The 72089-nt window shown below is 36.0% G+C and overlaps 2 protein-coding genes across 2 annotated transcripts; one reads left to right on the forward strand and one right to left on the reverse strand.

Moving 5' to 3' along the window:
• Window positions 1-15070: 15070 nt before the first annotated feature.
• LOC103492908 (probable cytosolic oligopeptidase A) lies at window positions 15071-52452 on the forward strand. Its single transcript, XM_008453459.3, has 17 exons — window positions 15071-15568; window positions 15732-15899; window positions 16488-16611; window positions 28233-28309; window positions 28739-28882; window positions 29009-29239; window positions 29310-29400; window positions 33425-33546; window positions 38036-38143; window positions 38214-38459; window positions 41451-41596; window positions 43810-43927; window positions 44911-45070; window positions 45171-45202; window positions 51335-51400; window positions 51746-51817; window positions 52100-52452. The coding sequence occupies exons 1-17, from the start codon at window positions 15164-15166 to the stop codon at window positions 52184-52186; spliced, it is 2397 nt and encodes a 798-aa protein (XP_008451681.2). The 5' UTR covers window positions 15071-15163; the 3' UTR covers window positions 52187-52452.
• A 5243-nt stretch (window positions 52453-57695) lies between these two features.
• LOC103493229 (ubiquitin-60S ribosomal protein L40) lies at window positions 57696-59551 on the reverse strand. Its single transcript, XM_051086987.1, has 5 exons — window positions 59201-59551; window positions 59010-59096; window positions 58421-58523; window positions 58096-58162; window positions 57696-57985 (listed from the first exon to the last, which is right to left on the reverse strand). The coding sequence occupies exons 1-5, from the start codon at window positions 59301-59303 to the stop codon at window positions 57959-57961; spliced, it is 387 nt and encodes a 128-aa protein (XP_050942944.1). The 5' UTR covers window positions 59304-59551; the 3' UTR covers window positions 57696-57958.
• Between the last annotated feature and the right edge of the window lie 12538 nt (window positions 59552-72089).

Consider the following 72089-nt stretch of genomic DNA (forward strand, 5'->3'; position numbering starts at 1 on the left):
TATAATAAATCTTGAACTTTCAACCTTAGTATCATGTTCTTGATATTGGGTATTTTTTATAATTCTGTTTTGAGCCTTCTCGCTTTGAAATTGATCAAGAGAAGATGATAATCTTATAGAAGTTACTATTTTATGCTCTTGTGTGCTTGTGGGTTTTTTTCAGTTGATGAAATTTTGTTTTATCGTTTATGAAATTTAATTTTTAAAATGTCAATGTAAATTGTAGGTTAAGTAATTGCTCAGGTTGCAAATGGTTTTTATGGGTTTTGCTAACTTTCTAATTAATTTACTATTTCCAGTACTGGAACTGGTTTACTATCAATGCACGAGCAATGAACTCTGTCATGGATGATTGTAAGGGAATGGTTACATGGCTTGTGAATCTTATCTTTCAATGGTTAAGTTGATGAGGAAAGTCTTGCGTCTCAATGGAATGGAAAGGAAAGTAAAAGTTACTAACAAACGCTCTGATGAATTTCAGTTCGGTGTTAAGAAGAACATTCTATTTATATAAAGTTTGATCAGGAAGTAATTTTTTTCCTCTTTTTTTGTGTTGCATCTTTTGGTACTTTCTATCAACTATGTTAAGAAGAAGTCTTTTTGTGTTCCATCTTTTGGTACTTTCTTGTTGATGTAATAAAGTTGAATCCCTTGAAAAATGATGGTTCTTTTGGAATTTTTTGGTCCTTCCATTGTTATGCTAATCTTTTCGAATTAAAAAGAGTGATCTGGATTATTATTATTATTAAAAAACGATCCGACTCGATCCATTTTGACCCAACCCGAATGTGTGTCCAGTCGAGTCAGGCTCTTCTACTAAATAAATCGTACATTTTGGGTCAGGTCAGTTTTGAAGGAAACCCGACCCGACTAACCCAATTACACCCCTAGTGGTAGATATTTTCAAGCAGCAAAGTTTCATCCAACTTACCTATATGCAACAGTGGAAGGGGAGAAGATCTCTTGCAACGCGGAGGTGCTTAATGAATTATACGGCCTATCCAATAAGGTGGAATACCCTGTGCACTAGCTGATAAAAAAACCAACCAAGGGTATCGCTAAAGATGTGCTGAAAACCATCAAGTGGTCAGGCGCAGATTGGGAAAGAACCCCAACTAGGAAGCTTCCATTATATCCACATGAATTAACAACTGAGGCCAATGTATGGCTATTATTCGTGAAGAAGAAGCTCCTCCCAATGTGACACGATAGCACTCTGCCATTTGAATATGCCATGTTGCTCTATTGTATCATCACAAAGCAAGCGTTTTGACGTGGGGACAATCATTCAAGTAACCTTCCTGCCAAAAGGAGGCAAGCCTTTCCTTTCAATGGTGGAGAAGCTCTACCTTCAATACATCCCTTCCCTCGCTTAGTTTCCCACAGATTAATGTACTAAGTGGGTGATGCAACCAGGCGAAACTCAATAGGGTCATAACTTTCCACCAGAATAAAGAAGAAAACCATCGCCTCAAGACATTGGGGAAGGGTAAGGTAGATAAAAAAGATGAAGAAGAAAGAAATACTCCACCACCGCTGTCATTAAAAAGGAAGGTTGCATCAACTCGTACACCACCTGCCAAGAAATTGAAAGTTGATGCGGCCAAAGACAGGCCTCTACAAGTAGCCTTTCCTGTCTTAAGAAAATAACTTCCAAGCAAATACCACTTGATAAGACACTTCTCCTGCTTCCCAACAAAAGAACCAAACCCTTCCCTCATCGCTGCCTAGAGATGACTTACCACCACCCCCACAAAATCTCTCATTTTCCCTAGTTAGTGAAGTTCTCGCTTGACTGTGAACCAAAAAACCACTATCCCCATCCATCGCTAACCCCATCTCCCTTACCTTCGCACTCCCCATCCTTTCCTAAAGATGACCTCCCTCCTTTCCTAGAAGACCAAGTCCAAATTTCCCCTTCCCTCCTATCGACCAAAAATGACGACCCATTACACCCAAACCTCAACGTCCTAGTCATTGTGTTCTTAGAAGGGGACGTGACGAAAAGAGATGCAACAACTATTAATCAACTACATGATTTTGAGAAACGAGTTGTGGTTGATGACCCACTCACCAAGGGAAAACAACTTATTCTTGGTGTAGTTGGTGAGACAAGCTCGCCCATGCCTAAAGACCCAGCTCTTGAAGAGTCCTTTGTCGGAAGTGAACACGAGGATCTTCATGAGTATATTGAAACTACTACAAAGAAGCCCATAGTTAAATATTTCCAACAAGTGTTAGATGGGCAGGCATTCCTCAGCGTAGAGAATCTAGAAACGACAACTTTGCTACTGAGGCTGCAACCAGAGAATGCACAAAAGAAAGAACAAATTCCCTAGCTCACCACAAACTAAGAAAACTTATCTACCGTAGTCTCCAACCTTACAAACCTTGTTATCGTGCAATCAGAGTTGATGCGGCAAAAGGGGGAAAGATGTGACATGCAGTTTCAAACTTCGATGAAATACACCCACGTAGTCTTTGTCCAACGTGTGCCTCAGCCTGTTATCCCACCAGAACTTGAAACACCTTTCCCGCCCATACATCAAGCCCCCGATCCCTGCTAAGAAGACAAAATTTCGGATGTTTCTTTCTTATGTAATTTTGTTGTTTTTTACTTGTACTTATTTATGTTCTTTTGTAATGTCTATATACATTTACTTAACCAATTTTAATACAAGTCCATATTTCTTCAATTTTATGCGTCATGTTTTTCTTATCGCTGCCTTTATTTTTGTATTCCTCGCGTTCTTTCTTTTGTTGTTCGAAAGGATAACTTCCGTGATGATATTTATGCCAACTCTAAATTAATATTTCTCTAGTGATGAAAACTTTTCTTAGTGAAATGTACTTAATAAATACTTCTAGTAGTTTTTAGGCGAGCAAGCTTTACCTCAAACCTCTTTTGTAAATTTTTCTAAGTTTATCTTATCATCCATCTTTTCGCAATGAGGACCTTACTACATTCGAAATTTGGGGGTGTGCGAGGTCCGAGCTAAAGCATTTGAAAAATCAAAGAACTTTTCGTTTTCAAGTGATTCAAGCCTAAATTTCTTCTAAAAAAATGAAAACAACAAAAACTAACTTATTCTTTCATTCTAAATTCAATTGAAATAAGAACTCCTATGTTGCTACCTCTCAACCAAAAATAAGAAGCAAAGCTTCAACTAAATCTGAGAGTAAAGAAAATAAGTGGTGATAAGAGTTGTAGTTGAGGAGAGGAACAAACTCATAGAGTACTTATGATTTCCCGCTCAACGTTTAATGCAAACAAATAATAAAAGAGTTTGTTGCAAGAAAAGAAAAGAACCAAGAATTTTTTGAACAACGGTCGTTTAGTAAAAATTACAAATAAAATTTTCTAGAAATAAGCAAAAAAAAATTTGAGACTTAAGCTTGCTGCATTTAGAATCTAGAAATATTTTTTAGTCTAGAGCAGGCAAGGAAAAAATGAAACGTTAGAATGCGAGATGAATTAGAAGCACATTTTAAGAAGTTTTGTGGAGCTTGCTAAAGGGATGATGCCTAGGATTCTAGCATGATGCTTGAGGACAAGCATTATTTTAAATTTGGGGGTGTGCTAACTTGTAGAAATACAACTTATTATGGTCCTTTATGTAAAATAATGAAGCCTTATGGCAAAAGAACAAAAGAAAGCATAAAAAAAGTAAAGGATTTAATTAACTTATGTATTGTATATTACAAAAGAACTTTATCTCTATTGGACTACTTTATCTCGATAATTGTGCATCGTAGTGACAGTGTAGTAACCTCAGTACTTGTTGAGCAAATCATGGTTGTTTTGTTTACAAAGTCCTTCACGGCTAAAGTTTTTGAAGGTCACCTAAATATTTTAGGTCTACGAAGTTTGTGCACTAAGACAAGTGGGAGAATATTTGGGTGCATGGCCTAGTTTATTGTATTCATATGAGTAATTCTCTCACGGTTAAATTTAACATTATTTTCTCACACTAGAAATTTTAGTCCAAGTGGGATTTTGTTCAAATTTATATCCTAAAACTTGTAGTTTGTAGTTTAAATGATATTCTACTCAATAAAGTAGTTATTGAAGACTTATTAGTGAAAATAAAATACTATAATCTTGAATCCAATAAACTAAGGTTCTGAGGCTATCTAGTGTAGACTTGGACCATTGGAGCCCATGAACTAAAAGAGTTTAGCCAGTTAATTTTGGATCGTTGGAGTCCATGATCTATAGGTTCATTAGGTTTCCTTCCTAGCTCATATGGAATTAACTTAGAACAATACGTTGGAATAATTCGAATTGTTTGAATTAGGTAAAAAGAGAGAAACCGACAAATAATTTGATATAGTCATTAGTTACAAGTCTAAAATAAAGCTTTATGTTTAAATGTGATTTAAATATTCAAAATATGAATACGGATTCATATTTGGAATCTCAGAATTGATGGAAATGGTCAAAGTTGTAAAAACTCAAAATGTTGACTTTTGACTTCAAAAAATCAAATTTTGATAGGCTTTATATTCAAATATGATTTCAATTTTGAAAAAATGAATGCAGGTTCATGCTCGGGAGGTTGAAATTAGTCAAGACAGACAAAAGGTAAAAATTCAAAATGTTGACTTTTGACTTTGTCTTAAATGGTTAAATGACCATATTGCCCTTGGACTAAGTTAGTGGAAAATTCCAATATTTTGTTGGATAATCCCACTAACACTTAGTTGGATAGGTGGCTACATGAGGTGGAAACGCCTAGTCCATTAAGTTTCACTATTTAGTAGAATGTTAGGTGTTGAGTTTTTTATAAATTAATTACATGCATTTTTGCATGTAATTAGGTTATAAATAAGTTTTTTTTCAATTGTTGAAAAACTTTTGAAATTTTGTTTAATTCTATAATTTACAAAATTTTACCAATTTCTTGATTTTCTCTCTTTCTCATCTTAATTTTCCACCTCTAATTTCCATCCCTCTCTTAATATTCCTTTGTTTAACGGGTCCCAGCACCCGATTCTAAGTTCGAAGAATAGCAAATCAAATCTAATTGTAGTCCCGACTTCAAGTTCAGAAGAGATTGCAAGGATCGAGAGGCTTTGAAGGTAAGTATTTTCTTTAATTTTAATTTAGTTTAATTAGGGTAGATTGATGCATGTTAATCTCTAATTAGTTAGATGCAATTAGAGAAGATTCGCATTTTTTCGCTGCGCATGTCTCACTTTCCATCATGTAGTATTAGAGTATGCTAAAATTTACTCATTTGTATACGGTGGGTGTGAATTTATTTGATAAATTATGGTTTGAACTAAAATAGATATATTATGGTTTTGATCTTAAATTAGGTTTAAATTTGTAATAATTATTGTAATTGTCCTGGTTTTTAGACTTTATTATTGTTATTAAGGGTTTGTAACTTTTCTAGAGTCATTAGAATCTAATTTAGGTTGTAATTGTTACACTGGGAGAGATGATTTCAAAGAAATTGGTCAAAGTTGGAAGACAAACCTAGAAAGCCACTTCCAGACCCAAGAACCTGGATCTTGTTCGCGACCCAAATTCTCCCACTGCCCTGCGGCTGCCACGTGGCCTTTCTATAGCATGCCATGTGTCCTACACGATTTTATGCCTCGTTCCATCCTAGCCCATGCCCGACCCGCTCATCCAACCCAGTTTGTGCCCTCTTGTTCATGCACGCCACCTGTCCACCTAATCTGGCCTTTTTGTTGTATGTCATAGTTTATTATATTCATACACTCAAATATTTTCCCACTTGTCCTTGTGCACAAACCTCGTAGACCTAAATTATTTAGGTGACCTTTAAACACTTCAGCCGTGAAGGATTTTATAAACCAAACAACCATGATACTTGTTGAGCAAATCATGGTTGTTTGGTTTACAAAATCCTTCACGGCTATAGTGTTTAAAAGTCACCTAAATAGTTTACGATTTAGGATTCAACATTATGGGTTCATCACATCGAATACAAGATGCTTATTGAAATGCCCCTCTACACGTTAGACAGAAAGTACAACTCTTTAATTTGTGTTTACGTCTATTTTCGGGAAAGCTTCGTTTGTGATGGTCTAGGCCATTTATGGTTAAAGAGATCTTCCAACATGATGTTGTGGAGATTGTGTCGCTGGATGAGAAAAATGTGTTTAAGGTAAAAGAGCAAAGACTTAAGGCATGCTATAAAGATAAAGATCGCATCAAAATCTCCATGGACTTAATGTCAAAAGCTTTTATGAAAATTACCTTAAACGCATTGATACGTTTGTACTTTATCGCATGAATATTAGTAATACACACGTATCACCTTTTTGTGCATCACCTTTACTGCTTCATTTTTCTTTCTTTTCAATTTATTATTTCTTTTTCGTTGCTTTGATTGTTTATCACTTTCTTTATTGCTTTCCTTTATTGCTTTCTTTACCACTTTTTAGTTAGTTAAAATTTTTGTGCATAGGGAAACAATGGGAAGTTTTACGCGAGCAAGTGAGTGTGACCTGAGAAAGGTACACGATGCACAATTAAGCAATAGAATAGATAGTTTCCTACTTAAAATTCGAATTGCCTAGGGGATTGTGTGTCGCTCGGTGGAATTCAGATTGTTGCATTGATTACAATAGTCGTTTATGCTTTCAGCATGCCCTGCCTCAGTGTTAGATCACATTTAATGCTCAAAATTCTAATGACGACACAGTCGTCGCTCTTCGCTTATAAATAGCGAAGGGAAACCCTAAGAAAACCTTTATTTACTCTCTTTGATCTTCGCGTACAACTGAAACTCTCTCAAACTCTTTAAACCACATCGGAAAACTCATCGTCGTCACCGAACACTTCATCTAAATCGTCATACCCTCAACCAAACTCATGGGAGATAAGCAAAAGATCAACACAGAAACTCCCATTGTCTACCAATTCTTGAAAAGGAAGAAGGAATCCTCCAAACCACCACCAACCAAAAGCCTATCTCCGGACAGGCCACGAAACCTCATGAATTTTCTTCGTAGAAACCCAGACATGAGGGATCTGCGAAGAAAATCACCATTAAACCCAAAACCACTAAGAACCCTTCTGATGTCCGCTCTAATAGACTTGATTCAGAGTAAGCAAAAAGACCCTTAGGGCAAACCACTGAACTCATCGCCTCTACAAGCGAATGGATGAGGCAAGAGAAGGAGATCTAAAAAGGGTTAACTGATTTGGACAATGCACTAGCTGGCATGGAGGACCTGGAAGACACTATACCGTGTTATAAGCATCTGAAACATGGTGCGGTAAAAGTTATTATGGGTGTTAGAGAACAAGAGGCAACGCAAGAGATTATCGTGGTTGAAGAAGATTTTGAGGAAGTCCTGAAATTCATTTAAGAATTAAACCGCCAAAAAGAGGCAAAGAGAAAAGAAGAAGAAATAGCAAAAACAGCAAGAAAGATGAAGAGAGAAGGAAAAGGAAGCCCGTGTAATGGAGGAAAAACAAAATCGAGAGAAAACTAAGGCAAAGAAAACCAGGAAAGAAGGGGAAGACGCTCGTCTTTGCCAAACCTTCCAAGAGAAGAAGAAGAATGTAGAGTCCCTGGCGGAGATGAAAGAAAAGTTGGCAAAAATTCAAACTGCTAAAAAGGTAGAAACGAAAGAGCTTGCGAAATTTGATGAGCAAGTTGAAGGCTTGGAAATGAAGAACGAGGCCACAGAAAATCAAAAGGTAAATTGCCTTGAGGTTGTAGCGGCAGAATTCCAAGAAGAGGTTCCAAATATAAGCCCCTTAAAGCCAAGGCTTTCGCCAGAAGCTTCAGGGCTAAGAGCCATCAAAACCAAGAAAACAAAGAAAACAAAACCTGGGACATCTAAACCTAAGGATGCCTAGCAATGTGGGGAGATAAGCACCCATGACTTGGATAAGTTGATTAATGTTGAGAAGGGATTATTTTCATTTAAGGGCACATTACCAGAGTTTCTATGCTAACCCATCAAATGTTTGGATGGGAGAAATTTTTTAAGGGGGACACCAAGGTCAAAATTGACGTAGTGGATATGTTTTATGCGACGAAATTCCACCCAATTGATATGTATGCAACGATGGATGTGGAGAAGGTATCCTTCCATGCAGAGGTCATTAATGAGCTATATGGACTCCCTGACGAGGCAGAAATGTACCTTGGCCACCAGTTAATAAAATACCCAACTAAGGGTATCGCCAAAAATGTACTGAAAACTATCGCGTAGCTAGGCGCGGATTGGGAAACAACTCTAATAGGGACGCTTTAACTTTATCCACACTTGCTGACCACTGAAGCCAATGTGGGGCTATTCTTCGTGAAAAAGAAGATCCTCCCTATGTGGCATGATAGCATGGTGCCCTTCGAATACGACATGCTACTCTATTGCATACTCATCCAGCAAACATTTGACATGAACACAATTATCCAAAGTGGCCTCCTCGCCTGGATGGAGAACCCCAAAGGAGCCAAGCCATCCCCATCCATTGTGGAGAAACCTTGCCTAAAGTATGTCCCTTCCTAGTCTATTTTCGACAAATAAACATACCTGATGGGTGATGTAGTCAGGTGATGTTCAATAGAATCATCACCTTTCATCAGAATAAGGAAGAAGAGCGTCGCCTCAAAACTCTAGGAAAGGACAAGGCTAAAGAAGAAGAAGAAAATGAAAAGAGGTCTCAAACACTGTCGCTGCTAAAAAGAAAGGCTAAATCAACCCTAACTCCACCTGCTAAGAAATTGAAGGTTGACGCACCGTAGAAAAGGCCTTTGCGAGCAACCCTTCACGCCGCAAGAAGGTGGTATCCAAGAAGGTACACCTTGTTGGAAGCATCTCCTCGTCACGAGAATCAAGCGACCATTTCTTGCCACCTCAGAATAAGGATCCACCACCCACTCCTAAAAACCATACTCCTCATCCTCTTTTTCCACAACAGCAAACTCTTCCCATCCTACCACCTTACGATGACCAACCACCTTCACCAAAATCCTACATTTCCATCAGTCAGTGTAGCTTTCACTTGACTGTGAACACTAAAACTACCATCCTCAACCCATTCGTCAACTCCATCTTCATATCCTTCTAATATACTCTTCTACGGGATGAAATTCTATGTCGCCTACCCATTCCTTACCTCCCCATCAATCATCCAAAGACAACAACCCATTGCGCTCAAACCTCAACATCCCAGTTATTGATCTATCAGATGAGGACGTGATGAAAAAGGACATGGTAACAGTTAATCAGCCACTTACACTAAAGACACGAGTTGTGGTTGATGACTCACTTGCCAACGGAAAATAACATGTACTTGGTGTATCTGGTGAGATATGTTTGTCAGTGTGGAAAGACCCTACTGTTAATGAGTCCTTCGTAGAAAGTGAATGAGAGAACCTTCACGAATACATTAGAAACACTGTCACACATTGCATAGAAGCATATTTCAAACAAGTCTTGACTGGGTAATCGTACCTCAATGAGGAAAATCTTAAGATGACAATTAAGATATTAAGGCTCCACAAGGAGAATGTAGAAATGAAAGTGCAAATAGCCCAGTTGTCCATCGCGGTATCCAATCTTGTCATCATGCAATTAGAGTTGACGCGACGGATGGGGGAAAGACGCAGTAGGCAATTTCGAGCTTTAATAGAATACACTCAGCGGTATTTGTTCAGTGCGTGCCTCATTCTATCATTCCACCAGAGCTAGAAACACCCTTCCCGCCCATTCATCAAGCTCCTAGCACTTCTGAACCCTGCCAAAAATATTAAATTTAGGGGTGTTTTCTTTCTTATGTATATCGGGGGGCGGGGGGGGGGGGGGGGGGTTGCCTTGTAATTATTCTTGTTCTTTTGTAAAGTGTAATATACCCATTTAATAAAATTTAATACAAGGCCATATTTCTTCTATATTATGCATTATGTTTTTATTGCCACTTGCTTTCAATTCTTAAGTTCTTCGTGTGTATATTTTGTTATTCGCAAGGATAACTTTCATGATGAGAATTATGTTCTCTAACTTACCTTGTCTTTGGTGATGAAACTTTTCTTAGCGATATGAACTTACCTCAAACCTCTTTCGTAAATTTTTCTAAGTTCATCTTATCATTCACTTTTTTTTGCATGAGGACATTATTGCGTTCTAAATTTGGAGGTATGCGAAGTCCGAGCTAAAGTGTTTGAAAAATCAAAGAACTTTTCATTTTCAAGCAATTGAAACTTAAATCACTAAAAAAAACTAAAACTAAAACTAAATCTACCTTATTCTTTCACTCTAAATTTAACTGAAATAAGAACTTCTCTATTGCCACCTCTCACAAAAAATAAGAAACACAACTTCAACTAAATCTAAGAGTAAGTAAATAAGTGGCGATAAGAGTTATAGTTGACGAGAGGAACGAATTCATAGAGTACTTATGACTTCATACCCAAAGCCTAACACAAATAAATAATAAGAAGAAGTTTTGTCGTGAGAAAAAGAAAAGAACCAGAATTTTCGAAACAACTATTTCGTAAAAATTGGAAATAAGATTTTTTGGAAATAAATAAAGGAATTTTGAGATTTAAGCTTGTCGAGTTTATGATCTAGAAATATTTTCACGTTTAGAGTAGGCGAGGAAAGGATGAAATGTCAGAATGTGAGATGAACTAGAAATGCATTTCAAGAAGTTTAGTGAAGCTTGCAAAAAGATAATGCCTACGATTCTGGGATGATGTTGAGGACAAACATTATTTTAAATTTGAGGGTGTAATAACTTGTAGAAATACAAGTTATTGTGGCCTTTTATGTAAAAGAATGAAGCTTTATCACATAAGAACCGAAGAAAATATGGGACAAAGTAGAGGATTTGATTAACGTGTTATCGCATATTACAAAAGAACTTTATCCCTGTTTGTCGTGTTTTACATGTCTTATCGTAGGATTTTAAGCAAAAAGAAATAGAGTTTGGCAATAGAATGTTATGTGACAGACGCGTCCAACCAACGTGACGACGATCATAACAAGCTAGGTGATCTAGTGCACTAGCAGCCAAATTTGGTTGGTGCAAATATCAGAAAAATGACAAAAGAACGTATGTGCGACACTGATGCAACTTTAATCAAAATCATTAATTAGGCATGGAATATCCTGTCAACATTACTCCTCGATTATAAATAGAAGCCTCTACTTCAGAACAGGGTGTGCAAGAATTTGGATCAGAGAACAAGTTCACTATTTTCCATTCTTTCTATGAGTTTTAGGTGAGAGCTTAGAACAAGAAGAGAGAGAGTTCTTTCCTTACTAATTTTTCCTCAACAATCAAGCAAAAATCGAAGCCAAGAAGTATGAGAAATCATACTCTAAGGCTTGACACATTTCTTTGTATACCATTTTATAGTTTTTTTGTATTAAGTTATAAAATGTACTTCATGGCCAAAAGGCCTAGAGTTATGTTTATGATATTAATGCATTTCTTCTACCACTCTCCCATCTTTCTCTTGATATTTGTTTTCAATCTATTTAATTAGTTCATGACCAATGCAATGCGTTATTGATAATAGAGAATCAGAATATATGTCTTACAAGTGTTGTTTAGCTAAACCCGGATGTCAAAGTATTGTCTATTCAAGAGAAGATACAATCACATTAGTAGTAATCGCCTGACAAGGGAGAGCACATATTTAACTAAACGAGCGATGAAGAAATTGTAGCGATACAATCTCATCGCCGAACTCATCCTTCACATAAGTTGCAAAAATGTTAACGTGCACGGTGAAAGCACCGAAAGGTTGCTCACCTTAAAATAGGATAAGTTACTTATAATACATACAAACTTACTAGATACAAATCATAGCTTAACTTTAAGTATTTGGATCCCGAGAGGCAAGCATGGCAAAGACACCGAGAGGACGCTTACCTAAATTTTGAAGTTAATAGATGTTTTATGTCACCTCAAACTATTAATACACAATACACTGCAATTAGTTAATTAAGCATTCCTTCATACCATGTATGAAATTTGAATTCATCTTTCATCTGACCCCATCGCCATGGTCACCTTGCACCACCAATTGCACCTTAGTGTATATAAGTAGGATACAAAATATTGTTCATAGTCATACTATATAGAATATACCGCATAGGTTTAGTAGTGAGATAGATTCACTAAGAACTTTAATTTCCTGTGTTAGACCCTGAACTTACCAGAAAATCTCTCTTCGTTTACACTTGGGCGATAGAGATGAAAACTTGTATTACACACAATAATGAGAAGTTTAGCAATACATGGATAGGAACTGCATCTTTTATCGCATGACCCTATTCTAGCTGCCTAATCGATCGCTCAATTAGAGCCTTAACACGACATATCTACGAACAAACGTATATGCATAAATAAACACAAACAAGTTTTTGGTGTCATTGTCGGGAATATTAATGATTTTTCTTTTTGAAATTAATTTGTGTGCTAATCTTATACAAAAGTTCTGTTTTAGTTGAATCATATACTTTAGCTGAAAAGTGTGTGATTGTTAATGAGTGAAGGTGAACAACATGAATTCAAATTTGACCTTGAAATTGAACGAACTTTTTGGAGAAATAGAAGATAGAGGCAGTTGAGACAGAGAGTTAATACATAATACATCGCGTTTAGTTAATTAAATATCCCTTCATGCCATACCTATAATATAAGTTCATTTTCCATCATGCTCCATCTCCATGATCACCTTGCACCACCAATTTCACCTTAGTGTACATAATTACGATAAAATATACAGTTCATATCCACACTGTATAGGTTATACCGCAGGAGTCTACCTGTGCAATAGATTTAATAGAAACATTAATTCCCTAAGTTCTACCCTAGATTTACCAGGAAACCTCTCTTCGCTTACCCTTGGGTGATAGAGCAGGAAACTTGTATTACACGCATATCATGAGAAGTGCAACAGCACATAGATAGGATTTGCTCATTTTATCACATCATCCTACTCTAGTCACCTAATAGGTTGCTCAATTAGAGCTTAACATGACATATCCATGAACAAACGTTGCATTACACGAAACAAGCACCAAGCACATGACAAATCCTTACAACGAATATCAAACGAGATACGATTCAACCTAATTGTACTGAGTTCAAAACTATTATTAACAACAAGCAAATGATAGTTTTTTTTCAATACATATTTGCTTTTAAACATTGATCCTACTTTAATAGAAATTTCAACCCGAGGTGATTCAAATGCTTCAAAGTCAATAATTCTCGTATCATGATGTGAATGTTGAGATCTGAATAGTTCACTATTAAAATATGTTGTACTTCTAGCAGCACCAACTAATACAAAGTCAACAACCACGAATATAAGCCAAGAAACATCCTTATCGTCAATGATTCAAATGAGGTTGGCATTGTTGTAACCATCCCATTAAATCATCAAACGAGATACTAATAGATTGGAAGACGGAAAAAGTTTACCTTGAATACATTCAACAAATTGTTGAAATGAAAAAGCAAATGGAACATAAACCTCATTGACATGATAATTCTGATACCCGGAAGTATCAATTCATCTACCATAAAAAATAGTTCTTACTCAGTGTAAGGCCATAGAAAAACTTATTGGTTAAAATTCTATTATTATCTTCCAGTTGTATAACATACACAACTTTTAAAAATATATTGGTAAAAGATGTAGTATATATAAAATAATTAACATAAAAATCATGTCAAACAAGTAAGATACAGTCTAAAAATTAGTTTAATACAACTTTAAAATAATTAAAAAAGAATAAGATAAACATACGTATTTATGAAATCTAACTTAAAATACAAATATGATATCTATTTAATTAATTCAAGCCAATGGTACAAATTCGTAAAATAAAGCATACAACTAACCATTACATTAAAGATTTATTAAATAATAAAGAAAAGATAGATCATACAAGTGATAAATATATTAATCATCCATTAAAACTACATATTTTTGAAATTTAACTAAAAAAAAATATATTAAGGATTTTTTAAAGAAATATTTTCGAAATCTAACTGAATAAATATATAGAGATTTATTAAAGACAGATATTTTTGAAACCTAAGTAAATCAAAACAAAATATGAAATCTAATATTGATTTCAAAATTCAAAAATAGAGGAAGATTTGCTAAAATCTGACACTTAAATATATGTATAATTTCAAAATCAATTGAGAAAAATATACTGTATTTAAAAAATCTGACTACCTTATCTATATACTTCATTGCAATTATAAATTAGAGATAAATTTGAAATATGAAAAGATGATGTACCCTAAACCAGAGCCAAAATTGAAATATTCAAAAAGTAAAACATGTGCATGACATACTTTTGTAAAATCTTAATCTACACATTTCTCTAACTTTTTACAATTTCAAATTTCATTGTTGTCAGCAGGGGTGTAAACGAATTGGGTTGGGTTGTAAGACATTCTCAACCCAACCAACAACTTGTAAAACATGGGTTGAGTCGTCGAGTTGTATTGTTTTTTTTTTCATTCCTAATGTTTGTAAAGTTTAATGAAGATGTTGTTGTGCTATCAAATTTTTGAATCATACAATAATCTCCATCGTTTACCCTACAACCTCCTCCACGATCGTTTAGGTTTCTATATGATCGCTTAACCATTTACACGATAGTTTAACTTTAAACCTCTTACACTATCACAACTTTTTATAAGATCGTTCAACTTCTTACACGACCGTTTAGCTTTCTATACTAGCTTTCTACCTTCAAACGACGTAAATGATCGACTAATTTCCATATGGTTGTTTAACTTCCTACTCGACCGTTTAACAAAATACTCATTCAAAACTTAATGAAAATAGAACGATAATTACATATATATATATATATATATATTATTAATTTGGATTGGGTTGAACCAAAATTTCCAACCACATTTTAAACTAACATAATCAACCAATTTAGATAATATGGATTGAATAGTTCCGATCGTGGAATTATTATCTGGACTTACACCCGTCGTTGTGAGCCCCATTTTGCCATTCCTACACATTTCTCTAGCTTTTTACGATTTCAAATTTCAAATTGGCGTGGTTGTGTTGGCCCATCAGTAAGAAAATCACAAAAAAATCAGGATCCAAAAATTTAGACCAAACAAAAAGAGGGCGAAAATGAAAATGACTTAAAAAAAGGGGAAGAAATGGAGAAAAAGAGCGTGGTATTCCAAGCTCTTCTTATAGCCAGCATGTTAATGGCGTCCCGAATTACACTCACCGCCTCCATCCATCCACTTCTTGTTAGAAGAACACACTCGCTCTCCATTTCCATCTCTTCTCCTTATCAATTACCAAAATCATTTCCTTGTCCCCTCTGGTCATCTTCCTTCTCTTTCTGCCTTCACAACCGTCGCAAATCTGTTACCTCTTCTTCCGTCCACTATTTTTCTTCCTGTTCTTCGCATTCTGCTCCGACAATGGCTGCTTTTGGCGACATCGATCAAATTTCCCAATCGAATCCTCTGCTCCAAGATTTTTATTTTCCGCCTTTCGATGCTGTGGAAGCTAACCACGTCCGCCCTGGCATTCTTGCGCTTTTGAAGAAGCTTGTACGTCCTTTCCCTCTTCTTTCTTCCCCTCCTACCCTCTTTTATTGTTTTATTATTTCATTATTTTAGTTCTCTTTCTAGGATTTATTTCCTTACGTTTTGGTCTTTAATCTTCTGAACTTGACTTTCCTTTTCCATTTCCTTCGGTCGGTTGGACTTTCAGGAGGGTGATTTGGAGGAATTGGAGCGTACAGTCGAGCCATCTTGGTCAAAATTGGTTGAGCCATTAGAGAAGATTGTTGACCGTTTGACTGTGGTTTGGGGTATCGTCAGCCATCTCAAGTCTGTTAAGGATACTGCTGATCTTCGGATTGCGATCGAAGAAGTTCAGGTATATTCACCAACTTTGGAGGAACAATTCCGTGGTTTATATTGAACGCATAATACTTAGTATGGTTGTTCTTAGCTGCGCCAATAGTCAGAGGTCGAAGAGAGAAAACCTATATAATGTACTCACATTAAAAAACCAGTATACCAAAATCGGTTGAGTGAGGAGACACAATAAATCCGTGTAACATAATCTTAAGTGCTTTTAGTTTAAAAGTCTCATTCGTGCTACAATTTGAGAATGATGATATAAATTCTTCAGTCCTCCCTAACTGCTTATTGCCTGTTAAATTAGGATACACTTGGAGCAAACCTTAAAAAATTATTCATCATTCAGAAGAGCAAGAAAGAAATTAATAAGTCAGCGTTAGAAATTATTGTGATTTGACAACCTTACTTGAACCGGATACGTTCTATAGGTTGTACAACTCTGTCCTTGAGTTCTAAGAAATTATTCTGTTTTGTGACAAAATTCCCTTTATGGCTTGTTGGGACCTCCAACTTTTACTCTACAAATCTACTTCCGGTCACGAGACTTGATTTATCTTACCCATTTGTTCTACAATACTGACATTACTTCTTGTGGCTGCAGCCGGAGAAAGTAAAATTTCAGCTTAGGTTGGGGCAAAGCAAACCTATTTACAATGCTTTTAAAGCTATTCGCGAATCTTCCAAGTGGAACACACTCGATGATGCTCGAAAACGCATAGTGGAATGTGGGTATTTCAATCTTTTTGTACTTTGTCAATTCACAATGATTATTGTGTTCATAGTTTTTGTTTATTGTTATTACTATTATTTTTTGTTAACGCTACAGTTTGCTACGTCATAAGAGTTTGCGTACCATCACAGTCTCCTCAAACTATGAGGGAAAGGGATTTATCTTTTTTTGAAACTAAAAGCATACTTATCTTGACTTAGTGAAATCTGGAAGATTACAGCCTAACAAATGAGGACATTACTAAGTACAGAGCATCATAATGACATAAATACATAGATTGATTAAGAAGATGTAAAAGCATTCCATCTGCAAATGTTTTGGATAGAGAACACGAAGAAGATTCTTTGACTCGAACAATCTCATAACTATCTGTCCAATAAAGGGCCTTACTTTGGACAATTCTTTGGTTCGTTTCATACCAAATTTGTAATATGTTTCTAGGATACTTGATTACTGTCAGAGAACCCACCAGAAGCTTCCAAGCTCCAAAACCTTTTATATTGAGTCTTAATCAACTACTTTCTGACCCTCTAGTACTGCCAGCAAATTTTGGGATTCCAGCAGCTCATCATCCTACAGCAGTCTTCTAATATCGATGGACCAAGAACGAGCATTCAAATCCCAATAGTCAGAAACGGCTTCATTTGGAATTGAGGCAATACGAGCTAACCTTGAAAACAAGAAGCTCGATGAAGATGAATGCAACCATGTGTCATTTGGTGTGCAAATTTTCATAGCCTCTTCTTGGTGTATTGGCATAATAGTTTTGAAGCAGCCGATTGTCTCTTCTTGGTGTTCTCTCTCTCTCCTTACATCTTAATGAAACATTTGGTGTGCAAATTTTAAGATTAAAGTGGGCGTTGTTCGTGAGAGCAGTTAAGTTTTACATTGTATCTAGCTATTTGATGTTTCAAATTTTTGTTGCTTTGAATAGCTCGTTGTTTTTTCTTTTTTGACCATTTAAGGTTGTTTTCATATTTGCGTTGCTCGGGAATATCCATTGTTTCAGTTGTAGGCTGTATCTTCCTTAGTTCTTTAACTCTATGTATAGTTTTATTGTACTTTGAGCATTAGTCTCATTTATTATTATTAATAAAGATGCTCGTCTCTATTTAAAAAAAAAAGATAATGCTATCCCAATGAGTAATGAGAGATGTAAGATCGTAATCACAAAAGAAGGGGGTGAATTTACTCTAAGTTAGAGATGTATACAAAAGGTGGTCAAAGAATTTTGAGAAATTTTTTGTCTTGTCATCAAAGGTGTGATGGTTACATTCAGCTTTGATGACGAAGGTCTAAATTATTGCTTTCTCATTCTTGAATGGATGGTAGATGTGAGTCATACTTAAGAGAGTGGTTGGGTCATTTGGAAACACCAAGTGGTAATTGAAATGTAAGGATCTTTCCCCAAAAAAGTGCTAGCAAAGTCACAAAACACCAACAAATGCATAATGGATTCACAGTTGGGTTACAACTCAGTTTGGAAAGGAGACAAAACTTCTTTATTAATGACAAAATCTCAAAGTACAAAAGTTATATACATTGAGAATAATAAAGAAGCATAAAAAGCAAAAAGCTAGGAGATCAGAAAGTGCACCTAGATATCTCAACTAGGTTAACACCCCCTTAGCACCAAAACATCATATCACAAATATAAGACTGATCAAAGCAGAGAAAATTAATAGTACAACATGTATAAGTCTAGCAAGATAACACAGGCCAAAACTAGGAAAGAAACTAAAAATTGATGAAAAGACAGAAACAAAAGCTACAGATGCTGAATGATACAAATGATACAAAGCTAAGGTTGGATCCAATACTGGGTGAAGATTAAGGGGCTGGTTGGAAGAGGAAAGCTGCCCAGTTGATGCTACAAATAATTTTCCTCCAACAGGTAGAATCTTCCATAGCAAATCTCCTATCCCATTTTACTAGCAAGGCATAGTTGTGAATTTTGAGGCCACCAATGTTGAGACCCCCACCCTTTAAAGGGAGAGAAACCAAGTTCCATTTGTCAAGATGATTAAGTTTGCTACCAGAATAACCTTCCCAAAAGAAATTCCTCGTGATTTTTTCTGGGGAAACTGCCACATTTTGAGGAATAGAGAACAAGGATAGGTAATAAGTTGGGAAGCTTGCCAAGACTGCATTGTACAATGTTTGTCTTCCTCCTCTAGAGATGTTAAAGCGCTTCCATCTGTCTAGTTTCTTATGAATATGATTGATGACCGGTTGCCAGAACTCTTTACGTCGAGGATAGCCTTCTAAAGGGAGACCTAAGTATATAATTAGTAAATTTTTTGCCTTGCAGCTAATATGGGCAGCGGTTTGAAGTAGGATGTTCTCGGGTATATTAACTCCACTGAGAGCTGATTTTTCCCAATTAACTTTCTGCCCCCAACACCATTCGAAGAATCTAATAGCTTGAGAAGCATTTGATCATCAAATTTACCGAAGAGAAGGGTGTCATCGGCAAATTGTAGCAAGGGGAGGTGAATCAAATCCTTGCCCACAAGGAAGCCCTCTTAGTGACCACTTAAATGAAGCTTGTTAACAATGGCTGCTAAAACCTTACTTACAAGGAGAAAAAGGAAGGGTGAAAGGGGTCCCCTTGAAGGATACCTCTTGAAGCAGTTATGCGGCCCCTTTGTGAGACCTGTACCTAAATTAAGAAGTCAAATTTTGGTTAAGTATGAAAAGTAGGTGTTTTGGATGAAAGAATGTAGTTGATATTTGGCGATGAAGCAAGATTACGCGATAAGAAGTTGGCAATTGAGTAGTTTGCGAGAAAGGTTATTTGACAAGACTTTTGAAGATTAAGTGTTAGTATGCGATTAAGGTTCTTCGTGAGTTGACAAACTAGGTGAGAAGGAGTAAGGAAATTGAAATTTCCTATGGGCCACGTGTAGGAGTTAAAGCTAAGCATGTTTAAGTTAAACATAAGATTCACACGTGTACCACTAAGAGTAGGAGCAGGCGAGTTATTGAGGATTTAATGACCAAGCTGATTTAAGACTAGTATAAATAGGGGTCTTTAATCAGATTATTAATTGTTGATTTTCTGAAAGTTTGAAGAGAAAAGCTAAGTGTTGAGGTGTTGCTAAGTGTTGAGGTGTTGCTAAAGTGTTTACGCGAGAAGAAGAAGAAGAGAAGCAATTAGAGTCCGAGTTTCCAAGTTTGTGAGTGTTTTCCTTCAAAGTATTTCATATGTTTGAAAGGTTTTCTTTAAAGTCTACTGATTTGAAATAATGATTTCCTTATAAGTGTGTCCAAAGAGTATTTATATGAAAAGATTATACTATGTTTCAAAGTATGTTTTATGAGAATTCAAATGATTGTGAAAGTGAAACGATGTCCAAACTATTAGTCTTCTTCCTATCAATTAGCTAACTATTATGTGCACATAATGAATAAAGGTAGCCGTGTATAAAAGATGTGCATGGTGAAATGAGGTAGGACAATGCATAAAAGATGTGCAATGGCTTTGGCCTGAGCAATAAGAAACGAATTAGGATATTCTCGGATGCTGGTGATGAGAAGGTCATCTCAGTAGTCTAAACGCGAGATGAAGAGTCTTTGCATAGAGAATGATTCAGATTCTTGGTGAAAGGAATGAATGTTGACTAAGTTGTGGTTATGTGAAATGGATGTTTGTGCGATTCGGTTTGTTTATGCAAAATGATATGTTTATGTTGAAAGAGGTGTTTAAGCGATTTGAATTGAACACAATGTTTACAAAAGGTATTTTGCGAAAATGATTTCTTAAAACCTCACCAAGTCTTTTGACTTATGTTTTAAAGTTTTACCTTCCTGGTGTTGGGCGTTAAGGCTAAAGTAAGGAAAGGGTGAAAAGCTTGCTAGGCGAGAAGATCTGCTAGGCGTTTAGCTTTAAAGTTTAAAGTCTTGTTTTATATATTCTTTTGAAGTGTTGTGTTCACCTAACTTAAGTACAAAAGTTTGAGTTTGGTTACTTCTAATTGTGTTAAGTTTGTATATCGCCTACCGTTTATTTTTAAGGTATAAGTTAAGTCAAGGAAAAGCTATCAGGTTATTAAGCAAAGCTTAAGGACCTCAAACTGAGTTTCTTTGACGTTTAACGCGTCAAAGATACTCAAAATCATCAAAATCATACCGTGTCTCGTATGGCGAGTTGGGTTGCGTGCGGGTTGTCAAGGGCATAATTGTCCAAGGTATTATTTACCGATGGCCGTATGCCCGAATACCCCCAAATCACTTTATCTTTATGTCTTGAAAGTAGTTTAGGTTAATTCTTTCGTTTAGGTGTCGCCGAGTCACTGTGTGACATTTCGGCTTTTTCATATGCAAGCTTGCCAAGGCCAAAATTCTCAATATGTACTATAGGGGGTACATGAGTAGTCCGACCCCCACCTAAGCCTTGTTGCACTCTTTGCAAGTTAAGTTATTTTCTTTGCAATTGACAGTCTTCAATGCTTTCTTTATGATGTTTTCAATTATTTACTTTCTCTCTCCCGTTTTATAAAAACATTTTCCCAATAACGTGAAGGAAGGCTACATCATACCGCGAGTTTGTCCGCGGGTTTCGAATTTCGAACGGCTGACTTGTTGATCGAGCTAAACAAGTGCCGCACAATCGTGTTGAGAAGTTACGATTGTGACACGGGGCAGGGTGTGACACCCTTGGCTTGCCATTGATGAAATTGGAGAATCTAGGATTCGACAAGCAACCCGTCATCCATGCTGTCCATTTGGGGCAATTTTTTTTTTCAGATTTAGAACTTTTTCTAAAAATCTCCGATCTACTCGGTCGAAAGCTTTTTCAAGGTCTAGTTTCAAGATCCAACCTTTTTTCTTTTTGGCTCTGTAACCCTCCACTGCCTCATTTCCAATCCAGATAGGATCAAGAATCTGCGTTTTTTCAATGAAAGCACTTTGAAAGGGGATTATGATGGAGTCCATTACTAATTTCAATCTTTCTGCAAGGTTTTTTGCAATCACCTTATAAGATAGGGTTGTGAGGCTAATTGGACGGAAGTCCTTCATAATTGAAGCACTCTCTTTTTTCTGAGCAAGGCAGATGAAATTCTCTTGAGCACAAGCGTAGCCTTACATTTATGTGAAAGTCATCCAACAAGGACTTGAAGGAGTCTTGAAGCTAGCCCAATGTTTGATAAGAAATTCCGATCTAAAACCATCCAGCTCTGGGACTTTATTTCTACCGAGTGCTTTTACTGTCGAGAACGTTTCCTCCATTGTGAACTGAGAGGTAAGGGCTGCATTCTAAGCTGGAGTTACACAAGGCCAATCACTAATTTGAGGAATGAATCTATCTGTTGGGATCTTTGTGTAAAGGTTCTAAAAAAATCCCAATATAAGTTGTTTGATTTTATGTTAGGAATTAATAACTGCCCCTTGATCATTCTCCTTTTCTTTGCATTCAAAAAACGGTGGTAAAACCCAATGTTTTTCATCCCCAACTGACAGCCAATTAAGTTTTCTTTTCTGAATAAGATTGCGTTCTTCAAACTGATAAGTGGAGAGGATTTCTGCCTTTATTGCAGATCTGATACACAATTCTACCTCATTTAAACCAACCAAATCTGCTGTAGCATCCAAAGTCTCCAACTCAGATAAAAGGAGCTTCTCTTTTTCTTTCATTTTAGCTTGCATGGAGGCAAGCTTTAACGGCCTGCTTAACCTTCCTCCATTGTTCTAAACCAGCCCAACCTTGATGAGCGAAGTTATGCACAGTGGATTCAATTATCTGATTACATTCATTGTACAGCAGCCAACTATTGCAAAAACGAAAAGAGGTAGGGCCCCAAGATATTGCACCAGCCTCCAAAAATATTGGAAAATGGTTCGAGAATATACGGGCTTTCCTTGAAACATGAGAGTTTTCAAAGAGGTCATCCCGATCTTTATTTGTGAGGAGCCTGTCCAGCAATGATCTGGCAGGGGAGCCACATTCCCTTGACCAAGAAAATCGTCTATTATGAAGAGGAATTTCAAAAAGGTTGGCTGAGACAATGAATTTGTTGAAAAGGGACATGCCTCTAGTACTTCTACCAAGGGGAAACCTTTCATGAGCCCATTTAGTGATATTGAAGTCTCCCCCTAAGCACCAAGCCTCAGCCAAACACTGGGAAAGGGAGGATAGTTTGGACCAAATCAACTTTCTTTCTCTATAGCCACATGGCCCATACACATTAGCAACTCAAAATTTCTGCTTGCATATCGAAAGACATTTTATTGATAAAGAGCAACACCCTTTAGTTACCTTTAAAACCGTGATTGAGCTGCTGTCCCACATAGACAAAATTCCCCCTGAAGAACCCACTGATTCCACAAAATCCCAACCAACATCTTTGGAGATCCATAGAGATTTTATAAAAACAGCATTGATCACCATTTTAGACTCTTGAATCTAAACTATGTCCGGATTACAGTTTCTTATGAACTTTTTGAGAGCTGCTCTCTTGGAGGTATCTTTTAGACCCCTTGTTCCAGAAGATAATCTTCATAGGGCTGAGTGAGAAAAAATAGTGAGCTGATCCCTTAGACTAGAACTATACCACAATCGTTAGCTAGAGATAGCAGATCTTTAGGTAATTCCAAAAGAGCTTGAGAAGGGGAGAAGACAGATTCCTCAAATAAAGAAGTAAGGTCAGTCCCATCTATCTCCGAGGCAAATTTTTTATCAAAATCTCTTAGAAAACCCATTGAGTCTTTGCTACTGACATTAAAAGGGGAGTCTATGACCACATCACGAATCTTCTCTGGTGACTGGTGAGTTGAAAATATGGCAGGGGGGATCCTCGCAATAAAGTTACATTAGTGTTGGGGTTGGGGAGTTTGGAGTAATGAAAAGAAATGGAAGGAAAGCCCGCTGAAAGTGACCTTATGAAACCATCAGAAGACTGTATTTTGGTGCTGCACATCTCCAAAAGATTAGGGTTTTCTGAGATGGAAGTCCTTGTAAAGGGGATCTGTGGAGGAGCTAAGGCTGGAGCTTTGAGTGAAACGAATCCGTTTGGTTCTGATTTTAGTAAGGTTGTCGAGATATTATTGAAAGACGTTTGCTTTTTGATGTAGTGTTTAATTATGTTCGGAGCTTTAGAAGATTTACCACCTTTGGAAGAGTTAAAATTATTGGAGATGCAAGGTTCTTGGAGAACACCTGGACAAAAAGAATATAAGAGGTGGGGCCTGAGGCAGAATGAAAAGGGAGTTGCAGTAGCAGTGGACAGTTCAGGAGTTGGCTGCTGAATTGGGTTGGCCGAGAGCTTAATTAATGAGGAGGGAGACTCATAATTACTCCTGAAAGTAATTAAGGGAGCATTTGCATTGTTTCTCTCACCTGAGATGCTAAAAAGAGGGTTTAATTTAATTTCAGTGGGCCCCATAACTTTTTGGAGACAGCTATACTGCAAGGGATTTGTGGGCTGGACTAAAATAAAGAGTCTTCCTTTAGATTTCTGGCAAAGAAGCACCTTTGAAGCTATAGGAGACCACTTCAGAGGCCTAATTAACATAGCCACAAAAACTTTAAATCTCACAAATTGCAGTGAAGCCTGGATCCCGGTCAAAAAGAACATTTGTGGCTTTGTTCCTCCAACGATTGAAATCTCTAATCATAAGAGGGGTAGCATCTTTCTGCACTATGATGATTTTGAGTTCTTAAATCCACCTAATACAAGTATAGCCCCCAGTTTGCAAGGGAATTTCAGCAACTCAATTGACAGGTTGCGTATAAGGGAAGCTTTGAAGGATGAAGTTTTTGACATATCCTCCTTCCCTCCAATCATTAATGTACCAAAGTCATTTTTTGATGTTCTTCCCGGGGCTAGGCATCCGTTCAGTCTCCATAAGCCTTTTCCGGCCAGCTCACCAGTGCCGAAGAAGATGACTGAAATCGGTGCACAGCTGGCTGACTTTTCAAATGGGCGGGCATCTAAACAATTTTTGCCAAACACAAATCCCTTGCAGTATAGCTGTCTCCAAAAAGTTATGGGGCCCACTGAAATTAAATTAAACCATCTTTTTAGCATCCCAGGTGAGAGAAACAATGCAAATGCTCCCTTAATTACAGTGGTCTCCTATAGCTTCAAAGGTGCTTCTTTGCTAGAAATCTAAAGGAAGACTCTTTATTTTAGTCCAGCCCCCAAAACCTTTAATCATAAGGGGCCTACTATGTCGAACTGAATCCCATTTTTCAAATTTATTGTGGAACTTGTGCCAAGCCTGCGATTCTTTTCCTCTCAAATGAAGTCCTTGGTTGGAGCTTTGTCGAAGCTGATGAGGGCATTATCGTCGTAGAGGGGGTTTATTACGATTTTTGTTTGGGAGAGCATTTCCAACTGCTTGCGGATCAACCTCCAATCATCTGAAGCAAGCAGTTTTGGAATAATTCATAGGTTATCAAAATCAACCTTGACCACTTCGTGATTCTTGATTAGCCACTGCTTGTGTTTAGGGGAGAAGGATGGACAGAAGCTTGATGAGTTCTAATCAGATTGGTATGGGGACTGGGATCCTTATTCCCGGATCTTGCTGCTGGAAAGGTAGTGCTTGTAGACTTGACCATCTCTGCATCTGTAGGTCTGTTCGCCGGAAACTTTGGGGAATTACCTGAAAACTAGCTGGTGTAATTAATTATTTCTACAAATTTAATCAACATATTACAAAAGGACCAGCATCCTTGCAAATTTTCACCAGAACAGACTCTAATATTGGAATGTCCTCCTGAATAGGGCCAGTAGTCACAACTGAGGATCCGTCTGGAATTTGCTTGAAACTTAGAGACTTTTAGCTGGCCTCTATGTCTGGATGCTTCTTAAAGAAACAGTCAGCTGGAGAGTTGAGGAGTTCGACAATGGCTTCCTGGAACCATCGGATTTGGTCATCGGAAAGGGATAGAGTTCTGTGGGCTTTCACATTTTCAATGATGCAGCAATTGTTTTCCTTCCAAATGCAGTAGTGAGAATGGTTGATCTTGCAGCTGAAAACCTCCATAATGAGAGAATTGGTGGTGGCCGGAGGGGGCTGGCTGCTGAAGAGGAAAGTAGAGAGAGGAGAGAGGAGAGAAGGGAGAGAACCTACCTTTTCCAACCTGACTGCATTTGTGTGCCACAAGTCAGTTTGTAGGCATCAAAACTTTCAACTTGCATCTAAGCTCGAGAAACATTAATTCAAGGACTTTTGTGACTTCTACCATATTTACTGGATGTGTGCTAACTAAAATAGCTACTACCATGAGTGCTCCTCACAACCTTGCACCAAAGCACTTCCTCCATGAGCCAAATTAAATCGCAATTCACAACCATCTATCCAACTTCTTTTGACTTTATTGCTAGCAAAAAGAAATCTTTCTTGGATAACCATCCAAGAAGGATACCAATATATAAAAAAGTAAAGAATCCACCTTTCAGTTCAATTGAGAAGTTGTAGCCATATTCACTACACACAGTGCAAACTTTTCCCAATTGACCTTTTGGCCTAAACACCACTCAAATTGCTCAATGATTCTTCTTAATGCATTCAACATATTAACATCATCTTAACAAAACAGGAAAGTGTCATCAACTTATTGGAGAATGGAGATATGACTATCTTTTTTGACTATGAGGCCTTTAAATGCTCTTTTCTTGTAAATAAGGCTGACTAGAGAGCTCCATTTTTCTTAATAATAGAAAATGTGACTAATGCTCAAGGTACAAGAGAATTATACAAAGAGCACAATCTAAGAGGCCTATGGATCATGAGATGCACATCTCAACTAGGTTGACACCCTCTAGCACCCTTATCATTTCAGAGGCAAGATATTCGCAAACTAACTCCATTAATGAAGCTTAGAGATATCTAAAAGAGACTATAAGTAAGCAATCTAAACAAACAAGCGCAACAAGCAATCTAAAACGACAAATCCCTTTACAAAGTCTTGGACAAACTAAATCTATAAAAACTTGATTAATATATGAGAAGAAATAGAACCAACTGGTTTCCTATCGGTCTAGTAAGATAAAAGCCGCCAACTCAAGCAAATCTTCTGGATGGAATAATCTTCGAATTCCTTTCTCAAAGTGCATCGGTCAGCAGCATTGTGGCTCGTTGCTTTGAAATGGTCAAACCATCATGACTCTTTCTCATGGAAAATTCTTTGATTCCGTTCAAATCACAAATCTGCAGGCAAGGTCTCAACCATGGTTTCTCGGTTATTCTCGACCCCTTCTTTAATTAAGGACCCAAAAAACTTTTGAATATTTAAGTTGAGAATCTCCAAATGCCTAAGCAATGTTAAAAAAGGAGAAAAATTTCCACCAACAATTGGCCGAGTAAGAACGTGCAATAAACTAAGTGCTGCAAGTCTTCCCCTTCCTTCTTGACAGAGAGCAAATAGATGGTGAAAGGCAACTGTTTGGAAGTTTTCTTTGCATACCCAAAGGACAATTTAAAAGCCAAATATCTTAATCCATGTGAGAACCATCATGGTTTGGCCTAGTGGTAAAAAGGGAGACTATGTCTCAATAACTAATTAAGAGATCATGGATTGTCCCGTGAGGTTAGTCAAGGTGCACGTAAGCTGACTTGGACACTCATAGATTTAAAAAAAAAAACATAACCCATATGAGTATATTTACTCTCCCCAAGTCTTTTTGTCTTCATAAGCTTTACAAACTTCTATCCAATAGTGAAGAAAGAGATAGATGACTTGTGAGAGATTTGACTGAAAATTTGCCTGATGAATCAAGGACCAAGGTCTTCTATCAAAATCTTCGGACACCCTTTGATTTGGAAGTGTTTCAAGCAAATCTTGAAAATTAGTAATTTCTTCTTTGAGGAGTCGACAAAATGTTATGGACCAAGAAGAAATTAAGCGATCCCAATGTGCTGCAATGGATTCATTTGGTAATATAGCAATTTTGAATAGCCTTGGGTAACAGATGCCAACGGGGAGAACATCAACCCACATGTTAGTCCAAAATGCTATTCTGGAACCATTGCCAAGTTTGAAAAAAGGCAATGCTTCTGCCTTTCTCCAAGTTCTTGATATACTAATCCATGGGCTTCTCAAACTATTTTCGTATTTTCTAGCCGTGTGCCAATTGTATTGTTTTGTTTTCCATGGATACTCTTCATGGCTTGTCTCCATGAAGAATCTCCGTCTGGCTTACGTTGTGGCATCTTCTTCGGCTTCCCCAGGATGACCGCGCTGATACCAATGTAAGGACTCCTCTACAGGGGAGTCTTCTTACGACTGATATTGATATTCTTCAATTAAAGAGGTACAACAGTATCACCATTCGAGAGGGCGAGAGCTTTCCCAAGTACACAATCCACAAAGTACAAGCATAAGCACAAACTACAAGAATATAACTATAAACAGTGTAGGCACCCTTAATCCTGATTGGGTGAATTGCCCTTCCTGCCCTTTCTAACATAACTGTGCAATATTGAGAGTCTAACAGAGACCCTATATTTGATTGTTTTCTTTTGTATGCCTCAAAACATTTTTTTTCACGTTTCTCTATAGAAGTTTGGTTTTTCGTAAAAAGTAATGACAGTTCCACACGAGTCAGAAAATTCGTGAATTTTATTATTACTTTTTAACACTTTCTCGTACTTGAACTCGAGCAGCTCAAATAAAAGAGGCTCTTCTTCGGGGTGTTACTCTTGAAGGTGATAAAAGGGATAATTTCAACAAAATTGAGCAGGTGAGCATTCACTCCAAGTTGTTATTTATTTATTTATTATTATTATTATTTTTTGAAAACGGAATCAAGACTTCCATTAAAATAATGGGATGACACTCCAAGTTGTTAAGAGTAATGATCCAAAAGTTGGGAACCATTTTTTCTCACACCTTGAAGTCAAACAGCTGTTTACTAATTCACCACATATATCACAATTTGTGTCCCCTATCCAAAGGAGTAGAGAAAGCTGCCAAATTAGTTATCTCTATATGTACTTTGAAGTCAAACAGCTGTCTACTAATTCAACCTCATGTATGATATATTGTGCCCCTTGTCCAAAGGAATACTGGAAGCTGCCATAATAATTCTCTGTATATTGAATGTGGTTGAAATAGCAATCATAACTTTGTTTGGCTTTTACTAGATTCATTATTTGTTTGAAATATACAGGAGCTGGAAAGGTTATCTCATAAATTTGATGAAAATGTTTTGGACGCAACAAAGAAGTTTGAGAAGTTGATTGTTGATAAACACGAAGTTGATGGACTGCCTTCTACTGCTTTGGGAATGGCAGCTCAAACAGCAGTTTCCAAGGTATTTCACTGCCAGTGATGTGCTTTGATTCAGTTTTCTTTATAATGGTTAATCCATTGAGTTTTATAGCATATTTAATTTTTTGAATCTTGCCAAGTAAATCTTTGACGTCTTAATTTTCATCAGGGTCACGAAAATGCTACTGCAGAAAATGGTCCATGGATAATTACTTTGGATGCTCCGTGTTATCTTTCTGTCATGCAACATGCTAAAAATCGATCCTTGCGGGAGGAAATTTACTATGCTTATATAACTCGAGCCTCTAGTGGAGAAATGGACAATACGTCCATAATTGACCAAATTTTGAAGCTTAGGCAGGAAAAGGCTAAGATTCTTAATTTTAATAACTATGCCGAGGTATGTTATATATGTATATATATTGGTTTTTCCCAACTTATTTGTCCTTAGATGAGTTGTACTTTCTTAGGTTAGCATGGAGACCAAAATGGCTACTGTCGAGAAAGCAGAAGAGCTTCTCGAAAAGCTTCGTAGTGCTTCCTGGAATGCTGCAGTTCAAGGTGTCATTTCTGTTTTGTTTTTATACTCCTGCTTGTGTTTTTCTTATGAATTTTATTTTTTATGTGGTAGGATTAGAGTAAATGAAGGTATATTGGTCAAATCCTTATTTGATTGGGATTATGATCTTTGGCTGCAACTGCAAGGTGGGCAGGTTTTGTCTTTTTTGCAATTCTCAGAAAACTAAAGAAGCTTAGGAGTTTTTGTTTTCTGAGTTCAAAAAAGAAAAGCAAATAATGAGAAACGTTTGCTTGCTGTACATGTTTTCTCTGGTGGTTCAGATTCAAGAAGCTGGTTTTTGAAGGTCTTAGATTTTATTGTGGCTTTGCCCCCAAGTTGTTTTAAGTGGAGTACGGATTTTTCTATTTTTGTTTGTCCCCTCTCCAAATTCTTGGTGGCCTCTATATATTTGGATTCGTCTAGTTCTAAAGTGTTGTGGTTCTCCAATTAATCTTAGTCAATTTGTTCCTCTCTTCGGCTCTGGTTTTGTGGTTGGATATTATCAGCGTTGTCAAAGTTGAAGCTGGCTTTCTCCTAGAGCATGTCCTCGTCACATGGCTGTGCTTGTTCTCAGAGTTTTAGTTTTAGTGGTGAAGTTTTCATTTAAAGAGTCCATTTGTTCCATTGTGGGTTCTATTTGATTGCATTTTCTTTATCTTGCTTTCTACGTCTCATTTTATTTTGAGTATTAGCCTCCTTTCATTTCATCAATGAAAAGTTTTGTTTTTATTTAAAAAAACTAGAATTAGGATTATGATTAGTTTCCTTGGTTAATTAGGATTTGGATCAGTTTCCTTGATTAACTAGGATTAGGATGTTGCAAAAAGACAATTTCTTTGTTTACAGAGAATTGGAAAATAAACTAAACATTTTTTTTTGGAAGGAAACAACGTCTTCTCAATTAAGAGACCAATGCTAAAAATACAAGCCAAAAGTGATACCAAATCATAATAGAAAGTAATTATCTAATTCTAATTAATGAAGTAAACTATTCTCAATCATAATCCTAATCCTAATTAACCATGGAAACTAATCATAATCGTAATTTGAATTAACATAAACTAAACAAAATTAAATACTATGTTGGGAGAACAAAAACACTCCGATTTAAACATAAATCTTGAAAAGAAATCAGCAAAAAGTTTTTAGTGTTCATTAATGTTGACCACATGGAACAAGTACAACTTCAAGGGGAATAAGACAATGGAATCCTCTCTGTTCTTTCTCATTTTTGTTAGTTTTTATTTATTCATTTTGATATCCGTGAGTGTTCGGACCATCTTACGTGCACCTTGATTAATCTCACGGGCAGTCTGTCTCATTTTTGTTAATAAGGGTAGTTTTTAGTGCTTTGACAAAAATGCTTTCTCTAAAGGTGTCAATGAAGGGTTCTTAGCGGGCAAGAATAATGTTCATGTGCTAATTTTGCAGTTTGCTCATGATACTTTGCTTGTTTGTGAGTATGATGACAATATGTTTGGTCTTTTGAAAATTGTTGAGTTCTTTAGAGTGGTGGTTTTGATAGAAGATGATAGGGGAAAATTTGTCCTATGTGGAGCTAATGTGGTGGTCCTTGTTTGGGTTATTTTGCCCATTTTCTTTGGACTAGTCAAGAAACATGTGCACATTGATGCGAAATCTTGTAGTTTTAATTATTATTTTTTTAAAATACAGTAAATTTTTTAGCATGTAATTTAAAACATTATATATTTTTGTTTTGATTACCATAAACTCTTAAAGTTCGAAAAATGCAACCATTTTTATTTTCATATTATCATATTTTCCATAAACAGATTCTTTTACATAGTACAATACAAACTACATTTTTTTGTTAGTAAATTTCTAGTGACAAAATAGAGTTCTTTTTATTTTTTTAAAGGTAAACAAGTCTCTTTTATTAAAAATAAACGAGACAAAAGTTCATAGTACAAAAGGATTATACAATGACCGGAAAATAAATATATGCGATTAAGGCTATCATGCTGCCTTTACATATAATAGTGATACATGTAGGGCCAAAATACAAAAATACAATTCTTTAGGTAATTATACTAGGACCAAGAAGAAGAATCCATCCGTGATAAAGTACAATATGACTCCAAAACTGAAGAAGGGACAGAAAAACGTAAAATCTGCGGCTATTCTTGGGGGAGGATGAATGCCTTCCAATTCAGATTAAACTCCTGAATTGAGTAGTTTTCAAAATCCTTTGATATTGTGCACCATAAAGATGTGTTTAATCGAGCAAACTCCAAACAGTCTATCCAATGGGATGATTTATTGTGGAAAACTCCCTGGTTCCTTTCAAACCATAATTCAGACAATAAGGCTTTTGCTGCCTTTTCTTAAGGTCTGGATCAATCAAAATTTGATGAACGTTACTCCAGAGTCAAAAGCCCAAGCTAGGTTAAAAATTTGAATCAATCTTAACCAGCATTTTCCTTGCATAGTCATGATCAAATAAGAGATGTTGTAAATCTTCAAGTTTCTTTAAACATAGGGGGCGTGTGTGAGGTGATAGGCTGTGAGAGGGTCGTTTTCTCTGCATAACAGCTGCGCAATTCAAATTCCCGTAAAGCATAATCCAGAGAGTAATATTGACTCTTTGTGGGCTGGCCAAAATAGAGTTCTTTTTAAAAAATTAATAAAAGATAGGAAGACGAAGATTCCCCTCCATAGCCCATCATAAAATCTTGTGGTTTAGTCCAAAGTAACTAAAAAGGTGTTGTTTAAATACAGTGGTTTTTTCTGTTTGCAGAATTTCTAAGTCTTATGCCCAATCAGGATTGTCTTTATTTCTCCAGTTTAATTATCTTGTAACATCCTACTTATTGCTCTAAGTGTACTTGGCAAGCTCTTGTTTTGTATCATTTCCATTTTCGTTGATAGCCTCTTTTCGTTTATTGAATGATAAGACTTGTTTCCATTTTAAAGAAATGAATACAGTGGTTTCTGGACTTTTTTCCAAAGAGCCAATTTGTGCCTTGATGGGTTGTATTTAATTGTATTTGTTATACTTTTATGGACTAGTCTAGCTATGGGTTATATTTGGTTGTATTTGCTTTATCTTATTTTGTCTCATTGTACTTCAAGTATTAGTCTCTTTTTATTCATCAATGAGAAGCCTTGTTTTGGTTTAAAAAAAATGTTTAGTTTTTTATCATAACTGAATGTTATTTGTAATTTGTTTTAATCTCCATAAAATCAAATTAAAAAATTAAAATTATACTTAATTTTATAAAATCATTTAAATTTTTTAAAACCAATACAAAATTTGGAAGCTAATCCTTTCCTTTGAGTTAACTATCGTGTGCTGGCCTAGTGGTATATAGGAGGCATGGTCTAGATTAAGGGTTAAGAGGTCATGAATCTAATTCATGTTGGCCAATGACTATCTACTTAGGATTTAATATCCTACGAATTTCCTTGATACCTAAATATTGTAGGGTTAGATGGGTTGTCCAATAAACACACACAGAAGAAAAAAAATCTTTTCTTATGAGTTCATTAATCTAAATTTTCTTTGATGAAGACTTCATTTATAAGGGGCTTGATCTAGTGAATTTTAGGTTAAATGAACTTAAAAGAATTATAGGGTTAGACGGGTTGTCCAATAAACACACAAAAGAAAAAAAATCTTTTCTTCTAAGTTCATTAATCTAAATTTTCTTTGATGAAGACTTTATAAAGGGCTTGATCTAGTGAATTTTAGGTTAATGAACTCAAAAGAATTATAGGGTTAGACGGGTTGTCCAATAAGCACACATAAAAGAAAAAAAATCTTTTCTTTTGAGTTCATTAATCTAAATTTTCTTTGATGAAGACTTTATAAGGGGCTTGATCTAGTGAATTTTAGGTTAATGAACTCAAAAGAATTAGCATTCTTCTACACAATTTTAGATTAATGAACTCGAAAAATTCTTTCGTTTGAGTTCATTATTCTAAATAATCAATGTTTAATCCTTATTATTGGTGTAGAAGAAGCACAAGAATCTGAGGTTCTTTTTTTGTTTGTCATGTCTATAGATGTGGAAGATCTTCAGGATTTTGCCAAAAGACAAGGTGCGCCGGAAGTTAATGATTTGAACCATTGGGACATCAGCTTTTGGAGTGAGAGGCTTCGGGAGTCGAAGTTTGATATCAATGAGGTTGGATCTTGTTTGTCTTTCTTCTTATATAACCTGCGGCAATATTCTATCATTAAAAATTTAAAATTTTAAACCAGCAGAAATTGATTTTACTATTTTTCAAAGTCATTTTGCTTGCATGCAGATATTGTTGCCACTCTGTCTCAGGAAACAAATTTATTGATAAAATCAAGAAAGATACAATTAAAGATGGTACAAATTTTTCTAGAAAGTGTAGGAGTTCACGGAAAGGCAAATTTTTCTAGAAAGTGTAGGAGTTCACGGAAAGGCATCCTTGTTGGCTGGAAATTAATAACTACTATAATTTCAAAAAGGATATTGATTGAGTTCCCTAGTTGGTTTCTTTGAGTAGAGCTAATTTCCAATTATTCTTTTTGTTTGGAGCCCAACACAGAACTTTTCATTGAAAAAAAAATAAAAAGGCTGGTGCTCAGAATTATGAACCCCACAAGGTAGTGAGAGGAATTATACGGGAACATAATATGTATTTTTGTTTTTAAAGGAAACGAGTCTCTGTATTCATCTAGATATAAATTAAAAGACTAATGCTCTAAGTACATGAGGCTTATACAAAGAGCATAATAGGATTAGTAGGCGCACCTAGACATCTCAACTAGGTTGACACCCCCTTAGCAACCTCATCATATCCTTCAAACAAACATAAAAAATCTCGACTGAAGCTTATATATTCAACCATTACAAAGAGGACAAAAAGACTATAAAACACTAGCCTTACAAAGGTTTCAACATTGGAACATAATATGTTCTAGATATTACATTAAATCTACCCTTACCCTCTTGCTTAAGCTTTTGGGTCGAATTGGTGATTTAATATGATATCAGAGAGGTAACATCCTAGTGGCCCTTAGAAACCCTAGCCGTCACAGTTGTTGGAACTCTAGCTGCCAAGTGAAACGACACTATTAGTTCAACAATCCTAAGCTAACTTCACTACGGTTTTGTCAATGTAGTCCTTGGGTACTACTGTCATCCATTGTGAAATTGGAAGCACCATCATCGTCGATCGCTTCTGTCACCTCCTTGCGAAGCCGTCGCTCCCACAACCGTCCATCGCAGATCCAGTCAATCTTTGTGCACTACTGTCCAAATTTGTTGCACATCCAATCACTAAAAGCTCATATCTGTTAGCCTTCTATGCCGCTGCATACATAGACCCACCACTTGCTGCCCAGTGTCGCCATCACTTGTTTCGACTATCGACGACTCAGATCCGTGCGACCAACCCATCGTAGAGTTGCTCGTGTTGTTCGTGCTCATGTTACTTAAGGAGTCTGTCGTTGAAGACTCACAATTGACTGCTGGGAGTTTCTTGGTTTTGTTTTGGACTGGTTCACTAATTTTTGGTTTGGTTTACTCCAAAATTGGCTGGTCCAGTTCATTAACTTTGTCTTGCTCTACTCATATTTTTGGCTCAGCATCTAGTTCGATTAACTGGTTTTATTTAAGATCTGGTTCATCTGGTTTAGCTCACAAGTTCACTACTATTTCTCAATACTTGCCTTTTTTATCGTAATGGTTTTTTTTTTTGAAATGGAGACAAACTTCTTTATTAATGTAAAACTCAAAGTACAAGAGAATTATACAATGCGAATAATAGAGAAGTCTAGGGGGAGGGGAGGGATCAAGAGGCGCATCTGTACATCTCAACTAGGTTGGCACCCCCATAACGTCAACATCATATCCCAAAGAAAATCCAAAGACCATAAAAGGTCCAAGTACAACAATTACAGCAGTGCAGAACAGCCAAAAGAGTAAAAAATAAAACTAAAGAAAAAAACAATACAAGAAATGAATTAAAAACAGAAAAGACTGGTTTTCCAAAATCAGCAAATCGACATGTCTTGGGAATGTGGAAGGTGCAGGAGGATCGGTAGTAGATTAATCATAAAATTTGGAGGAAGACAACTTAGTTTGAACATAGATCTTGAATGGAACAATCTTCTTTTTGCGCTGTCTAATGATGGGAATAATAAGGCCTTTCAATTTACTAGGGGTTGGTCTTGACCAAGGCTCGATAAAGGACCTCATCAATAATGAAGGAAAATGGCAGGTGAGGGGTTCTTTTCACCTAAAATTCGAAAGATGGGATAAACACAAGCACAGTCGGCCCCTCACCATGAAAGGCTATGGGATAAACACAAACACAGTCGGCTGCTCAAAATCAAGAAACTCCTTTGGACTACTGGAGCAGGAGAACCTTTGAGGTTATCAGGATCATTTTGGGGGACTTGAAACCATTGCCATGGACACTTTAGATCTGACCAATTGCATAAAAGCTAGTAAGCAGAATCTTTACGGGTTTGTACCCTCCATGAGTCTACTGATTCTAAGAGGGGAAACATTTTTTTAAACTTTGGTGATTTTGAATGTTTGAATCCCCCTTTTCTATGGGAGTACTCTTATGGTTAATGATTTTAAAAATTCCATTGACTTGTTAAGAACTAGGGAGGTAGATTGTGCAAGATGAAGGTTCAGATCCCTCTTTGACCCCTCTTTTTCCCAGGTTTGAATGTTCCGAAATCCAATTTCGCACATCTAAACATAGCAAGAAATCCATTTGCAGTTCTAGAACACCTTCAAGAACCCTCAACAGCACCGGAGAAGATAGAAGAAGCAAGAAGACAGGCCGAAACTGCCTTAATTGCACCAGAAACTAAAAAGTTATCTTTTTTGGGTTTTGTAAATCCCGTTAAAAGCAGTTGTGTAGTTGAGTTTGTGGGTCACGCCAAGTCAGATTCTCATTTAAAAAACCGCTATTTGAAGGGTCAGAAATAGAGAAGGAGAATAGAAAGGCACCTTTAATTAATATCATGGTAATTATGAGTTTAGTTCTAGAAATAATGCTGCCAACTCATTGAATCCTCTACAGAAGCATAATGATCTCCCTCTCAAAGAACCTTAGTCAGATGATGCAGTCCAAAGTTCTCTAGAAATCGACATTTTAAACAGATTTAGTCATAGTAAAGGAATAAAAAAGTCAACTCCCCGAAATTTTGTCTATAACATTTCATTTGAAAGCAGACGTCATTTAACAATGCATGGACTACTCTCCTATTGTCTAAATCGATTGGGGCATGTTATCTCAAAGCCCTTATTTTTTATCCCCATAGGAAATATAAACTCAAGCCCTCCCGTTTTGAAGATAATCCGGATATCTTGAAGGTGTGTAGTTCCAAAGTCCAGGCCTCTGATTCTTTCAATAGGTCAGTAATTGATTCTCTTGCTCCAAAATTTTTCAGTTACTTGAGTTTCACAGACCCTAACACAAAGGTAACGTTATTACGAGGCTCCCCTTGCCATCTTTTGTCTCCATAAAAAAGCTGGTAGACACCCTTCAGTGTTAGTAGTGAAGATTCAACAGGCTTGAGGTGTCCTTAAGATCAGCTTATTATGCGGAGATTGAACGGATGGATTTAAATGTTCTATTTGAAGCTAATTTTTCCCTGCTAGACGATGCCCCTTGGTCCTCCCCGCTAAAATGTTCAAATTTTTTGAAGGAGTTGGTGCTCGAAGTCCAAGATTGTTGTATTATTCTAGTTCGAGCAAGTTGTTTCGTCACTGCAATACAGTTACTTCCACCAATGAAGGTAGTCTCCTGGAACACAAGAGGCTTGAAGGTTCGATCCAAGCACATTGCTCTCAAGAAGTTCCTTAAAGCGATTAATCCAAAAGCAGTAATGATCCAAGAATCTAAAATGGAAAGATTTAACTATGCTTTTATAAAAAACACTTTGGAGCCCTAGGGCCAGGGGTGTTCAAAAGACAGTTGAAAACCAAACCGAATTGAAAACTGAACTGCAAAGGTTTTGTTTTGTTTAAATTAAAACTGCTTCTTATGTGATTTGGTTTGGTTTAAGACATTAAACCGATTATAAAACCGAACAGAACCATAAGAGGGTAAACGGTCGTATAGAAAGCTAAACGATTGTGTAAGAGGTTGAACGATCGTATAGAAAGCTAAATGATTGTGTTAGAGGTTAAATATGAATTTTTTATTGGTTTAGACTCCATGATCAACTCTACATTTTTCTGAGAAGTGAGACCGATTGTTTTGTTGCAAAGAGTTTTTTCTTCTTCTCGTGAGTTGGTATAAAAAAATACGGTGTTTCTTACCATTCAAAGCTAAAAAAGAATAGGAAACTTTGAAAAATACTTGATTTGGAAGAACATGTACTGTATTCAGTTTGTTATATTTCTTATCTTACATTGAATTCTTTCTGTAAATGTTGAATTTGCTACTTAAGGTACTGTTAATCCCTTAAACTTATTAGATTATATTACTTTTTCGGTTGCTTTCCTTAATTAGTTATTTGAATAGTTTGGATTGGCTCAGCGTAATTGTGTCACATGCAGAGCCACTCCACCACCCACCCACCCACCCTAGTTTTAGTTTATTTTGGGAAAATTTTGCATGTTCCACTTTGTTTAGTGGTTAACGCCTCAATTCTTTTGAACAACTTATTTACAGGAAGAACTACGACCATTTTTTTCCTTGCCAAGGGTTATGGATGGCCTTTTCAGTCTTGCAAAGACGCTTTTTGATATTGATATTCAACCAGCTGACGGTCTTGCTCCGGTATTTATTCCATTTACTTTGTCTTACTAACCCTGGTTTTGTATGTACTTACTTGGCCCCTTGTTTGTAGGTTTGGGATAAAGACGTTAAATTTTACCGTGTGAACAATTCTTCTGGAAGTCCCATTGCTTACTTCTATTTTGATCCATATACACGTCCATCGGAAAAGAGGGGAGGTGCATGGATGGATGAAGTTGTTTCACGAAGCTGTGTGTTAGCACAAGATGGCGCCCCAGCAAGGTTGCCTATTGCTCATATGGTGTGCAATCAAACACCGCCAGTTGGAGGAAAACCTAGTTTAATGACATTTCGTGAGGTAAAGATGTTGATTTACTTAAAATTACATGTCTCTCAATTAAAATTACACGTCTTTGCAGATTGAATCTAAAATAGATTGTCTTGCTAAACATATTTTCATGATGCTCTCTCTCCCCCCTATCCACCTTCCTTTAACCCCACATGATCACATCTAGCTTGTCTATCTGCTCTAACTCCAGTAATGGCGTTATGCACATCTGTAATCTGTATGTCGAACAATGTAGCATCCCTAGAGCGGTAAAATGTACAGTGGGACACAAGGTTTATGTTCATGATTGCAATAGAGGAAGTAATGGGAAGAAACGCAGGTTTTTGGAAAGCATGAGAGAACTTGTACAACATAACCATTGGTTTTGGAAAGAGACAGGGTTTTTGTTCCTATTATCAAAGGGGACCTTGGATTGGCCGACTTGAAAAACAGAAACAAAGGGTTATTGGTTAGATGGATTTGGAGTTACAAGTTTGAAGATGATGCTCTTTGGAGACACCTTATTGATGTGAAACATGAGTCTACTCTCTATTCCCAGAATAGAACTTTCAATCATTATAAGGGCCCATGGACATATGTTGCTAAGGTACCCAACTTGATTTTTGATGGCATTGCATATATGATTGGTAATGGTGAGAATACATCTTTCTGGAATGGTTTTTGGGTTGGATCCACATCTCTCAAGACCAATTTCGATAGACTATATACCTTATCAAGGAATAAAGAGGCATCCCACATTGTTGGAACTTGACCTATCAGGCATGGGATCTTGATTTGAGGCGACACCTTAATGAGGTTGAAATCACCGAATGGGCGGTGATGTTCTCAATATTACTTGCCCTTTGGAAACCCATCAGAAAATGATACATGGAAATGGAAATTGGAGACCTCTAGTACATTTACTTCGAATGGATGATCCGACACATTGCTCGGTGTGGTGATGATGGCAACCCTTACAAGCTTATCTGGAAAGGCCCTATTCCAGAAAAATCCGCCTTGGATAATTTCTACTCCTAGTTGGTGTTATTAAAAGGAAATTAGGGTTCATGGATTATCTGCTGACTGCTTCGCTCTTCTTCGTTTGTGTGGTGTCGTTATCCTCCAATTTGGTTGTGCATTGCTGCTGTCTGGGTAAAACACATATGTTGCATGATCTAGAGACGTAGTGGCTCTCGTAATTAAAAAAGAAACTTGGTTCAATTAATTGGTTGGGTTTGATTTAATTAGTTTGGTTCAAGTTGTTCCTATTTAGTTTATTTTCAATTATGGCAAATCGAAAAAAAAAAAAAGAAGAAAAATGAAAAAAGAAGAAGAACAACAAAATTATAGGTCTTTCTTTCATTCTCAAATCAGTCGTTCGTGGGTTTCTATTTCCAGCCTAAAAGTTCTTTGTGCGTTTGGTTCTTCATGAGTTTCTAATTCTATCTCAGATTTGTTGATCTGATTCGAAATTTTTCTTCACAAACTCAAGTTGTTCGTCATTCTACCACCTTGAGTTTGAGGGAGGGTGTTAAAAGGAAATTAAGGTTCATGGTTTATTATTATTTTCCTTTTTGGTATTTTCCATTTATGTACTTTCCTTTAGTGGGCCTTTGAGGTCTATTTATTCCCATTTGTAAAAAGTCATTAGGTACTCTTGAGTTATTTTGAATATTCATTATATTGTATACAATTATCAGGTGTGTCTTATGCCGTTATGGTGGGGAGACTACTATGCATGCATCTTTTGGTTAATTGTGAATTTGCACAATCCTTTTGGATGACGATTCTCTCATATTTTAACTACCACATTGTCTTCCCAAACGATCGTCTCACTCTTATGAATGTGCTCTTTATCGATCATCCATTCAAAAACAAAAAAGAGACGTTCTGGTGCTTCATCATCAAATCCTTCTTTTGGCTTATATGGAATGAGCGCAACCATCGTACTTTTGAAGATGAGGAATCCAACTTCACTCACTTTTCCGATCAGTTTTTGTATACAACTTTCACTTGGTGTAAATTCACATTCACCCCACAATTTCTTTATTACGGTCTTACTTCTCTTATCTCACAATGGAATAGTATTTTATAATCTCTCACGGCATTTTTTCCCTTTGTAATTCATCACGTCAATGAAATTATTCATGTTTCTCATTAGAAAAAAAAAAAAACATAACCCTTAGTTTGGAGGACTAGTTTGTCTCCACTATAACTTTACAGATCTGTACTACCCCTAATTCACACAACTATAGTAATTGACATTAAGGAGAGACAACCTTATGGATTAAAAGATACCAACAGAAGAGGAATGGCAACATAAGTAAAGGAACTCGAACAAGGGTTTTTTGAGTTCAAGTGGGACCACTGTTTTAAGGTGGTTGGCCAAACTATTCAAGTGCATGTCTAACATGGATGGAGATTCATGGAGGAATATACAGCTTACAGAGAGATGCTTTTGCTAGTAGTTTTGCCATGAGAAATGGTTTACATACGCAAAAAGACCATTAGACCTCGAGAGGTCCTTGGGTGTCATACTCAAAGCTTTTTGTACTGCCAACAAGCTTGATGTATGGGTATATTGGCCTTTTACTTGTCTTATTCTGTTTTTTTCACAGGCATGTGGACACCAAGGTTTATGTGCGGTCAGGCTTCATTAGGCTCTTATTTGTATTCCAGCTAGTTCGTGATTTTATAGCCGTTGGTTTCTGTTTTACAGCCAACAAGCTGCTTTGACTTTTGGTTAATTGCTGCAATTTTAGTTAGTTGTTTACTATCTGCAAATTGCTGTGTCTGGTTCTATGGGTATAAAAGACTTGTAATTTGTATTTGTTGATCAAAGAAGAGTTTTTTTTTAATGAATTAACCTTTTCTAAGAAATTTCCCAAGATTCAGTTACACCAGATATATTCTTCAATGAATCTAAATTATTTGAAAATTTCACTTCTCATAGAAAAAAATCTAAACTAATATTCAAACAACGTTGTTATTCCTTCTAAAGTGCTTTGACATCCTTTACAGGTAGAGACAGTATTCCATGAATTTGGTCATGCACTCCAGCATATGTTGACAAAACAAGGTGAAGGTTTAGTTGCTGGTATTCGTGGGATAGAATGGGATGCTGTTGAATTGCCATCTCAGTTCATGGAAAACTGGTGTTATCATAGGTAGTTTGGTTCCAAGTTTTGTTGTTTGTTTGTTCTATGTATAATAATTAATGAATTGGCAAGCCTTCATTTTCTCTCCAAATTGGTTGATGCTACTTCGGGATTGCAGTCCTACTGCCTGAGAAGTGTTTCCACCAATCAAGTGACAGTGATTTATCACCCTGTTTTTTAGTTTGTAATGGTTTTGTTCCTTTGGAGTTTTTTTTATTAATGTTTTTGGTGTATTACACTGGATTACCAGTCCTTATATGGCCTTGTAGTTTTTCTGATTATTTCTTTTTGCCTTTTTGGATGTGATGGGGGTGCTCTAGCGTGTTAGCCTAGTTGAGATGTTCGGGTACACCTGTTGATCCTCTCTTTTCTCATGTCCTTTGTATTTTGTACATTGAGATTTTGTCTCTTTTCATTATATCGATGAAAATTGCATTTCCTTTGGATAAAAAGTTCTTTTTAAGGAAAAATGTTATTGTTGCATATTTTTCATTTAGTTTTCAAAACTGTCATTTTTTGACTTTGAGTGGTGAAATCCAAATGGGAGAAAGTTCATTCATTTTGGAAATGAAACAAGTCTTTTTGTTGATGAGGAAAAGAGTACATGAGAGAGAAACTATAAACCCTAGACTTCTCTGTCGATCCTGAACTTGCTGCAATTCATCTCCGACTGTCACCCTGTCTCTTTCTTCTGCTGGTTCTTTCCAACCGTTCAATGTTCACTGCCCCTTCCAGTTCGCCTTTAAGAAAGCTCTAGAGAAGAAGTTTTTCTTCGGCATTTTCTCTTTTGTTTTCCTTCTCTTTGCCACTCCCTAGCCATCCCTGTGCCTAACAGCCTTGCTGCCATTTGAGCGAGGTGATCATCAGTCAATTGCTGACATTTCGTTTCCAGTGGTTGGTTTCTTTCAGTCTTGGGATGATAGAGAACACCAGTCGGCCAAACAAATGGTGAGTACTGATGAGGTGAAGCCAAGATTTCTAAGAGCCTTCCTTCTTCCAAAGTCGCATCAACCCTTGGTTCCAGCTTACTTTTAAACAGTCAGTTCTCTCCTTGGTTCATACCTTTAGTTTATTAAAGGTGTTTCTAACCCCATATCTCTTAATATAACTTTATCCTCTAGTAATTCTAACGTGGAATCAAATTTCACTTCAAGCAGTGTGGAAGACAAACTTTTGTAGAAGAACCAGGGTAACAATAGGATTTTCTTGCAAAAGTTTATAATAATCTATTTCTAACAGAAGTCAACGGGTCATTTGTAATTGCAACAGAGTCTAATGCAGCAGCAACACTCGTGTCTTCTCCTTTGCTTCCAGCTAAAATCTGTTGAGGTTTGTGATCTTCATATCAGGCAATTCCCACTCAATCTTCGGGTGTTAGAGTTTAATGTAGAGTCTTAATTTGGTTGTCAATGAATCTTAAAGTCCTAATCAATTTAGGGTCTTGTTTTTTGGTTCTTTAACCTACTCGGTGGCTTTCCCAAGGAGGTTTTTGTGGTTTGTGTGTTTGCGCGGTTTCTGTTCTACGATTTGCTGGCTGTGTTTGATGGATAGGGGGAGTAATCATCGGGATAATATTCTTCCTTTATTTTCAAAGATTAAGAGCTTCTTTTTTACCCTTTTTATGCCATTGGTTTTGTAAGGTATCCCATTACAAACAAGTGTTATTTAATGAAGAAAGAGCCCTAAGGCTATAGCTCTTCTCTCTGTGAGAGTCTGATATTACTTCCAAGCTAAAAGAAAATGGAAATACACCCTCAGCTACTTACACTACCTTTCCTTTTCCAAAGTACTTTTTACCTCTCTCGTGGTCCCCTCTCAAGCTTTACATAATATTTACATTCCTCACTTATATGCTTAACTTCCACCCTCCCTTCTCCTATACTGATGGATGTGATTGGTCTTACAGTTTTTTTGTTATTACATGGTGTAATTGTTGTCTCTCTCTTCCTGTCCTAAAACACGATGTATACTTTTTCACTTTTCTTTTCTTTTTCTGTACCTTTTCTTCTCTTCTATCCAATTGGAGCTTTTTTGAAACTGCTTTTATATTGTGTTTTATCAACTTCTCTTTTGCAACTTCATGTCATGAATGAAATTCTAAGCACTAAGGTGCTCGATAGCCTAATTTATTGTCTTTTCCAATATAGTATAATCTTTCTCGGTTTTTATTACTCTTCTGGTGACTCGTAGATCTATCTTTGTTAACCTTAAAACTTCTGCAGAGATACTTTGATGGGCATTGCAAAGCACTATGAAACAGGGGAAAGTCTCCCTGAAGAAGTGTACTTGAAACTTCTTGCAGCGAGGACATTTCGTGCAGGTTCCCTGAGTCTCCGTCAGGTTGGGATGTTTTAGACGTCATAGTTTATGGCCCTTGCTTTCATCTCACATTTTAATTTGAATCTATTTAAATTGTGTCTTATAACAAGTAACAACATAGTTTACTTTAATTCTTTCCTCACATTTTAGGTTGTTTAGGACATCTAATGAGCATTCTTATGAAGAATTGTGTTTTCTTGTTAAGTTAATGATTTCTAAATTAAGTTTTTCAAATATATATATATATATATATATATATATATATATATATATATATATCTGTGTGTGTGTGTGATTATTATTATTATTTTAATTTTTAAATTTAAAAAAGAAAAAAGAAGGTTGTCAGAGTGAGCATAATTAAGTGGAAATAACATGTAGTCATTCCTAACATGCTTCCCATTCTCTTTTCTCCTCTATGTCCTCTCTCCTCTATCCTATCTTTTCTTTTCGACATCAATGGCACAACCCCTTCTGCCACCCTTGCCATCCATTACCATAGATAGGAAAACCACTACTGATTCATTACCATAAGGGGATGTCAACTTAGTTGAGATGTCAAATCACCGATTCATTTGAATTGGAGTTCATTGTTTTTATATGATGCACTTTGAGCTATCGTGTCATTTCATTATCTTAATAAAGATAGGAAAACCTTCACCATTGAGGTCCTACATGGCATAGTTTCTAGGGACAAATCTTTTACTCTCTTTACAGAGGGAATCCTTCGATTATACTATATTATCTTAAAAAATGAGAGAAGTTTTTATTTGAACACTTTTTTAGAGGGAGTTTATTGTTTTTTTATTTGCGGTAATCCTGCCTTTCTTTGTTCGGCAGGTGCACTTTTTATTTTTATTATTATTGTTGTTATTATTATTATTAATCATACCGTATGCTTCTAATCTGATAGGGAAAGATGCACAATTGACAATTGCGTGCACTTATGGATGGGGCAGAAAAAAGAAAATTTTAATTCTCTTGCTGGCTATTGTGATTTGTAGCTTAGGTTTGCAAGTGTTGATTTGGAGCTTCACACTAAATATGTTCCTGGAGAGCCAGAGTTGATCTTTGCAGTTGACCAAAGAGTGTGCAAACAAACACAAGTGATACCTCCTTTAGCAGATGATAAATTTCTATGTAGCTTCAGCCATATTTTTGCAGGTTCAGCGTCAAATGTTTATCAAATATTTGATATGAAACTTTCCTCCATTCCATTTGTTTTATGTTATAAACTAGTCATAACTTTTGTTCTTTCCTTCAGGTGGATATGCTGCAGGATATTACAGTTATAAGGTATTCATTTTTATACGAGCCATAGTCTTTTTTTTTTCATTTTTCTTTTTTTACTTAACTTCAAATGTTCAAGAATAACTTTAGTTGTAAAGAACTGACCATTAGTGACAAATTGAGAAGAAACAAAGAAAATTCCAATGGGACCCTTGTCCACTGTTACTAGAAGGAATTCAGCTCCTACAAAAGTTACCTTTGCTTCTATTAAAACAAAAGATTCCTTTTTTTTTCTTAATGGAAATGACAACTTTCATTAAGAAAAATTGAAAGAATACTTTAGTTGGGGGACCAACTGTCCAGTGAAATAATTAGAAAAGGTCTTTGAAATCGGAGCCCAACGGAAAACATGAAATCTAATCAAAGACCAAACCTCACTATGATCCCTTTCCCCATCACAAAAGAACCTAGTCGTTCCTCTCCCCCAAATGTCCCCAAACACCCTAGCAAGTCATAAGTATAACCCCCCTCCCCCAAGGCTACCTCGATTGTCACACGAACACCCCAATGGCCAGCATGGCCAACACCGAATTCTTGCAGAAAAAGAACACCATACGGCATGCGCATATTGGGAATCTCAAAATAGGTGATCGAGGTCAACTGCTTTCGAACCAAGCATGCAACAAAAAGGTCCAACAAGCAGTTTTTGTCTCTTTTTATCTATTAATAAAGAGATCTGTTACCATTTAAAGAAAAGGCCTAACAAGCTAAGTCCCCCTCCTAACAAGCCTATCAACAAAGACGCACCGACACTTATAATATGGCGAAGTATCGGTGTCGGACAAGTTTTCGACACTGACACACCGCCGACACGTCTTTGACATGCCAGCTAGCGTGTCCATTTTCTTTTAAATTTTCGGGCACGGTCAAAGTACAGTACAGACATGGTCTGGAAACATGGGATTAAAAAAAAACTCAAATTGAGGCCCAAGCCCATTATCCCATTCAGCCTACTTTTTCTTTTTAATATTAGCTTTCTTAATTCTTACTTTACGTTCAAATGGCAACCTTCCCCCTTCATCTTTCCGAATTCCTATTCCTTTACCGTTTACGTTCACGCTGCCATATTAAGTTTACTTTCACGCAAACTGACCAGGCCATGATTCACAAACGTCTCTACCTACTCCCTTAAAGGAATTTTGCTGGTCGCTGTCAGTGCCTCTCTGTCGCTGTTCGCTGCTAACCTGCTTTCGCCAGTTACTTTCTGCCTTTTTTTTCTCTCACAAACGTCTCTGCCAACTGCCGGAAGGGGATTTTGCCCGTCGCTGTCTGCCAGCCTGCACATCAATTTCTTTCTACCTATTCTTTTTTCTTTTGTTGCTTTGTGGTCAGTTGCAGGGAAAAATCTTATTTGGTTACTTTTTTGTTTTTATTTTAAATTTAGTATGGCAGAATCATCTTCAAGTCATAACAAAAGTAATTCAAGAATGACTACTGAAGACGAAACAAAACCATTATGGCAATATGTGACAAAACATCAAAGGTTGAGTGGTGGAGGAGGGAGTTTTGCTTGGCAATGTAATTTTTGCCTAGAAAGGGGGAAAGGTTCTAACACAAGAGTTAGGGCACACCTACTAAAAATGGTCGGATTTGGGAATGAGGTATTTAAGAAGGTCACACAACTCACACCTAAATATCGTGTTGACATGCAAAGGTTAGAAGAAGAATCTAAAGTTCGTGTGGCAAACAACGCTCCTAAGCAAGTTCCATTACCACCTTCACGACATATGCAAATTGAATCTCAATATTTTGGATCGGGAACAGGAAGCATGGGTAACTATTCATATTCCTTTTCACCAATGAAACAAAAGAAAAGGAAAGAAAATGTTAGTGCTCTTGAGAAGTCATTTAACTTGGCACTTCGTGATCAAGTAGATTCGGAGACAGCTAGAATGTTTTATTTTTCAGTTTTTCCTTTCCATTTGGCTAAAAATCCACATTATGTGAACCTCTTTGCTTTGGTTGCAAATAATTATTTGTCAGGTCATTTACCACATTATGAGAATAAGTCTTCTTCAAAGGGAAAAAGAAAATGCCAAGAGATTGTTTCAACCTATTAAAAGTACTTGGTCTACAAAGGGAGTAAGTATTATTAGCGATGGATGGAGCGATTCGAAGATGAGGCCATTGATTAACTTTATGGCAGTGACAGAAGGAGGATCAATGTTTATAAAAGCTGTAGAATGCTCAGGTGAGACGAAAGATAAATATTTTATTGCAAAACTGATGAAAGAAGTCATCAATGAGGTGGGACACGAGAATGTGATTCAAATAGTCACTGACAATGCTACAAATTGTATGAGTGCAAGGCAAATTATTGAATCACAGTTTCCCAATATAGTTTGGACACCATGTGTAGTTCATACCCTCAATCTTGCCTTGAAGAACATATGTGCGGCAAGAAATATTGATAGTAATCAACATTCTTCGCAGAGTGTAGCTAGATTTATGAAATTTCTAATTGTGTTATATTTATCAAACACTTTATCACTAATCATTCTACGAGACTAGCTATATTCAATGAGTTTGTATCTTTGAAGTTAATTGCAGTAGTAAAAACACGATTAACATCTACCATCATCATGCTTAAAAGATTTAAACTGGTTTGCAAATAATGGTTATCAGTGATAAGTGGGGATGCTATAGAGAAGATGATGTGGTGAAAGCAAGACGTGTAAAAGAGTTGGTGCTTGATGATATTTGGTGAGATAAGATTGATTATATCCTTTCTTACTACTCCTATTTATGATATGAGTAGAGTTTGTGATATGGACAAACCTTGCCTTCATTTGGTATATGATATGTGGAATACCATGATAGAAAAAGTGGAATTGGCAATCTGTAAACATGAAGGAATGCATGTCGACGAATTTTCATCTTTTCATGACGTGGTGTGGTGCATCAAACTTTAATTGATCGATGGAATAAAAATGATACCCCTCAATTGGGTACTCATCTTAGATCTTTATTTTATTTTTTTCAATTCCTGAACATACTCTAAAGTTTGATCCACTTTTGGGTTTCAAGAAGACAAGTCTTGAGTCCTGCCACATCAGGACGTAGAAGTATCAAGAGAGAGGATGAAGTGTATTAAGTAATATTTTAGTTTAGAGGATGAGCGCACAAAATTGAACATTGAATTTGCCAATTTGTCTACAATGTTTGAACAGTTTACTGACCATGAATCCATACGTAATAGATATGATATGTCTTCGATGAGTTGGTGGACCATCTATGGTGCCTTCACTCCAACTTTATGGTCACTAGAAATGAAGTTACTAGTTCAACCTTCATCCTCTTGTTGTGAGAGAAATTGGAGTACATATTCATTTGTGCACTCCATGAGAAGAAATAAGATGACACTGCAACGTGCAAAAGACTTGGTGTACATCCATAGCAATCTACGTTTTTTATCGAGAACTCCTGAATATCTCAAAGGAGAGACAAAAATGTGTGACATTGTTGGAGATTCGTTTGATCCATTTTGAAGATGCAGGAATGCTTGAGGTGGCTAGTTTATCTTTGGACGAACCAAAATTGGAAGCTATAGTTTTTACCGATGTTGGTGGTGAGGTGCAAGTTCAGGATTCTCAAGAGATCATTGGAGAAGAATGAAGACATGTTCTTGATTTTATTTTGTAGTTTTGTAATTTTTTTGCCTTCTGGTTTTTGTTGTGTTGAACAAACTACTCTACTAAAATTTGTATGTTTTTATGGCTCTAAACTTGTTATTTTGATGTTTTTAATTGGAATCCTTGTTATGTAATATGTTTATATAATTATATGCATGACATATATTTAATTTTTCTAAGTAAAAAATTGACGTGTCCCCAACATGTCCTGTTTTACTTTTTTTGAAAAATGGCGTGTTGCCTTGTCAGTGTCGTTGTGTCGCGTGTTGGTATTTGTGCTTCCTAGCCTATCAATAGTGTTAACCCAATCGCCTTCTGACCAAGCATGCAACAGAAAGGCCCAACAAGCAGCTTTTGTCTCTTTTTATCTATTAATAAAGAGATTTGCTACCATTTAAAAAGAAAGGCCTAACAAGCGAAGTCCCCCTCCTAACAAGTAACAAGCAACAAGCCTTTCAATAGTATTTACCCAACCACCTTCAACCAAGCATGCAACAAAAAGGCCTAACAAGCAGTTTTGGTCTCTTTTTATCTATTAATAAAGGGATCTGTTACCATTAAAAAAAAAGGCCTAACAAGTCAAGGCCCCCTCCTAACAAGCCTATCGATAGTGTTAACCCAACTAAGCAAAATTTGCCAGATGAAAAATTGATTTTCTTAAGAACCTTGGTCCTCTAAACCATATTAAAAATTGACTCCCTAAAGGGGATGTATCCAACAACATTGGAGAAAGACTTACAGACTCCAAACATGAATGTCCCTACTTCTCTCCCTAAAACTGCACCCCTCAACCATAGAAAAAAGAGAAGCAACATCCGTCGTGTCCCTATTAGTCACATTACGATGGAACTCGAAAGAGAAGGACGTAGAGTTATTGGACCTAACCAAATGATCTAATATCGTACTGTTTTTGGAAATGGATAAATGATAAAGATGCGGAAATGAGGAACAAAGGGAAGACTTTCCCACACATTGATCCTCCCCTCCCCATTAAACTGAGAAAAAGTTGGAAGCTCAAAAGACATATTTTTTTTAGGATTATGGTGTGTGCCTTTAACCCCTTTTCACCGCCCATTTAAAAGGATGGGTACCATGCTTACTCTCAATAATCCTATGCCATAAAGAATCAGACTCAAGGAGAAAGTGCAAAGCCACCTGGCCAATAAAGCTCTTGTACAAATTCTTAGATTACGGATCTCTAAACCCCCTTGATTCATAGGGTGCCCCTCCGCTTCCCAATTCACCTCCACCCCTTCCCACAGAAAATATCCCATATATTTTTCCAAGCTATTGCACGCTGAACTGTGACCCCTAAAGAGAGACAAATAATACATTGGGACCCCACTTAGCACATACCTAATCAGGGTTAATCTGCCAACTTTTGAAAAGAACTCTTTCTTCCACACCTCTAATCTTTTACAAATTTTCTCACAAACAGGATCCCAAAAGGTCAAAGTTCATGGATTTCCACCTAGGGGAAGCCCAAGATATGATGAAGTGAAAGAGCCAACCTTGCAATCAAACTCCTCCACCCTCCTTTACAACTTAACTTGATTTGAGTTAATTCCAAATACGGTACATTTGCTCCGATTGATTTTTAACCCATACATATCTTGAAACCTCTTTTCAAGAAAAAGAAATCATTGTATCATCCATGAATTGAAGATGCGATGAGGTGACTTCATTCCTTTCCTTTCAACCCTAAAATGATCAATAATGTTTCCTTCCATCCCCTTATAAATGATCCGACTGCAAATCAAACGATAAACAAAATCGACCCTCTAGGGGTTCCACTGATGAGAATAGAATACTTCACATTCCTTATGCACCCCCACATCCGCATCCCCCATTTATAATCGAACCCTTTTTTCATTAAAACTCTATCCAAAAAATCCCAATTCACATGATCGTACACCTTTTAAAAATCAAGCTTAAGCAACACCTCTTTTTTCTCGATCTATACTCAATGGCTTCATTAGCTACGAAGGCTTGATCCAAAGTCTGCCTTCCCATGACAAAGGCACCTTGGGTTTCATCTAGAAAAGATCCGTAACATTAGTTATGACTTTACATATGGGCTTTCTTTGGAATGTACTAGAAAAAGGTACCACTAGTTGTCATCTTTCCTACCTTAAGTTGTATGTCTTTAAATTAAAGCTTGCCACTTGCTTCTCAAGAGTGTTATGCAAGAAATTTTCTGACCATGTTTTTTAAGATTATTTAGTTGGACATATGGGTGAGGGTTGCGACTTAGTCCCTTGTGATATGGACAATATTAGCTCAGGAGTGGCTGACTTGTTTATGGGCAAGAGCAAGTGCCACGCAATTTGTTCATGAATCTGGTTAAATCTGGTTAAAGCGAGCCCACTTGATAAGTTTTTATTTACTTTGTTCTTATCACAAAAGAGAAATTTTATAATCTATTTTAATATTGTTGTAGTGTTTGAACGTTGGGACTATTTCTTTCAAATAGATATTTTCTCCCTCTAAATCTTATGTATTGCAGTGGGCAGAGGTTTTATCTGCTGATGCCTTTTCTGCATTTGAGGATGCTGGGTTGAATGATATCGAGGTATGTTGGAATGAGGTTGTCATTTTTATTGACCGTGTTCTTGAATTTGGTGTTTACTTCTCAATTAACCTATCTAAGTTCGGGATTGTCTTCATTGAGATTGGTTAAACGCTTTACTTCAACATCTACTGTAGCTTAGAGCTTGAGGTTGCCATGTGACGTTGCATGGACACTATTGTGTTGCACACCTAATTAAACTAGCAAAGGTGTCACACTCAATCGATGTGCACCTACCTTCTTTTAGAGGGCATAAGCTAGTGCTTGTACCACGATTATTTTTTATTATGATTATTTGCATAGCTGTTTCTTTAATTGCTCTGGTTATTTTTGTTCTTTCATCCACAGGCTGTAAAGGAAACTGGGCATAGATTCCGAGAAACTGTTCTTGCTCTTGGAGGTGGAAGAGCTCCACTAGAGGTTAGACGGTTGAATTTCATTTTTGGTAAAAGCGTATCATTATTGAACTTTGCCATCTTTTCTGCACTCTTTCCTTCTTGTAGTCACAAGTTTTGTTGACCAAGTAATGGAATATCATAGAAACTTGGCAGAAATTATGAGGATTGATATTTATATGTTAGACATAAACTCATCTTAGTTTTGATCTAATATGTTGTAACAAATTTTTTTTATTAAAATCACAGTTGAAGAAGAGGAATGATAAAGTTGTAGACTAATTTCAGGGTTTTGTTTTTTGTGTAGGTTTTTGTTGAATTTCGAGGGCGTGAACCTTCACCAGAACCGCTGCTCCGGCACAGTGGGCTTTTGGCTGGCTTAGCGACTGCATGATTTTTCACTCACTTCATTCCATGTTTGATGTTATGCTACTGCTTTTCATTGAATACTTCTGTACTGATACTTGTTACTTTCATACCCCTACCCCAATTCTAATTTTATTCTCAGGTTAAGGAAACATCCACAGTGTTTCTACTACTATAGGTGAAGATAAAAAAAAACCAGCACAATTAGCTACAAAATAATTATTTGAAACTATTTAGCTAGAGCACTGTTTGAATAAAAAATTAGCACTTAATAAACAAATAATATTCACGATAGACCCTAAAATTTGGCCGGTTGATTGGTTCTCTAAATTCTTCCCTCACCATCTTTATGTGGAATGGAATAAGTTGTTCTATGTTTATTTTTTAACTTTGATAGGAATTTGATTTTATAATTTTGAGAATGGTGCTTATAAAAACTCCTTCCACGTGTCATACTACTACTCTTATATGCCACTTCTATCATTGTAATTGAATGATACGATAAAGTATATAGTAATCTTTTAGAATAGTAATTATTGCAAAATCCATTGTTGGTGGATTTATATTTATGATCAGTTTATTGTGATAAATGTCTTTAGATTTTGCTAATGAATTGAGTTATATCTATTAATACTTTATATATTTATAATTATTCTTTATTTTTATCTACTTTAAAATCTATATTTAAAATTTAAATCAAAATTTAGAAATTAACACCAGAACCAACAAAAACATAAGAAAAAAGGGTGAAAAAGGAACAATTTCTTGAATCAAGATTTCTAGGGTTATTTTCAATGTCTGGCGCGGGGAGGGAGGAGGTAATATATCTAAGTTAGAAAGTTTTTGTTTGGAATGTAAAATTGTAGGTAAAGTTTTTTCGTAGCGTGCTACTATTAAAATTGTTCAAAAGTTGGTGGACCAGATACGTATATACACTATATCTATCATATTGATGAACTCAGTTATAATTTAAACTTTTATGAGACGTTTGGGTCAAAACTATCCTAAGACCAATAATCATTTTTTGTTAGAGTAAATATTATTTTACATTTTTAAAATAATTAGAAGCGATTATAATATATTCAATTCATTGTTGTATTTTCTACAATTTTCAAGCCTTGGTGGAGTTCCCACAGGGACAAGCAAAACTAATGGAAATTTTGCACTGCGTCCTCTCTATTTTATGGTGGTTGTTGGTTCTAAATTTAGTTATGGGGGAAAAGCCAGAGACGTAAAGGGAAGAGAGAGAGAAAGCTGCTCTTCCTTTTATCAACCATCGCCACTACAATCTCAACTTAGATATTAGAATAACAATTTTAATTATATAAATAAATAGGTGCCGACTACAACTTAACTACTCTCGTTAATGCAAATATTTAAAATACAATTCATAAAGTAGGGATCAATGAGTACAAAACCACTCCTATTTAAATTAACCGCCACATAGAATGGAATATCACTTTCTTCCCTTCTTTGTGTTTCTTTTCCTTTTGTTTTTTCAGTTTTTATGTTTCTTTTTTTCTTAAAAGACTTGAATTTCCATTAAAATTTGTCTCTCCGGAACACTGCTTCTGCTGTTTAAAGTTCATCAAAAAACGAAGGAAAAGAAAAAGAAAAAGAAAAAGAAAAACCAAATAACCTTTACATATTCTCCACCTGAGTAAACGTTGCGGTGAAATATCAAGAGCCGTCGCCAGCGGTCTTCAAAGGGTGACCAGAATCCTCGAAGCAAGAATCTCCGGCAGCCAAGGAATCGGCGATGGGAACAATCACCAAAATTCCCTCCCCGGCAGTGGCACATAGAAACGCACTCAGAAACACAAGGAGAGAAAGGAGAGAGTAAGTAGGGTGATCAGGTCTCCATAGGGCGGAGAGGCCAAGGAATATGATCTGTAAGGCCAAGGAAATCATGACGGTGAAAGCGAGGGCGTGAAGGCGAATCCGGAGGGATTTGTTGATGACCATGGAGGCGACTTTCCATGTGGAGAAAAAGAAACATAGCATGTAGCCAAGGGCGAAGGCAGCAAAGGCAATGGAACTCAGAAGAGGGTAGGAGCAGAAAACGATTGTGTTGTTAGAATCATGTTTGATGAGGAGATAGCTCTGATTGAAGGAGGGAGGGAGTTTATGGTTGAAAGGGGAATAGAAGACAATGAGAAGATGGAGAAGGAAAATAGAGATTGAAAGAAGAAGAAGAAGTGGAATAGGGGGATGATATTGGTGAGAAGTAGTATTGTTGTTGTTGTTGTTGTTGTTGTTGTTGTTGTTGTTGTTGTTGTTGTTGTTGTTGTTGTTGTTGTTGTTGTTGAGAGGCATTGATGAGAAAGAGGAGGATGATGAGAAAACAAGGCTGGAAGAGGCCGAGGGAGAGAAGAGCATGGATTTGGCAGAGAGTCGATTGATGAAGGGAATGGTGAGAGGGGAGGAAGAAGGAGAGACGGAGGAATTCATTGAGTGCCCAAAATGAGATGAATGAGACAAGGAGGAAACGGACTGTCCAGAGGGAATTGAAGCGTTGAAGATGGTGGGAGGTTCGGGATTTGAGATGGAGATGGAAGATGAAGGAGATGGAGAGAAGAGAAAGAAGAAGGATTAGGGCAATGAAGGAGAGGGTGGTGAGATCGAAGGTAGCAGGATCTACAAATGACAATGTAGCAGCAACGAAGAACATCGATTTTCTCGGTCGCCGTCTATGGAATCAAAAACAAAACCCTAAAAGTGGTGGTATGGGTGGGCGTGGGGGAGGCGAAGGATGTAACACCACCACCGACACCCTAAGAAAATGCATAGGTGAATATGAATCACAGGAGGAGGTGATGAGTGCATCCGTCAATTCCAAATTCCAAAATTCAAAACCCAAAAAGGAGTTTCTTGAATTCAAAAATCAAAACGGGTAAAATTAATTTTGTTGTTTGTTTGTTGTTCTCTTTCTCCCTCCTCCTACCTTCCCTTCCCCCCACTGGCTCCCCTGATTCTCAACCAGCGGGAAAATTGGACTGGACACCCATCTGTTGTTATTAATTATTATTATTAGATGGTTGGTTCAAAGTCCACACATCCCCCAACCTCCTTTTTCCCTTTTAAATTTATCCCCTCTTTTTTCTTTTTTCTTTTTTTTTACAAACAACTCATTCTAACACATCACCCATTCACTTTCCTCTTAATTTTGACTACTATTTTTATCTTTCCTTTTCTTTTTCTTTTCTTTCCTTTCCAAATATCTATTTTCTTTCTCCAACCTTCATATTCTCATCCTATTACTACTACTATACTTTATTCGACTCTATTATTCTAACAAATGAGTTCAATTCATTGGAATTTAGTAGTCTTCATCTTCCTACAGATCTAAGATTTTATCTCCATCATACTAAAAAAAATTCTACTCTCTTCCCGCTCCCTACTTTTCGAGAAATTTCTGTTTGTTTTGGTTTCTTATTAATACATTTTAACTTCAATTTTATAAAGACTTTAAATGCCTACTCATGACTATGTGGAAATTTAGTGAACCAACAAAATGTCAAAATGTTAACATTTCTAAGTGAAACAAATATGAAAATAAACCGCGAGAAAGATAAAAGTTGAAAGTATATATGGAATTTCCAAAATGTACAATGTTAGGTGTACGTACGATTCTGAAAAAAGATGATGAAGAAAGTCATTTTGAGAAGCAAAAGGTGGGTGGAGACTGGAGAGTAGGGGCCATTTCCCTATCACTCGAGCTTGATTCTTGAGCGCATCATTCTCCAATTCCAAATATTTTGAACATAAACACACCCATTTAAACTTCATACTTGATTCTGTATTTTTCATGCAATTGCAACCAACAGTACTGCTAAAGAATTCAAATTTGAAAGACCCTAGGAAACTTCAATATATACCTTTGCCTTTTTAGGGGGGGTTTTACACAATCAGAAACTTCATGGCTTCATAATTTTACAAAAGGAGATTGTCAAGGGCAACTGGCAAGGGCCGTGGCGTGCAAGCCATTGCATTCACTGTAAATATCTCAATACCAAATTCCATTGTTCACAAAACTTTATTTGACCAAATCTTCTTAATGCACCTTTTTATTTCGACTTTTGTTGCCCACTACCACCTATTACTTCTCCTCAAACTAATTAGCTCTGATCGAAACCATTGAGAATTAAAAACAGCAGATATTTAGTGACTATATAAAACAAAAGGCTAGCTAAGGGGATAAGCACTTAGTGTAGTGCCTTTATAACAAAAGTTGGTGTTCAATGGGTAGAAAAAAGGTTGCTCTTAAGAGTCGTGATGTGCTTAGTTTCGTAGCTGAAAAGGGAAAATGGATGCATGTAAACCACAAATATACGTTAAAACCTCATTGGTCTTCCACGCAAAAGCTTGTTTCACATTACTTTCTTATTACTTACCACCTATATATTTCAATTATTTTTCTGTGCCTTCTTCGCAGGAACAGATTATATATTCAACAAACTTCACAGTACCAAAATTTGAGGCTGAGGCTGTAGCTTAGCCGTAACAACATGAATAAAATCAGGTTTAGTGATTTACAAATCAAATCATTGGAGACAATATTTTATTCGACTGAATCAAAGCTGAATTCAACGCAGAAGGTCGAGCTAGCAACTGAGTTGGGACTGCAACCTCGCCAGATTGCTATATGGTTTCAGAACAGAAGAGCAAGATGGAGGAGATGCAGGACAATTTCAAAAGCCTCAGAGCTAATTATTATAATCAAGCAGTTTAAAACGTTACAGGAAGAGAACAATTCCTTGCTCTCACAAGTACCAAAACTCTTCTTCATTTTCCTTTATTCGTCCTTCTATAGCCAAGCATTTTCATTAGTTGCCATAGGCATTTGAAACGGTGGCAGAAGCTAAGCATTCTTCTTTAAGGACCTTGTGAGGGCTTTAATTCAAATCACATTGCAAAAACCACTCATGAAACTCATGAAAAGCCAAAAGCCTTACCACATGAATTGGAACAGAAGTATTTGAACGATAACTATAATACAAACAAGAAGTGTATATTGAATGACCCATTTGTTGTTGGAAGGCAGAAGCTACGGCATATGCCACATTGAGAAGCAACTTTTGAACGCAAATGGATCATTTGAAACATCCCACACATGGTGTGGTTTTGACTCAGGTGGCGGTGTCTATGAATATCAGTCATCTAGCAGTTTGCAGGGGCTAAGTTTCTGGGGATAAATAAAGATGGCCCAAAATTTCATGACTTGTTACGACTAACTGTAAAATTGCCATTTAGACATAACGGATATGAACAATACTGAGGAACTATCAACTGCTAGCTGTTTTAGCAAGTGCACTCATTCCTTTTCTTTGTGCAATGTACAAAAAGAAGAGATATAGGAACTGTATTACTTTGAAATGCATTAATAGCATCCAAGAAGTAACGCAGACAGCTCAATCAGCACTCAGCCCATTTAGGTGATGCACAAACAATTGCTGAACTTCATTTCTTTTCAGTGGGGCCTCTTGTCATGCTTCTGAGCAACGTCTGTTAACTAAGATTAGTAGTTGATCAACAAGTTAAAAAAAGTAGATTTTATATGATCTTTTAAGTTATTCTTCCCAAAGTAGTTATTACATATTCAAAGAGTTATATCAATTTTTTATTTTAAATTCTTGTTACTATTTTGTCATCTCGCAATTACTCGAGAATGTTAAAAAGAAAAAACATAACAATTCAAACTCCTAATGAGTATAAAACAAATGGTTCTAGGCATAAGCAATGCAGAAAATAAATCAAAGCATAAACTTCTGCATAGATTTCCTCTCTCAAAATCAACAGTCTACTTGATCTTCTTCTTTGGCCTCAACTGCAAATCAAACGATAAACAAAAAAAAGGCTATAAGTTCTGCAGCAAATTTGAAGTATCAAATTGTATTGGCAAAAAATATTTTTAGCAGAATTTTAAAAATTATTCACCTGGTTGCTGTGTCCGCACTTCTTTTTCCTGCAGTTGACAGCACGAGGGTGCAGGCGGGCATAGCACCTGCAATTTAATTGTACCCGATTGACTTCAGATAACGACTATGTAAGCATCCGTAAATGCATATACAATATAAATTAGATGTTCTCCAAGGCATTCAGTGATTCAGGGTCTAAAAAAATAGGATGTCTAGGAAGACGGTTTGGAGACTGAAACTTAACCACCCATGATCCAACTCCGTGTACAATGTAATTGCAAGACTGTTACAACCAGTTTCAGAACATCCTTACGCAAATAATTAAGCATATTATTGAAGCTTACTTGCGGCAGATCATCTTGTCCTGATTGTACTTCCTAGCCAACGCCATCAAAGACGGCTCAATAATACCACCACGAAGCCTGAGCACCAAGTGTAGTGTCGACTCTGCAAAAAAAAATTACAAAAACAAAGCAATGAGATTCAAATTTCAATTCTGAGAACAATGCACTTAATAAAAACTCAGAGTCTAATTGAACTCCCAAAAATCACGTAAGCTAAACCGTAAATTTAAGATGTAACCACAGATTAACAGTTAGAGACCTATCAATTCCTAAAGATCCTCTGCTTAATATTCAATAGCTAAAACACCGAACAAGCTCAAATTCCTTATTGTTTCGCAACCAGAGAAGTTCAGTTTTTTTTTCAAGTCATTCCTTGATAGTATGAAACTTCAAATCCAGTTTCTTCCACATGAACGTACAACGCTCATTAACGATTAAACCATGCCTATTCAAAGTTTCCATTAAAGCATACCCAGTAGATAAGATTACCTCGTCCACAAACAATACACTATTTTTATTTTACTTCATTAGCCCAATTTAATTTTCTCAATGGGAAAGAAAAAAAGACAATGAAACGCATGGTACAAACCTTTCTGGATATTGTAGTCAGCGAGCGTTCGCCCATCCTCGAGCTGCTTCCCGGCAAAGATAAGTCTCTGCTGGTCAGGGGGAATACCTGAAACATGCACCGTGAATTGTAAAAATCCAGAACATGCGTATTTCAAAGGATAAAAACAGAAGAAGAGGAAGAAATATTGCTTCAGAAACCAGAAATCCAACCTTCCTTATCCTGGATCTTAGCTTTGACATTGTCGATGGTATCGCTGGACTCAACTTCCAACGTAATCGTCTTCCCCGTTAGGGTTTTCACGAAGATCTGCATCCTATGTCGCCGACGAAGGCTCTCTCTGCTTTACAGTTCTTGCTTTGGCTACACTCTCCTTCGATGAGCCCTTTTTATACGCTCTCTCTGTTTAAGGGTTTGCTTTTGCTATATAATTTTGAAAGGCCGCAGGATTTAGATTCTTTTTTATATTTCAATCTATTCGTAGGTAAACTTAACGAACCGTAAATTATTTCATAAATTAGCTATTTTCTAAATATTTAGAGTTTAATTTTCCGTCTTTTCTTTTCTTCCTTCGACTGTTATTTCGCCACCCTATCTCCTATTATCTAGACTTCTTCTCACCACTTGTCACAATCGTAACTTCTCAATACGATTGTGCGCCACTTGTTTAGCTCGATCAGCAAGTCAGCCCGTTCGAAAGTCGGAATCCACGGACAAAATGGCGGTATGACGTAGCCTCCCTCCCTGTTCTTGGGAAAATGTTTTTATAAAACGGGAGAGAGAAAGTAAATAGTTGAAAACGTCGTAAAGAAAGCATTGAAGACTGTCAATTGCAAGGAAAATAGCTTAACATGCAAAGAGTGCGACAAGGCTTGGGCGGGGGTCGTTCTTTCCTGTCATTTCTTTCCATTATCTTTCTTATTTTTAAATTTTTTATTTATACCGTTTAATCTTTCCATCGTTTTTCTTTTTTCCTCCTCTTTTTTTCGCTTCCATTTCTTTTATTGTCTTTCTACTTTTTCTCTTCTTTTTTTCGCTGTGATTTTTCTATCGTCTTTCTTCTTTTTTTTTTTTACGCGTTTACATTTGGGTAACCAAACTTAAACGACTGTGTATAAGACTATGTGTAACAAAATAGCAAAAAACTAAAAGTTCGTGTATAAAAAATCTTATATTGGAGTAGTAACGATCGTTTAAAAAATTAAACGATCGTGTAAAAACAATAAAAGATCGTGTATAAAAAATCTTGAAAAAAATCATTTGGATTGGAGTAGCCAAATGTAAATGATGTTGTAAATAAGTCTAAGCGATCGTATACCAAAAGAATTAAAAAAAATCTGTGTACCAAAATTTTTTAAAAAAATCATTTACATTTGGGTCCCTAAATCTAAACGATCATGTAACAAAATTAAACGATGGAATTGAAAAGATAAATTGTAGCCATATCTAAACGATCGTGTTGTAGCCATATGTAAACGGCAGTATAAATTATAGCCACATCTAAACGATCGCGTATAAATTATAGTCATATCTAAACGATCGGATTGTAGTCATATCTAAACAATCGCGTATATATTGAATCATATCTAAATAATCGCATATAAATTGTAGTCATATCTAGACGATCGCATATCAAACAATAACCAAATCTAAACAATCGTAAATATATTACGCGTGCGTTATTGACAGCGTGGTTGACGGGACATCTTTGGTATTTTACAGTGGGCCTCTGGACTTTTTCCCTTTTTTCAATTGTTCTATAAAGTATAAATATTTTGCCACTTTTTTATATTTTTTAAAAGATCCCTTTATTCTATCAAAATGTTATATAATATATTATGTGTTATATAGTTTCTAAATGAGAAATTTTCATAAATATAATAAACTATTAAAATATTTATGGGTCGTGTACCATTTTTAAATATTCCACATTTGCTCTTTCCTTTTATCTTTTTTTCTTCTTCTCTTCCTCGATATAGGGACATAGCTAAATCTAAATGATTGTGTAAAAAAAGAAATAGTTGAATCTAAATGATCGTGTACCAAAAGAATTTTGAAAAAAAATCGTTTAGCCAAATCTAAAGAATCGTGTAGCAAAGAATCTTGAAAAATAATTATTTAGATTTGGCTACCCAAATCTAAACGATCGATCGTATAATGCGATCGTATAACTAAGTTAAACGATCGTGTACAGAAAATGTTGAAAAAAAATCATTTACATTTGACTATTCAAATATAAAGGAAATCTAAACGATCACACCTAAACCACCGTATACCAAACAATAGTCAAATCTAAACGATCGTGTACCAAATATATTACGCGCGTTGTAGACGACGTGGTTGACATGGTATTTTTGGTATTTTTCATTATCGGCCTGTAGATTTTTTTTATTTTCAAAATTGTTCTATACAGTGTATTTTTGCCGTTTTACTATATTTTTCTAAAGACCCCCTTCTAAAAATTGTTTTCAAATTATGAAATTCAAATGGTACATTTTCATTCTATTTATAACTAAATTTTTAAAACTTAAAATTAAATTCATTCTTCACAAAAAAAAAAAATTATAGATTATTTAATTATATTATAAATGAGGTCAAATTACAAAACTCGTATTTTTGTTAGGATAAAGTTTGAAGTTAGTCCACATGCATTAGACTTTTTAGGCTAAACTATACTAAATTTCCTTGACCTTTGCACTTTGTAACAAAAATACCCTAATTTTCAATAATAGTTCAAATATACTTTTATCGTTAGTTTTGTACATATAAAATATACCTTTGACTATTAAAAAGTTCAAAATAATACCCTCAAATTTAAAGAAAAATTCAAAAGTATCTTTAATGTTTATATACGAACAGATATTGTTAAATGTTAATACGTCGTCGTATAAAATACTAATAAGTCTTCAAAAGTTGCATTAGAAAATAAAGAAATAATAAGTACATGTTAAGACACACTTCATCGATATTAGTTTTGAATAATTAATAACATGTTTTAAAGCAATTTTGAAAACATAAAAGTGACTTTAACTATTTTAAAATCACTTCCAAATATGCTATGATAGTGTTAATCCATAGTATCAATCACTTCAGGGTACACGACAAGACATTGAAGGCATGAACCCAATCCACAACTTTGGTGATGGGCATGCATGGAGTCGTAAACTGAGTCCACGACTTAGAACTGGGTTGTGAGACCCCGATAAGTGAAGAAATTAAGTGACAGCGATGAAAATTGAAGGTGAAATTTTGGGTTGAGAGTTAAGAGAGAAAAATAAATTTGGTATAATTTTGTAAGTCAAAACTACAAAATTTTACAAAAATCTTGAAACATTTGAAAAATGATCTTTAATACACTAATTTGTATGTAATTAGTTCATCAAATCTTAACACGTAATATTCCAGTAACCATTAATGGAACTTAGTGGGCTAGGTGTTTACATCTCAGGTAGCCATTTATTCCATTAACTTTAGTTCAAGACCAATATGGTCATTTGACCATTGAAGTCAAAGTCAAAAGTCAGCATTTTGACTTTTTACCATTTAACATGTCTCGACAAATTCCAACCACCTAAGCATGAATACACATTCATTTTTTTCGAAATTCAAATTACATTTGAATATAAAGACAGTCAAAGTTTGATTTTCAAAGTTGAAAGTCAACATTTTAACTTTTTCAACTTTGACCATTTCCATCAATTCTGAGCTTCCGAAAATGAATCTGCATTCATATTTTTAATATTAATTTCTATTTGATAACCGATCGTTATATCACATATACTTGTCATCTCTCTCCTTATCTAATTCGAACTTTTCGAACTAATCCAACATATTGTTTTAAGTTAATTTCATATGAGTTAGTAGGAGAACCTAATGGACCTATAGATGATGTGCTCCAAAATTCTGAGATTAGCTAGCTAAACTCTTTTAGATTTAGCTAATAAAAATTCGTTAATTAACGGGTCATTTCATTAAAATCATGTAATTGCACACTCTTCATTATAGATATATTTGTGTCCATCTAATATAATCATGATTAGTAAGTTAATCCTTCACGGGTTGTTCGTAACCTCGACTAGATTCAGTCTTTAAGGGAACAACCTATCTATTGTTCATTACAGCTATATTTGTGTCCATCAAAATACCATTTTACCCCAATACTACATCTTGCTCCTTAAATCCCACTGATCCACTATTGAACAGTTGATTTAAGGTCCAACATATAAATTGAATTCCTCTCGAGCTAATGAGAGGATAAGGCGTCTTGTTCAAGAATTGAATTCGATCTTTACGAGAACGATCTATCTACTAACCCTAAAGTGAGTAGGAGTGAATTCCATCTTTACGAGAACGATCTATCTACTAACCCTAAAGTGAGTAGGAGTGAATTTCATCTTGCATCATATGTCCTAGTCATCCATCCGGTCTTACCCCTTAATGGGAGACTTATTGGGCCAGTGTTGTTGAGCTGCCCTCACCTATGCATACCTAAGGATAATTTCATTTAAACAAAATTTAATAGTTACCTCAACATTAAGATTAAGTTACATAGATCATCAATAATCGAAATAGTCGATTTTAAATAGTCAAAAATATTAAAACAAAAAAGTAACTATTTCATGGTCCCAGTCTTATGTAAACTCTTTACATAAGATGTCCCTACTTTCATGTCTCCACACATGAACAATTCAGGATCACATCGTTTGTACTAACTATAAAGTGAATCGTATCCATAGTGTCCCTAAAATAAGGTGTCCAACCTTATTCATCTACTATAGATCGTTTTGGCTATATAATCGAACTTATAGTATTCAAGATTATCGAATTCAAGATTATCGAATTCAAGATTATAGTATTCAATTTTCACGGATAAGTCCTCAATAACAATTTTATTAAATAGAATATAATTCTAAACTACAAACTACGAGTTTTAGGACATAAATTCCAACAAACTCCCACTTGAACTAAAACTTCTAGTGAGATTAAAAATTGTTGAATTCAACCGTGAGAGAATAACTCATATGAGTACAATAAACTAAGACATATACCTAAATATTCTTCCACTTGTCCTGGTGCACAAACTTTGTTGACTTAAACTATTTTAGGTGTGACATTCAAACACTTTAGTCATGAAGAATTTTGTAAACCAAACATCCATGATTTGCTCATCAAGTAACGGGGTTACTACAATGTCACCACGATGCAAAATTACTCAGTAAGATTGATTCGACGCGTCTTCACACTACTGCTCATCCATTTTGAGTGAATATTGATTCTAGTGTAGACTTTCTAGCATCTTTAATTAGAAATCAGAATCAGTATATCTAATAAGGACCATATCCTTAGCACTATATATGAGCATGTAAGAGTTTAGGCGTTTTGGTCAAGAAAAGGCGAAAATGTCATTTTAGAACAAATCTGAGCAAGGTGCACTTCAAGAAGGCTACAGAGCACGTCCGTTGGAATTCGATTCTAAAATTTTGAAGTACAAAAGTTAAGACATTTTAGAGTAATTTTGTAGAAGAATTTTTTTTCTAAAAGATTTATAGATTATAAGTTATAAGCGTTCAAAGTTGAGTCATATTTCTAGACGAAAAATAATGTCCTGGGTAGTGGTAGAGTGACATATATGTATGGGCAAGATGGGTGTGTGTTTTGGTCATAGAGGTTAGTTGGCATGTTGTAAGGCATGTGGCAAGGCCATGGCACAGCTGAGCGACAAGGTATGCGCTCAGGCTGCATGCATGACCTTGCGAAAAGAGGTTAGCAGACAAGTTGGACGCGTAGTGTCATGGGCATGCTTGTCCAAGGCATTATTTGTCTATGGCCACATGCCCAAATATCCCCAAATTACTTTATCTTTATGTCTTGTATGTAGTTTAGTCCATTGCTTTGCTTTTTGTGTCGTTAAGATAGGGTGTGACATTTCGGCATTTTTATATGCAAATCTGCCAAGGCTAAAAATGTTTAAAATGTTCTATAGGGGAGGCATAGTAGTTTAATCCCCGACAAAGCCTTGTCGCACTCTTTGCAAACTGAAACACACATTCGAAAATACGTAAAACAGTTCGTGAGGCTGATGTTAGACATACGTGATATGTCAGAGGAAGACAAAGTTTTCTATTTTGTCGAAGAGCTAAAACCGTGGGCAAAGACCAAATTATACGAGCAAAGGGTCTAAGACTTCACGTCAACATATGCAGTAGCCAAACAAATGTTTGATTTGACCAGTGATACTTGTGACTCCCAAGTGTGAGACGTCAGCAAAGTTCCTCACTTAGAAGAAACATAAATAGTCATCCGAGTTCTTCCAAAGTTGTTACGGGAGACAAATGTCCTAGTGGAGACCGCAGGCCTCACCAATCCAATACAAGGAACACATGGCGAAAGCCCAATAATTAGGACTCACCCAATCGTATCCTCAGTTGTTTCATATGTAAGGGGCCAAATATGGTAAGAGAATGGCCAAATAAAATCGCCTTCTATGCTTATTTCAGGCCTTTTTAACCTCAGATTCAGATGATAAATCAAGTCAAGTAGAAGGTGAAGTGGATCGGATAGAAGATGGTGAGAACACGAGAATAGTGGCCTTGAAATTCCTATCGTCTGTCTAGAAAAAGGTAGGGGAGACAAGTGTGCCCATGGAAAGGGGTTTAATATATGTTGACACTTGGATCAACCAGAAACCGACTAAGAGCACTATGGTTGATTCCGATGCAACTCACAATTTTATAATAGAAGCAGAAGCCAGACGTCTAAGACTCCATTGGGAGAAGGACTAAAAAAGAATGAAGGCTGTGAATTTCGTTACTCAAGGCATGCCTGTCCAAGGCATTGTTTGTCAATGGTCGCAAGCCCAAATACCCCCAAATTACTCTATTTTTATGTCTTATACGTAGTTTAGTCCATTGCTTTACTTTTTGTGTCGTCGAGCTAGGGTGTGACATTTCGGCATTTTCATATGCAAGCCTGCCAAGGGTAAAAATGTTCAAAATGTACTATAGGGGAGGCATAGTAGTTTAATCCCTAACCAAGCCTTGTCACACTCTTTGCAAGCTTAGCTTTTCTTTGCAATTGACAGTCTTCAATGCTTTCATTTATAATGTTTTCAATGATTTCCTTTTTCTATCACGTTTTATAAAATAATTTTCTCAAGAACGTGAAAGGAGGCTACATTATAACGTGAGTTTGTCTGCGACTTTCGAATTTTATACGGCTGACTTGTTGACAGAACAGAACAAGTGCCGCACAATCGTGTTTGAAAGGCCACGATTGTGACACGCATCATAGAGAGCGCAAGGGCACGCGATGGGTGCTGGTGTGCGGCGATGTGTGCGTGTTTCTCATCATTGTGAGGTTAGCACGCAAGGCTTTAGGCCATGTGCACGTGTCAAGGCCCCTCCACCATGTCTGTGAGCACCGATGAGCTATTTTTTAGTCGTTTTGGACTATTTTAACATTTTTGGAAATTTTAAAGGGAGTTTTGGATATTTTCGTGATCAAAGGATTAATTAGGAATCAAATGTGGATTTTTCATATCAAGGAAGCTGTGAAGGAAATTTTCGACCAAGGACCCGTTCAAGTATTGTGAGTAATTCATTTTTTTAAAAGCTATTATTTTAACCATGATTTCAAGCTATTTAAGTAATTTCCAAGTTATTGATAAAGAAATGTTTTATGATAAATGTTTATTGAACTGATTTCTCAAAGTTATATTATGTTGAATGATTTACCGACATTTATGAAAGCAAAGAAAATGTTTCCATGACTTCAATTGTTTTCTGCTAGCCCGAATGCTCAATGATACTTATTGTATACATGTGGTTAACTCCATGCTGATGGTAGGATTGACGAGCCTATGTCTATGGGCCATCATGAAGAGTATATTTTTATGCTTTAAAGAAGGAGGATTACAGCAAAAGCTATTTCCTATCCACTGTTCCGTCTTTGAACAAAGAGGTTTAATACTGCATGTGGCTATAGAACATTGTCTTACAAAAGCTATGCAAATGTTGAAGTATCATGTTATGAAATGATTGTTTGCTGATAAATGTTTTTAAGCTTCAGTTTTATGTAAACTGGTTTTATAAAACCGTTGCTCACTAAGTCTTTCGACTTACCCTTTTAAAATATTTTTCCTCTTTTTTGGTACAGATTGTGAACCTCCGTGTGTTAAACATACTACTGCCAAGCCAATTTAGTTTTCAATCATGAAAGGAACAGATTTGTTAAAAGTATATATGTGTTTATCTAAAAAGATTATGTTTCCATGCTTTATGCCTATATTTTACTTGGTATTTGTAAAAGACATTTCAAATGGGTTGCACTACAGCTTTTCAGTTATTTTAAAGGCTTAAAAACTTCCACTTCTAAAGGTTTCATGTGTTCATGTTAAGGGTTAGTTGGAATCGTCTCGGAGGTGGATGGTTTCGGTTAGCATCATACCACCTCTCAGTTCTAGAGCGGGTGATCTAGGAGGATGTGTCACACCTAGCCTAGCTTCGTCGTCAAAAGTCTCCCTTACACTCCTTGGAATCGTTGTTAGAAATGAGCTTGTTTTGCATCTTAAATCTCTGGATACTTCCCTAGTTCCTTTTTAACAAATTCAAGGTAAAAGCAACTTCACCTGAATCCTTCTATTTAGAGATCTCTCCGACAAGTTTTTCCATGCCGGAATGATTTCTCTTGCCGATGGCGAGAAGTGGACTAATCTCAAAACATCACATGCCTCTATCAACCCCTTATCCTGAATTTAAATTGGACGGCTGGGTCCAATCAATCGCCAACCTACTGGCATCTGGGTCACATCACTATTTCTAGGTGAAGGAAGCTCAACTTGCCTACTTGTCCCCCACATAGCTCTTTTCGTGTATAGGTCTTTCATCACATAATCCTTTCACCAAAACATGTTTTACCAATAGAAGTCTCTTTGCATTGTCCTTATCCAGTGGCCTTCATCACGGTGGTGGCATGCAATCAGGACCTTACAATTTCGTGTTATTATAAGTTGTGTTGGGAGTGTAGATTATGGTAATTTATGTTATTATAAGTTGTGTTTGGGGTGGAGACTATTATAATCAAGGTTTTTCAGACTATTGTAATATGGGCTTTTCGTTACTCTTCTTTTTTCTACATATATATTGTACATGAAATACACATTTTTCATAAATTAATTATATTAAATCTTGTTAATTATGATATTCATTTAATAAATTTAGCCTCAATCTTGATTTTTCACTACTCTTTTTTTGCATGCATAGTACATCAAATAAAATTTTTTCGTCAAATGATTTTATTTAATCTTGTTAATTAGGATGCTCATTTCATAGATTTAGCTTCCATCTTACTTTTTCACTACTCTTTTTTTTTCCATGCATATACATGGTACATCAAATAAATTTGGTACATGAAATAAAAAATTTTCTTCAAATAATGTTATTAAATCTTGTCCATTGGGATGTTCATTTCATCAATTTAGCTTTAATCTTGGTTTTTCACTCCTCTTTTTTATCATACATATATATGGTACATGAAATACACAATTTTTTCTTAAGATTATTTCACTATATCTCGTTAACTTTACTTTGATCTTCATTTAATAAAAGATAAACTCATTTGGTTTTATCAAAATTGGATGGTTTCATAACGTGTTCAACTAATTTCATAGATAATGAAGCTTAGCTGATTTTCTGGCTGACCCATCTACTAAAGTTCTTTCCTTTGTAAATCTCCAATAATTTAATTGAAGTTTCAATAATGTTAATTTACAAACCTTTCATTTTTGTACTTGAACTTTAAACATAAATTTAATTTTTTTGTCAACTTTTTGATAAAAATATGAAAATAAATGTCGTGGCAATGGTATGTAGTCAACCATAATTAACATATAATACTCTCTTCTAAACAAGTATGGCATACGTTATGAATTGTATCTTAGAAAAAATGTTAAACTTCAATTACATTAGAAATATATATAGTTTCCAATTGTTTTATTTGAAATTGTATCAATAATTATACTTGGGAGAAGAAAAAAATCAATTTTTATTAACAAACTTTGATAAGTATGTAATATAATCTTGGGCTAAGGTTGTCCTGAGATGCCTTGAGCTAAAGAGCATGAGCATTACGTAATATAATCTCGGGCTAAGGTTGGCTCGAGAGGTCCTCGAGTTTTCCTTAATCCATTTTTAGTTTTCTTGGAGGTTTGGCTTCTTTGTCTTTATTTTTAAATTAAAAAATGCATTATTTCAATGACCCACTCGGCCGAGAGAGACCGAGAAATTTCCTTCAAATAGTTTTTCAAAATTTGAAAAGAATCTCGGGTCAATCCCAATTGAGATTGACCTCGAGAAAAACAAAATTACGAGTTTTCTAAAATTGTGCTACTTTTGAAATATAAAACTCGTAATTTTATTTTTTTAGGGATCAATCTCGACCGAGATTGATCTCGAGATTCTTCCCAAATTTTAAAAAACTCTTTGAATGATTTATCTCGATCATTCTCGGTCGAGTGCATCATTGAGATAGTGTGTTTTTTATTAAAAAATTAAAAATAAAGACAAACAAGAGTCAAATAACGTAACAAGATACTTTAGACATTAAAGTAATTTTTTCTTACAAACTTTTATTCCCCGAGAGAATCGAAAAGAACAACCTTAAAGAAATGGGGATTATCCGATGCTTTACAAGGTTGTTTGACGATGTCATTTTGCCTGCAACTGGAGAAAGTCATGAAGGGGAGCTCTTGTTCAAGAAATTCAACAATATCCTTCCTTCTATGACTAAAAAATGAACTTTAAATTTAAACTAATTGGCCTAAAAATGACTAACCCCCAATAAAAAATGAGTTGGTGGAGTGAGTGATGGAGAAATTTCTATGTTGGTCTTCTTCTTTAATTTATGATTTAGATATTTTCCTAAAAATTACTAAAAAGTGTCTAGGTCTTAGTTTTTAGTTTCCATTTTAGCTCTTATTTTTAAACTCTGGGATAACTCGGGACAACCTTAGCCCAAGATCATATTACATAATGCTTTCGCTCTTTAACTCGGGATCATCTTGAGGCAACATTGGCTCGAGTTTAACAACATAATTTCTTCTATTATTAAACTTGGGGGCATCTCGAGGCAACCTTAGCCTGAGATCATATTACATAATGCTTATGTTCTTTAGCTTGGGGCATCACGAGACAACCTTAGCCCAATAGCATATTACATAATACTTATGTTCTTTAGTTCGAGGGTATCTTTAAGGCAACCTTAGCTCGAGATCATATTACATAATGCTTTTTATATCCAAAGTCTTTTGTTATGTTAATTGTTTAGCTTCTTTGTCATTATAAGAAGAGGGTAGTAACAAATTTAGAAAAGGAAAAAAATGAACAAAAAATTCTATAGAAAAAATACAAATGAACACATAATGGTTCATGAAAAATACGAATGAGCTTTTAATCACATTATGAGTAGAGGAAAATCAAAATTTCCGAAAATGAAAATCTTTCAGCAAAGATCATGTGTCTTCCAGATTAGAAAATGAACAATAGTGATAAAAAAAAAACAATAAGAATATCAACAAAAGTATGAGAAGAACACAAACTAGAAAATATTCCCCAACATATCACTGATTACTTGCCGAAACACAAGTTATTGGCCTTTTAGGTAAAACAATTGAGTCAAATGTGAGATAAATGATCAAAACGCGTAGCTTTTAGTGCAAAATTATAATATCAAGAGGATGCGCCTTACTAAGTTATCACACCTGATTAACTATGTTTTTAAGTGTTCTTCCATGAAAGATGGCAAAAAGAAGAAATGGAGCGAGGATCGCACATTAAGAGACAACAGTGGTAGTTGAGGCTGATGTGACAAGAAACAGCTACTTTTTACACTGACATTTATAGGTAAAGACAAATGCACAGCATAGGCAAGGACGGATGTGCAACATGAGCAATTAATTTTTTGCCTAAAGTATGCCTATAAAAGAAGCCAACTCCACCTTCAACAAAGGATCAAAGGAGGTCATCTCTTAAGGAGACTGGTGAAAGGGCGAGTTTTAAAGCCCCTCACCAATTGTAGTAGTGTTCCTTCCTCCATCCTCTTCTCCAGTCAATGTCTGAGTGAGAGCTTAGAGAAAGATTAGAGAGAGAAGCTCCCCCACCATTTTCCCTAACTTGTAAAAGAGCCAAGGAATGCAACAAATGCATTCTGTGGCTCAACACATTTCTTTACTTTCTATTTTGTTTCTTTTAAATGTATTGTATGAATGTTCTTAATCTTATGAGCGATAGGCCTACATTTATTAATATTATTTCTCTTCCATTTCTTTATTATTCATTTTGTTCAAGTGTTATAAGTAGTTTAAATATATATTATATGCCTGGTAAGGGTTCTTTAAGTATAAGAGTCACTGTATTTAGCCTGAGCATAACTCTTCGCTTGGCCAGCCCTCATCACCAATTGCTCAAGAGAGTAAGTGGTAAAGAGTACCTCGCTAAACAAGCACAAAATGGCGTTTGGAAACAAGCTCCATTCTAGCATTTTGCCTATAATCCTTTGTGTCACGAAAGGAGAACATATGTGTTGTATTTAGGCACCAAAAGGTTGCTTGCCTTAAATAGAAAGGTAAATGTGAAGCTTATAAGTAAGAAATTCTAAATACACATCGTTTGATTTATCTTTACCATTCGTGTCCCAAAAGGAGAACAAGTGTGGTGTTTAGGCACCGAGAGGTTGCTTGCTTCAAATATAAGATGGTCAAGTAATTTATATCATATCAAGCCATATATTGCATTTAAATCACCTATAGACGTTTCTTCATTCTTCTTAATACAAGTTAAATCGCATTCCATAACCAGTCAATTCCATTACTGTATATCGCATTTAAATCGCCTACATAGGTAGGGTATATATCTTTTCTCGGCATAACTCTAACCTAGACGCCCATTATTATTCACATAATTAGAAACCAACATGACATATTCACGAATAACAGAACGAACAACAAGCAAGTTTTTGACATAAGATTCAAGTATCAATCACATAAGTAACATTTTTAAACATACTACATGAAAAAGAAATACACAAAAAATGAAAAAGAAACACAAA

This window comes from Cucumis melo, chromosome 7, assembly GCF_025177605.1.
Source record: "Cucumis melo cultivar AY chromosome 7, USDA_Cmelo_AY_1.0, whole genome shotgun sequence".
NCBI classification, from domain to species: Eukaryota; Viridiplantae; Streptophyta; class Magnoliopsida; order Cucurbitales; family Cucurbitaceae; genus Cucumis; species Cucumis melo.

Bases quoted from the DNA above. Each gene is read 5' to 3' on its own strand.
- LOC103492908 (XM_008453459.3), top strand. From the start codon at position 15,164: ATGGAGAAAAAGAGCGTGGTATTCCAAGCTCTTCTTATAGCCAGCATG. The intron at 28,310-28,738 runs GTGAGCATTCAC...TGAAATATACAG, and splicing joins ATTTCAACAAAATTGAGCAG to GAGCTGGAAAGGTTATCTCA. The intron at 41,597-43,809 runs GTAGTTTGGTTC...AAACTTCTGCAG, and splicing joins GAAAACTGGTGTTATCATAG to AGATACTTTGATGGGCATTG.
- LOC103493229 (XM_051086987.1), bottom strand. From the start codon at position 59,303: ATGCAGATCTTCGTGAAAACCCTAACGGGGAAGACGATTACGTTGGAA. The intron at 59,097-59,200 runs GTTGGATTTCTG...TGCATGTTTCAG, and splicing joins TAAGATCCAGGATAAGGAAG to GTATTCCCCCTGACCAGCAG. The intron at 58,163-58,420 runs GTAAGCTTCAAT...ATTAAATTGCAG, and splicing joins GACAAGATGATCTGCCGCAA to GTGCTATGCCCGCCTGCACC.